General features: G+C 43.9%; 2 protein-coding genes across 4 annotated transcripts in view; both read right to left on the bottom strand.

The window, feature by feature from the left end:
- Window positions 1-396: 396 nt before the first annotated feature.
- On the bottom strand, window positions 397-35,371 carry LOC134407051 (uncharacterized). Of its 3 annotated transcripts, none has more exons than XM_063138796.1 (16): window positions 35,283-35,371; window positions 28,705-29,056; window positions 24,572-24,658; window positions 21,101-21,169; window positions 19,943-20,170; window positions 18,790-18,879; window positions 17,697-17,783; window positions 14,863-15,096; window positions 13,670-13,780; window positions 13,435-13,545; window positions 11,842-11,952; window positions 10,313-10,546; window positions 8,937-8,999; window positions 7,211-7,303; window positions 5,402-5,977; window positions 397-3,176 (listed from the first exon to the last, which is right to left on the bottom strand). In XM_063138796.1, exons 2-16 carry the CDS (start codon window positions 29,048-29,050, stop codon window positions 1,342-1,344), a joined length of 4,275 nt encoding a protein of 1,424 aa, XP_062994866.1. In that variant the 5' UTR covers window positions 29,051-29,056; window positions 35,283-35,371; the 3' UTR covers window positions 397-1,341. The 3 variants fall into 3 exon arrangements, with proteins under 3 accessions (XP_062994866.1, XP_062994868.1, XP_062994869.1); XM_063138798.1 differs by lacking the exon at window positions 35,283-35,371 and adding an exon at window positions 31,824-31,842; XM_063138799.1 differs by lacking the exon at window positions 24,572-24,658.
- A 23,977-nt stretch (window positions 35,372-59,348) lies between these two features.
- The window catches only part of SBK2 (SH3 domain binding kinase family member 2), a 19,175-nt gene continuing 6,434 nt past the window's right edge, over window positions 59,349-72,089 (bottom strand). Inside the window, 3 exon segments of the mRNA XM_063137426.1 lie at window positions 59,349-59,953; window positions 61,033-61,235; window positions 66,182-66,356. Coding sequence (XP_062993496.1) covers window positions 59,396-59,953; window positions 61,033-61,235; window positions 66,182-66,356 — 936 coding nt within the window. The 3' untranslated portion in view covers window positions 59,349-59,395.

A 72,089-nucleotide genomic window follows, 5' to 3' on the forward strand; every position in this document is an offset into this window, starting at 1 on the left:
AAATCTGTGTTTCCATCATGCTCTGGGGTGGATCAACCAAATTGGTTCCCCAGCTCCGCAGAAGCCAGAAGACATTGACAACTTAAACCTCAGAAAGTAGCGCTGTTCATGACGACGACCCTATGTTGTATCCAACGTCAGTCTTACTTAGAGTAAAGCCACTGAGATGAATAGGACCAAAGTTAGACTAACACTGGACACAAACCCCCTATAGGTATTGTTTCGCTTATAGATTTTGGAAGCTGCATTGGGGGCATACAGAAGGGAAAGTAGGATAAACAGAGTATGAATATGGTAGGTGGTTGACCTCCATACAATTCCTATAGGCTTATGCCCAGAGCTAAACAAAACAAGACAGAAAGAGGTAACCAAAAGAAACAAGACTAATCCAGAAAAGACAAAGTATCATTCTCATTTATTGCAATTTAGCATGCAACATAAAAAAACATCATTGAAAGCTAATAATCGATACAAAAAAAGTTCCCTGAGCCAATTAAAAATAAAAATATTGAGCAATCAATTCCTGAGCCATTTATTTACCAATCATAACCAAGTTTATAAAGATGGAAGCCAAAAGAGAACTGGTCCATTAGTCAGCGTTCTGCTTCTTGCCCTCTCGTATGAGCAAGAGAAAAAGTCATGCAAAATAGGCAATTATGCACGATTGATTTCATTTGCTTAATGCATACAGGTCACAGAATTGGTCTTCTTTTGGCATAGGAGGCATTTTTAACAACAACGTTTTTACCCAGCCTTTCCTTCAAGGAGATTGAGGCACTGTAGAAGATTTCATCCTCAAAGAAACAAAATCCTCACAACAACCCTGTGGGACATTGATGAGCCCATGCTGAGCTTCACGGCTGAATGGGGGTTTAAACCTAGGTCCCCCTGAAGCTAGTCTTGACACACTGAACTCAATAGTATAAACACATTTGCTTGTCTATTGGACCCGTCTGGTAAGCCAAGCTTGCTTTAGCCTGTTTGTGTTTTCATCATCTACTGTATAGGTGTGCTTATAGAATCTTCCTGAATTTTCACTTTATGCTTTAGTGTTGGGAAGCAATGATAGGGGAAAGCTGTACTGTGGAATGGCACGTTTTGTGACATCCTCACTGTGCATGGATTGCAATATCCAATCATCCTGGTTGCCCTCCACTGAACCCGTCCCGGCATGTCTCCATCCTTCTTGAAGTGTGGTGCCCAGAACTGGACACAATCCTCGAGATGAGGCCTAACCAGTGCCGAACAAAGGGGAACCAATACATCCGACATGCCACCCCTTCCTCTTAAAAAAATAATCTCCTTGTGCAAAAAGGATTCACACAGAACACCTCCTTGCTATTATAGGATAACACATCTATCAAAGCTTCTGGGAGGAGGGCTGTTCTGCGGAGTAGAATAATAAGGCATCTGCTCTTCCGAAAATGAGGGACTAGAACTGTCAGCTGGTATGGAAATCGTGTTCTTGGGGTTAGCTTGATTTGAAGTGCCATAATCCATAGCGACATTCAAGGGAGCACAGGAGGGTTGGCGGGATGGGTTGGTGGTAGAGTCTTGAGGGGAAGGTGGTGAGTGTGCTGGTTTTGTACCCGAGCTTATGGCAGCACTCACACTGATGACCTGTTGCTGATGCATGAAAGTCTGAGGTTCAGAAGGCAGACCACCAGAACTGCTGTTTATACTAGAGGGATGCAAGAGTTGGTAGGAAGGGCTGGTAGTGGAGTCTAGAGGAGATGGCAGCAAATTGGCTGGTCTTCTACTTGAGGTGGTCACAGCAGGACTCTCGCTAGTATATTGCCGCTGATGCATGAAGTCTGAAGGGTCAGAAGGCAGAACATTGGAATTCCTGTCAATACTAGAGGAAACGTGTGTGAGTGGCTCAGATGCCTTGGTGGGAACAGACTGTGAACTGAATGGCAGCTTGCTTGGGGAAGTTAAGAGAGAGTTCATGTCATCGTATTGTCTCTGATCTGTGGGTGCTGGAAGCTTAGAAGGTATTCTGTCCGAAGGTATGAACGTGCAACTCTTATCTGGTACAGTAAAAGAACTGCACTGCAGATCATCCAACCATGTATGGTTGCAGCATTCTGGATGGTGGACCATCTGGGATTTGTGTGTGCAGATGCTGGCTTTGCTTTTGGAAGATGAAGAAACAGGAAATGTCCCTGCAGAGAAGGCGGGAGCTGGGCTTTGGGCACGCTGCAAGGTTCTGGATGGCCCATGAGAAAGGGGATCTTGTCCTGGGACTGTGTGAATGCATTTCCTCTGTTCGTCACTTTGGATGAGAGACACTGGCTGATCCAGCCTGATTGGTGGCACAAGTTGGACACCATGGGAGTTCTGCTGCATGGTCTGTTGAACCTGGATCCCAAAGGGCATTCCAGAAACTGGTAGGAATGGTACTGTGTAGAGAGGGGGCAACTTTGTCATTTTGGGAAGCAACGGGACAGGAGGGTACACCACCGGCTGCGCCCATGCTGGAAAGCTGGCAGGAACAGGCTGAGGGATGGAAGGAGATGGAGCACTGTTGCCCGATATCCAAGGGCTAGGCAGGGATTCCAGGCCACATGACTTCGCATTCTCACCCCATCTCGTGGCTTGTGAATCTGGAGGGAAAACTACAGGGGATTGGGGAGCGAAGGGAACCCATACCTGCTTGTGGGTGGTCCTCACCTGCTGTTGCACAGAGGCTAGAGGTTTGGGGAATGGGTGACTCTCCTTGGTGCTTGAATATTCAGAGGACTGGAGGAGAGAGAGCAGGGGTGGTGGAACAGGCAACTTGGGAACTGAACATTTAAGGCAAGATTTGGGAGCCACCACAGGGTTGGAGGTAGGCAAAGAATGGCCAGGAGCTCCTGTAGCTACTTCAGACAGGTCAGGCTGAACTGAACGGTAAACCGAGTTGACTCTGGCCCTCCCATGCTCTTGCCAAGGAGCGATAGGTTTTGGTGCTCTTGGGGATTGGCCCTCAGGGAGAATGCCGCAGTCCTCATCGCTTGGCTCTCTGCATTGGTCTGGAGCCAGGACACAAACAGGACGGGGCTGAGGCACCACCAGACCTTTAGGAATAGGAGAAGGCTCGAGAATTGCTCCAGATTTAGCCACAGCCAGAGTTTTCAGCGATGGGTGACCAGGAAGCATTGCAGCATTTTCCGCTTTGGAGAAGACAGGCTGACCTGAAAAGACACAAAAGAATTACTGTCGAAAGAGATGGAGAACAACTATGGAGAGAAATGTGAAGGGAAGGTTCCTTCCTGAAGCCTCATACGGAAAGACAGGAAATGCTGAAAAACGCTGACTTGAGCCTGCTGAGGAGACACTGAGCAGAGAGCCCTCCTGTGGCCAAGCCCAAGAACTGCAAAGCTGACACGCAACTTGCAGCCCCAGGCGTGCATCTATCAAATAAAATGCAAGTCATGGTCAGGTGAGGCTCTGGGTAGACATGATAGAAGTGTACAGAATTATGCATAATGTGGAGAGGTTTTTCTCCCTCTCTCAAAATACTAGAATCCCATGAAGCTGATTAGTGGCAAAGAGCACCTTTTATCAGCTTAGGTTGATATACCAACTACGCCCTTATCTGGACAGAGATAGCCTAGCTACAGTTATCCATGCTCTGATAACCTCTCGTTTGGATTACTGCAATGCGTTATACGTGGGGCTGCCTTTGAAAACGGTCCGGAAGCTTCAGCTGGTACAAAACAGGGCAGCCTGTTTACTAACAGGGACTGGCCGGTGAGATCACATTACGCCAGTCCTTTTACAACGTCATTGGCTGCTAGTCCAGGTCCGGGCCCAATTCAAAGTGCTGGTATTAACATTTAAAGCCCTAAATGGTTTGGGGCCAGGTTATTTGAAGGAATGCCTCCTCCCGTATGTACCTACCCGGACCTTAAGATCATCTACAGGGGCCCTTCTCCGTGAGCCCCTGCCAAAGGAAGTGAGGCAGGTGGCTACTAGGAGGGCTTTCTCCGCTGTGGCACCCTGGTTGTGGAATGAGCTCCCCAGAGAGGTCCGCCTGGCGCCTACACTGTACTCCTTTCGTCGCCAGCTGAAGACCTTTTTATTCTCTCAGTATTTTAACACTTAATTTTAACTTAAATTTAAATTTTACTGTTTTAACTTTGCATTTTAATTTTATATCAATTTTGCTGCGTGGTTTTTATCCTGGTTGTGCTTTTCATACTGTATTTTGTATTTGTGCTTTTAACCTGTTGGTTGTTTTATGATGGTTTTAATTTTTGTGAACCGCCCAGAGAGCTTCGGCTATTGGGCAGTATAAAAATGTAATAGATAAATAAATAAATAAATAAATAAATAGTGGGAGATTCAGGATAGATAAAAGGAAGTACTTCTTCGCACAACACATAGTTAAACTATAAAATTCCCCATCACTAGATGCAGTGCTGGCCACCAATTTGGATGGCTTTAAAAGGAGACAGATAAATTCCTGGGCTGGAGGAGAAAGCTATCAATGGCTACCAGTCCTGAAAGCTACGTGCTACCTCCAGGGGCAGGGGCACTAAGCCTATGTACACCAATGACTGGGGAACATGGGTGGGAAGGTGCTGTTGCACTCTTGTGGGTTACCCATGGGCTGCTAGTTGGCCACTGTGTGAACAGAATGCTGAAGTAGATGGACCCTTGGTCTGACCGAGCAGGCTTTTCTTATGGTTGTTTTTGGCTTAGAAGCTCGCAGAACAATCCCATTTTGGTTTGAAGCTCTTACTGCCAGCAACTGAGCGTTAGAAGGGGTATCTCAACCTTTTAGAAAAGGGGGGTATGCATAAAAGTCGGGAAACCACCAAACAACGAGGTGGCTCAGGCAAAGGGGGAAGTTTTCTGAGGAACCCCAGAGGACTGGATTGGAACCCCAAGCTGGTTGGATTTGCCCCCTAGGCCTGTGGTTCTGCAGGCCTGGTCTTTTCCATCATGGATCGCACATCACAAGGTTACACATGCTCTGTTCTCTCTTTTTGTCATCCCCCCCAAATGCCCCTGCCTCTATTTTGAGAGAGGGGAGGCTATGTCTTTTCTCCCAGGCAAGGGCCCTTTCTACACCTAAGGATTATCCCAGGCAAATGGAGAAATCGCCCCTGCCTGCTCCCAGGATCTTCTGTGTGTCATTTGGATGCAAAGGGACGATCGCGGGATGATCCCAGGGAAAAAGGCAGGTGTAGAAGCAGCCGAGGTCTCTCTCTTTGCTGGTCTATGCACAACACCTTCAGACTTCAGTGTCAAGTTGTGGGTTAGGGAGAGCATGGAGGAACAATTTGAGTGGGTGGGGGATTGGGGTCCAGCTTCTACTGGCAGGAAATCTTTAGTTCATGTTAAGAGTAGATACATTACAAAGATTATTTGTAAAATGTATGCACCAAACACCACAGGTGACGGCACTTACCACTTTTGACAGGAGACACTTTGGCAGAAACTGGGAGCAGCAAAGTCTGGACCCCGCAACCCTTCACGCAAACCACATTGGGCATCTCCAGCATACGCTGCTTGGCGGACGAAGCGTTGCCCAGGGGCAGGTGTTGCTGATAGGCAGCGCTGTAAGCAGCACGGAACTGGAATAGCGACATGCCCTCAGGATGGGCGGCCAGGATGTCAGCCACCTGCCGCTCCAGTTCATTCAGGTCCCTTGGGGGCTGTGCCTTGGTCAAGCTGGATTCGCTTGGAGGCACCTCACCCAAAGGGCAGGGTGCCTCTGCAGCTGGTGGTGGTCCACCAAACAGGGGGACGCTTGGCAAACGAGGTGGAACGTCGGGGAGAGACTGGGAGGGATTCTTGTCCGCCAACGCACTCCGGGCCGGCTGAAAGGATGGAAGGTTTGGAACCATGGCAGATGGGACGCTCGTGCTGCTGTTCTCAACTGGTGGGGACCCAAAAGCAGCAGGAACAGCCAGGTTCTGAAGGTGAGGGCTACTTGCAGAGAAATCACCAAAGGTAAACGAAACCTTCGAGACAGCTCCGAGGCCTAGGAAAGAAGAAGGATGCTATTACTGCAGAGTCTGCTAGCTGGGAACATTTATTTATTAACCTTTATTTTTAAATAAATTTCAAAATACTGGCAAACCAAGTATCTCCAACACAGCTAATAAGACATGGATGCATGCGTACGTGTGTATCGTATTATAAGAAAGGTAGATGCTATCAGAAGGCCAATAAGGTAAGCTTCCTAGGGGAAGAGGTGACACTGCAGAGAAGGCTCTGTCAGCACCCGTTATGGCCAATGACAGGGGCAGCCTTCTAATTGAGCAGGAGGAAGCAGGCGCAGCAGGCGGTACGAGCTGGAAGGGGTGGCGAATTTTTCTGCCCTCCTGACCCAAAGGGCCCACCGCTGCTTGGCCGGCCACCCTCTCCCTCCTTCTTCTGCCTCCCTCCCTAAAAACACTCCCCCTCCCCAATGAAAAACAGCAAGTGCAAAGAATTTGTAACATTCAGTAGAAGCAGGATAGGCCACAAAGGGAGGCTATCACTGTCATGCCCTGTCTAGGAGCTCCCTGAGGCATCTGGTTGGTTGCTCGTTGGTTGACCATGGTCAGAGCCACCAAAGCAAATTTTATGTTCTTCTTAACTGGGAAAATACTAATAATATGGAAACCACGCCACTTGTTGTCAATTGTCCACAATCTATCATTTGCTTCAAAAGGAGTCCCAGGGAGTGACATGAAAGTACTCAATGCTATCCCCAGAACTGATTGGATCTAATTGTAAAGCATGTTCAGTGCACTGGGTGTAGTCAAATCAAAAAAACAGTTATTACAGAATAATGTGGACTGTGGTGACCTTTGGCTATAAGCAATGAAGTCTAGAACTGTCATGGAATGATGATCTAACTGCTGTGTTTAATATAAGGCAGGGGTAAGGGACTGCATCCCTCATCAGTCCCAGCCAGCATGGCCAAGGGTCAGAGATGATAGGACTAATCGTCCAACAACATCTGGATCACCTAAATATTAGGAAATGGGATTTGCACCATCTTTTGAAGACCTTCATAAGAATCTACTTCCTGGAAAACAAGGCAAACTTCTACATGACTCGCCAGCTACATTAAATAATGAATCCTGGTGAACCATCTCGAGAAACAAGCTTGATTTGTCTATTAGTGCAAACTATGTCCATGTAGCTTAATTACTGCTCTCCTTCACCACCATCACCACCACCACCACCTGGATAACAATGGGAAGGAGCCAGCTTGGAAATTTACCTGGTGCAGAATTTACCACCTCAGCCATTCTTGATGACTCCAAGAACTGCACGGGGGCATTACTCAAAGGAGGGATGGAGTTACGATCAGGACCTAATGAGGAGAGAGGAGCAGAAAGAGTCATATTAACCGGGGGAGACATTTGCATGGTTCAGTCACAAACAACAATGGGTACAGCAGATACCTGCACATCTGAAATCAGAGCCTGACCACTGTGTCTGGTCTGGTCTCAAAGAACAAGGTATACAAAATCACATGCAGAGTGTAGAAGAGCAGTCAAGGTGTGACGAAGAACGCAGCATCGTACAGGAGGGAGTGGTAGCCAACTCACAGCTGCACATAAGAGCACAAGTCCATACTAGCCCAAGATATTCCCCCAAAATCACTTAAACAAGTAAGTGAGGAACCAGGCCAGCCTCTCTCAAACGATGACCTTAGTGAATAGTCAGGCACCTAAATAATCCTCTCCCATCAGCCCTTTTGCCCGTGCAAATGCTCTCCCTTCCCATAAGAACAAAAGAAAAGCCATTCCGGATCAGACCAAGGGTCCATCTAGTCCAGCACTCTGTTCACACAGTGGCCAACCAGCTGTCGACCAGGGAACCACAAGCAGGACATGGTGCAACAGCACCCTCCCGCCCATGTTCCCCAGCAACTGATGCACACAGGTTTACTGCCTCCGATACTGGAGGTAGCATACAGCTATCAGGACTAGTAGCCCTTGATCGCCTTCTCCTCCCGTTTGCCTTTATAACAAAACATGGGACTGGTAAACCTAGTTTTCCCATGCAACATCTAGTTCAGCCTTCCCCAACCTGGCTCCCTCCAGATGTGTCAGATGGCAACTCCCATGGACATGACTTTTTGACGCGATATTCCTTTTGTCATGGCCTTTGGCTTGTACGATCACCATGTGATTATGATTGACTCTGATCCATCTTTTCATCAGGCCTCCTACAGGACTTAACAGGGCCATCCCAATACGCACTACAGTATTTATTTAGGCAGAATCCCACCCATATGACGGCTTTGCCTCTGATCTACTGAGCTGGAGAGTGGGCAGCAGCACAGCGCAGAAGAGGCAGGGAGAAGTGCAGGTCAGACTCCAAACCACCGTGAGACCTATAGGTTCTCCTGGTACTGTCTAGAAACGCTGCAAACTTCCAGTGCCCGGGCCATAGGTTGGCCAACCATAGCAAGGATACTAAGTACACTGAGGAGAGACTAAGGTAGGTAGGTGGACAGGAGAAAGGTGAAGGAAGGATTATTCAATGTGGCAAAGTAGCAGAGGGTAGGTGTAGAGCAGGAACAGGCAACCCCCTCCCCCTGTGGGATGTACTCTGCAGGTGGCCTAAACAATATTACATCCACTGTGCTATGGAGCACCAAAAGCGTCAAATTTACAGGTGCTGTTTTTTTGGTTAACAAAATTCCCCCGAATTTCAAGTGAAGTGGGAGCCGGCAGGGGGCTCATGTGGCCTGTCAGCCATGTGTTGCCCCCACCCCAAGCGCAAAGAATCCAGTAGCAGATAAGGCAGAGAGAGTGAGGCTGTGATATTCAAGGGAAAGAAGAGGGATTTTCTAGGAGTAATTAAGAACTGGAGGGATTGCTAACGGACGGATGGGTCGTTCCAAGCGGTGACGAGTGGAAATACGTGTGCAGATATTAAATTATGGAAAGATGAATCAGGAAGTATATAGTAGACTTTTCTAATTGTCAACTTACACTTCTTTGTTGTTTCCTTTTGAGCCTTGGTACGTCTTCGCTTTCTTTTTGCTTTGCATTTTCCTAAGACAGACCAAGAGGGAGGGAAATCCATGTTAAAAAGAGCCAATGTTGATTCTGGAGCTGTGTTAAGAATTTGAGGGTGACCTTCATGGGTGACCTTCAGCCACACTGGGCTTCCCCAGTGAAAACCAGAGACAGACAGAAAGCAGTTGATTATTGGTTCCAAATTAAAGAGAGTCATTTAACTCAGTGGATGGCCACAGATTTGCTAGAAGGAAATGGATTAAATAAATCCTGGGAGCAAGAGGAGTGTCAAATGAGTAAGATCCAAACTTGCTGTCCTGGGATGACAGAGCTGAAGGGCAGCATAGTGTGGCCATTAGCCAGGGAACCAAGGGCCATGGGAGACCAGCTTGGTCCCATCCTTCAGCCAGAGAAGGAGCAGCTGCAGGAAGCTTGCTTCCCTTCTCCCGGCCAGAAAGAACTTTGTAACCAAAAACTAGCACCAAAATTTGCTGTTTTCCTCCTCCTTCCCAATTCTTTTTCCTTTCGTATAGTGTCTTTTCAACTGAAAGCCTGAGGGCAGGGACTCTCTAATTATGGATCTTTGTAAGCCACTCTGTTTTGTTTTGTTTTTCAGCTGAAGAGTTGGGTAAAAATGCTTAAAATAATAACAACCTAAAAACAGAAAATAGTTCATCAATGCAGAGCAAAATGGCTGCTGCAAACCCTTCATAATGTACATTCGTAAACATATTTAGCGGCAGCCATAAAATCACATGAACAAACTGACAATGACCCAGTTCACATGACATGACAACCCAAGGTCAGTTGCCAGCCTTGCTTGGTTCAGAGTGGCTTATCAAGACATGCGAACCCAGCAGAGTAGCTTATGTATATAGGCCTCAAAGTCACAGCACGTCCAACCAGATCGGTAGGCACCTCAGCAGCCCTAATTACCAACTCATCTCTCATTGATGAACGCCTCCTTCACACCTATTTGGAGAACGGAACATAGGTAATTACTGAGAACAGTTCCCTCTGCATTGGGGCACAGAAAGCATCCAAACCACCCTCTGCCAAAGTTGAGTCTTTACACAAACAAGCTGACCACCTGCCTGTCCACCCCATGGACTGGACCTTCCCCAGGAGGTGCTATCTTCCTCTGTTCCTATGCAACACCTGCCTCTTATCAAAGTGTTTTGTTCGCTTATGGCCTTTCCTTTCCCAATTCATACTTGGAAGAGGGATCTATTTTCTATTTTCTGAGCTGAAGCCAAGAAAACTAAGAAACATTGAATCATGTCTCTTGGTTATTTCTAATTCTGGAAGTCATAGTAGACCTGGCAGTCCTCCCTTTTCAAGAATTTCACCTGATCCAAGAAAAACGACACACTGCAGTCTGTCCTCTCGGTATCTGATGTTTAGCTTAGGCATTCGGTGCTCCAAAAATTCCAGCGTATCTTTGTAGCCTTGGGTGACACTGAACTGCTCCAGATTCAATTTTTCTGTGGCCAGCAGGGTCTCATTCACTTTCAGAACTCTCAGGCCTTCCTTGTATATGGCTAGAAGACTGGTGACTAAATCCAAGACTTCAGCCAGCACAGCTAGAGGAGGGAAATGTATAAACACAAAATTCAGAAATATCATTGAAGATAATCCCATCCAGTTACCACCAAAATGGCCACATTTACACATAATGATAAGCCAGGAATGCTGGCTTAATAAACCATGTTGATTCATATACCCTGTTCACTACCACTTCGCACAAGTAGATTAAACAGACCAGGAAAGGGATAGTTTCATGTGACATCCAAATTATGGATTATGTTTAAGTACAACACACAAATCAGGATTATAAACCAACAAAAATAGGCTAAAAGCCCTTTTACAAATCCTGGCTTGTTTGGGCGCATTTAGCCATAGGCCTTGTCTACACCAAGCAGGATATTGCACTAAGAAAGCAGTATTTAGAAGGCAGGAGGCACACCAAGCAGGATATAGTGGTATGAAAGCAATATATGGTATGTGTCAATGGGCCCCAACAGTTGTCAATGCATTTTAATACCACTATAAAGCAGTAGTGCGGCTCCTGCCTTTTAAATACCACTTTCATACCGCTTTCAGAGTGCAATATCCTACTTTGTGCTGATGAGGCCATAATCTCTAGTTTGTCACATGAAGCTATGACCTTTCTAATTCATTACTAACCCACATGAAACGTCAAACCTTTATGGCTTGACGTTTCACGTGAACTGTACGTGTGAAAACGTAAAAGCCAGAAGAATTATGAAGAATTACAGGGACCAGATGAAGAGGCTGCAGTACCCTCTTCTTCTTGTTGTTCATTACATTCTACCCTCCATGAAAGAAGGGCTGTAGCTCAGTGGGAGAGCATCTGCTTTGCATACAGAAGGTTCCAAATTCAATGTCTGGAACCTGGAACCTTCTGCAGGTTCCAGGCATCGACCCCATGGAGAGCTGCTGCCAGTCAGTGTTGACAATAGTGAGCTAGATAGACCAATGGTCTGACAGTATAAGGCAGCTTCCTATGTTCTTATGTAAAAGCTAGAAGGAGACGCCTAGGAGGGTCCCTCATTACCAAGGTCACACAGATGCAATCTTATGCACAATTTCTTGGCAGTAAGGCCTTCTGAATTCAGTGGGATTGATCTATGAGCAAACATGCACAGAACTGAACTGACAAAATAGCCCTCCACAAACACCGTTATATACAGACACAGATGGGGCTGAAGTAGACAGAGAAGTGTAGAGAGGTTCTTCACACAGTGCGAGGCATACCGAACAAGGGTGAACTCTGATAGAAATATGCCAGCTGGCCTGTAATCACCCACTCCCTCATTGTCTAGTCCCGTGACATCAGAGTTAAATGTAATCTTACCAGGCTTCTTTCCCAAGATGTTCCGATTCATGTTTTTTGATTTGATGGCTGACTGTTCCGAATCTAAGGAGATGGGAGCGCTGGACTGGGATGGCATGGAGCTGCGGGGAGCTAGGAACGCAGAGAAGTAGGGGAGGAGCAGAAATATGAGAAAAGCAGATTTATCCTTCAGATAATCTCATAGTAAAGTCATCCAGCCATCTTCTGAGATTATATAATGTTTTCACACAGCAGGGCTGTATAATTAAGGCACACTGGGCATCCCATTCAGATGCCTTCTACTGTATTTACATTGGGCAGTATCCAATAGGGCTTTTACCCCTACCTCTTATAGCCATGATGTAGCACTTCCAGATGCAAGCCCCAAAAGGAGTGGAAACAGCCATTTCTGGAAGGGGCACAACCGCCCCCGGAAGCACTACATTAAGGCTGCAAGCGGTAGTGGCTGCATGCAGACTGTGACCAGCAGGGATAGCCGCATGCAAAAGGCCCCTGTTGGATACTACTCATTTAGCATAAACTACAAATACATGATTCCATTTGTCTTGATGACCATGAGGACTGGTAACATGTTCCTTTTTAAAATAAATAAATAAAGGAAAATCTGTGTATTGTGAGAGCTTGGCTACTGTGACATATAATAGCCATGTTCATATTACCAGTGTGGTTGCAATTATGCAAGTCCCTAAGATGAATGTCCATGTTTCCTATATTCTTGCACATATTGATCCCATATGTCAAATCGGTCAGAGCCAAGTCGCACCATCGTATGAGAAGGCTGCGCATAGATGCACAACAGCCTTCTCAATAGTGGAACCACATCTCCGGAGCGGGCAACCCACATGGCTATTTCATTTCTATCCTTCAGAGCCCTTTAGGGGAAGTTTAGTTCTTGATAAGGAAGGAGTGACTATGGCCTCATCTACACCAAGCAGGATATAGTGGTATGAAAGCGGTATGTGGTATGTGTCAATGGGTCCCAACAGTTGTCAGTGTTCAATACTGCTATAAAGCAGTACAGTTGTTCAATACTGCTATAAAGCAGCAGTGTGGCTCCTGCATTTTATATACCGCTTTCATAGTGCAATATCCTGCTTAGTGTAGATGAGGCCTGTCTCTCTTCTCAGTCATATTGGTAATAATGATGATTGCTTTATACTGCTCTTATTTATGGACTATATTCCAGCTTTAAGCCACTCTGGGGGGGTTCTTTTAAGATGGGATAACGTTCTCATACATATAGGCAAGCATGCAAGCCAAAGGCCTATCCATATAATCTTCTTCTCAATCCCTCCACATGCTCTATCTTCCTCCTAACTTGACTGACTTATTCATTTACTCATTCACTGGGGCATCAAAATTGTTAATATACTTCCAAATGACACAACCCCTTAAATTTGGTATACAAATTTGATCCTGCAGAAGCATCATTTTATATTGACCCAGCATGGGACTCAAAAGGAGTTGAAGTGGATCGTACAGAGATCCTGCACACAGGGTTAAGGCATACCAATCAAGCATGGACCGTGACAGGGAAATACACCAGTTCGCCCACGTGCACTCAGAACCCTTGGGAGACAAGTGCAGTCCTACCAGGCTTCTTTCCCATAATGTTTTGATTCAGGTTTTTGGATTTGCTGGCTGACTGTTCTGAATCTAAGGAGAGGGAAGCGCTGCTCTGGGATGGCGTAGAGCTGCAGGAAACTAGGAATGCAGAAAAGTAGGGGGAGAAATGTGAGAAAAGCCGATTTATCCATCAGATAATCAAGATAAATTCTGAGCTTAGATCCCATACCCAGGATCCCGCAGAGACAAAATGCAACCTTACCAGGCTTCTTAACCAACACATTTTTGTCCACGGTTTCTGATTTTCTAGTAGATTGTTCCGAAACCAGAGAAAGAGAAGCGCTGAACTGGGATGGAGTGGATCCGTGGGAAGCTGGGGGGGGGGGGGGGAAGCAAAGCAAGGAGAGAAATGAGGGACGACAAAAGGATGTGGACGTTAACACCACAAAATATAGAGAACTGCGTTAGACCTTCCTTGGCAGGAGCACATCTCTGCAAAGGCCTGAACAAGGAGTTCATGTGACTACCGCACATTCAAAAAAGTGCGTAATGACAGAGCCCTTTAGGAGAGTTTTCATTTTTGATAAGTGCACTGAGTGTGGGTTGGATGGAGACTACTATGGTTGCATGACTACATTTTCACACTGATTCCAATGGGAACAAAATACAACTTCACTTTCTCTGGATCCAACCCAATGTCTCTCTGTTCACGTATTTAATGACAGATGGAGGCTCTTTTTTACACAATGCTTATTACTCAATCATGTTTAAAGTGTCTGCAAGCCACACAGGGTTCTTTTTCAACTGGGATAGATATCTATTATGTAGTTGACCACCTGCCTCTCCACCCCATGGGGCAGACCTTCCCCAGTAGGTGCTATCTTACTCTGTTCCTGTACAACTCCTGTCTCTGGCCATGGCTAGACCAGACCTATATCCCGGGATCATCCCTGTGCATCCAAATGACACACAGGGGATCCCAGGAGCAGGCAGGGACGACCCCTCCATTTGCCTAGGATAACTCTTAGGTCAAGCTACGGCCTCTATCAAAGTGTTTTATTCATCTATAGCCTTTCCTTTCCCAGTTCAAACTTGGGAGAAGGATCTCTTCTCTGTTTTCTGAGCTGTAGCCATGGGCAGAATTGGGGCACAGAGGAACCTGGGACTAGTATATCATTAGAAGTCTGTCACATGATCTCTGCTTTTCCTAGGTGATTGAGGAAGTTAACCCATTGTTGGATGCTTTCCATACATCCACCCCAAAGGAACTTTTATCAAACATCTGTTCTGCTATCTAAGAAACTTTGAATTATTTATTTCTAATTCTCGAAAGCATTATAGACCAGGCACCTATAAAGCAAGCCTTGGAATAAAAGGCTTCCCAGTTTGGTAGCCTGTCTTGAACAATAGAAGAGTGGAATCCAGCAGTCAGTCCTCCCTTTTCAAGAATTTCACCTGATTCAAAAAAAACGACACACTGCAGTCTGTCTTCTCGGTATCTGATGTTTAGCTCAGGCATTCGGTGCTCCAAAAATTCCAGCGTGTCTCTGTAGCCTTGGGCGATACTGAACTGATCCAGATCTAATTTTTCTGTGGCCAGAAGGATCTCGTTCATTTTTGTAACTCTCAGGCCTTCCTTGTATCTGCTTAGGAGACTGGTGACTAAAGCCAAGACTTCAGCCAGCACTGCTAGAGGAGGGAAGTATATAAACACAAAGTTCAGAAAGGTCATCGATAAATTTGGCCATTTATCACCAAAATGGCCAAATTCACACATAATGATAAGCCAGGAATCCTGGCTTAATAAACCAAAAGAACAAGCTACATGTTGATTCATATACCCTGTCCCCTACTACTTTGCACAAGTAGATTAAACAGACCAGGAAAGGGATAGTTACATGTGTCATCCAAACTACGGATTATGGTTAAGTATGACACACGAACCAGGATCATAAACCAACATAAATCATAAATCCTGGCTTGTTTGGGCAGATTTAGCCATAATTTCTAGTTTGTCACATGAAGCTATGGCCTTTCTAATTTGTTACTAGCCCACATGAAACTTCAAACCTTTATGACTTGAAGTTTCATGTGAATTTTAAGTGTGAAAACATAAAAGCCAGAAGAATTATGAAGATTTACAGGCACCATATGAAGAGGCTGCAGTACCCTGATTGCTTTTCACCTTTCCTCATGTTAAGCAGAATTATGCAAAATAAGACCTCCTCTTCTCAGAAGCTATGTTATCGTTACACATGGTATGATATACACACAATCCTAATTAAAGCTTGAAACTTTTTTTAAAAAAAAAATTGCTACATTCTGAATCAACAAACATCTGATGCCATGTCTTTAAACTGTGTTTATTTTCTCACTGCATATACCTGCTCCCTGATTGTTTTAATGGGGGGTGGGGGAGGGAGTCATGGACCAGGTTTCAAGAATCTAACTCACTGGGAACTAACCTAACAATTTCATCATGAGTCAAGTCAGCGAGTCCAAAGCATCCTTTCAGATACATATTATATTTATTTTGTATATAGATAGATATTGTGCGCATGAGATACTCCATAGTGACCCTGTTCAGACGACATGCCAAGCCATATTAAGCCACTAACACTTGTGCAGCAAAAGGTTAGTGAGCATGTTTAAACTGTGGTTATATAGCCACCATGGTTAGGAATGGTTCACACAACACACTAAGGCATGGTTCACACAACACACTAACCTAGCCACAGTAATACATGCACTGGTAACTTCCTGATTAGACTACTGCATTGCACTCTACGTGGGGCTGCCCTTGAATATGACTCGGAAGTTGCAGCTGGTGCAGAACGAAGCAGCTAGATTGCTGACTGGAACATCTCATAGAGACCATGTAACACCGGTCTTAAATGAATTGCACTGGCTTCCAATACATTTCTAGTCCGATTTCAAGGTGTTGGTAATGACATTTAAAGCCCTAAATGGCTTGGGACCTCAATACCTGAGGGAGCGCCTCTCCCTGTATCTGCCTGCCTGTGATCTGAGATCTGTTGGAGGATCCCTTCTCCGTGCCCCACCAACGCTAGATATACACTATGGTGAGACATGGGAGAGGGCTTTCTCTGTTGTGGCACCCTGGCTGTGGAATGACCTCCCCCTAGAGGTCAGACTCGTACCGGCACTGGCTATATTTCAGCACCAGGTTAAGACATGGCTTTATAACAAAGCCGTTGATGGCTAAATCCACCAGCCTGCACACAGTCTTGTTTTAATTGAATTTTACTGTTTTAAAATTTCATATTGGTTTTAACATATTAATGGTTTAATTTGTTTTAGAAGTGTATATTTATTTTCTATTTTATATGTATGCTTTTATCTGTACACCATCCTGAGATCCTTGTGATATAGGGTGGGATATAAATGTTTAAATAAATAAATAAATAAATAAATAAATAAATAAGGCATAACATTTAGCTCAAAACGCTTAACCACTGTGGCTTAGCATGACATCTGACTGGGGTCACCGTGGATGGACCTGGAATCTGGGAGGAACATATTGCCCCATAATTAAGGTATAGAATTCACTCCACAACATGTGGTGATGACTGACAGCACAGATGGGACTGAATAAATTCATGGAGGATAAAGCTATCAAGGGCAATACTGAGCTAGATGGACCAATAGTCTGACTCATTATAAGGCAGCTTCCTATATTCCTATGGATTTGCACCAAGCCAGCAGCCACATCTGAAAGTAAAGACAGTAATATTTCAGACTAGAAAAGATTCTGTCCATTTTCAAAAACTGGCCAAGTCATGTGCTAAGTGCAGTACCTCTGTGAGCCAATTTTCATTACCAATGCCTGATAAAAAGTTACAAAGGGCATAGGCAGGGATAAAGGCCCAGAAATATGCCTAATAGGGAGGCAGTTACACTCTGGCTGGGAATGTTGCGCCGCTCCTCTGAGGGGAACAACCCCTGAGGGCTTGACTCTTCACACAATGTCACTCCTAACAGGGCAGCCATTTTAGGACAGCGTCTGTCAGGTCACAAAATGACAGCCGAAACTTCTATAGGTGCCACTGTTAACCGTGAGGTGCAAACTGAACTACACACTTTATAAAAGTGCTTACAATATATATTCAATAGGAATGACAGAAAAGTGGATATAACGCCAGGCATGGCTGCTATGTAGTGAAAATAGAACTGAGGGGAGTCATAATACAGAATGGAGATGACGGAACATCCACGGACTGAATCTCAGGTGCTACTGGGTTAACTCAGAAGATCTCAGGCAACCTTACCAGCCTTCTTTGTTATCAGCTTCAGCACAGCGTTTGAGTTGGAGGCCGAGAAACTGGTGTCAAGAGAGGGAATAGGACTGGAGCTATCTACCAGAGGAGAGAACAGAAATTACAACAAGGCCAGGATGCTTCAAACAAAGGCATTCCTCTGGTGAGTCTTGAAGAACTACTTAAAAGGAAAGGGAAGTGGTCCAACAGTCCTATATATGGCAGGTGAGAGTGAAAAAAAATAGCCACACAATAGGTAAGTTCATCTTCAATCAAGGGAGATACTTTAAAGCTGTTGCAAATGGGAACTGAGGTGTGAGTAGAGAAGACAGCTATAGCTCACTTCCAATGTGTCAGTGCTATGCCATTTTTTCCTGTTGTTGGAACTATGGAGGCAGAAGTAGATCCCCCTCCACTAAACAGGAAGTCCTTCCCATATTAGAGCAAGTCAATCATGTCCATCTTGGAAGTGGTAGGATTCTGTCAGGCATTTTGATCAGGTTTTCCCCCACTCCCGATGTTTGGCAGAAAAAGTCACATGAACGGCACCTGGGCCACAGCTAGACCTAAGGTTTATCCTGGGATCATCCAGGGTTCGCCCCTGCCTGAGCACTGGATCCCCTGTGTGTCACCTAGATGAACAGGTTTGACCCCTGGATGATCCAGGGATAAACCTTAGGTCTAGCTATGGCCCTGGTTTGTCTCATTGCAAAGACCGCAAAAGAGGGAATTCTCCAGCCAGGACAGTGTGTTGCAACTTTGAGTATTGTTCCTCAACCACATCCCAGGGCTGATCTATGCTACTTTCCAGACAAGACAGTAGCATTTTTCTTAAGGCCAGCACAGACCAAAGAGGTTGATGGCAGACAACTTATCTAGTATCCTTCTTTTGCAAAGTCTTCAGGAAAGATATGACTGGGAGACAGGGAAACATACCCACGGGAGAAATTGTCCCCAGAAAGGCCAGCTTTCATTCAGACCAACTGCACCCCAGTCTAACCTTGGGGTTAAGCATACAAAAACCCACAACCCTAACCCTAATGAGCAGTCAATGAATTCACTGTAGATACTGCTTTGTTACCCATAGTACCTGGGGCAACCTTACCAGAATTCTTTCTCGTAAGCCCCTGAGGAATGGAGTTTGAGCTGCATGCAGAAAAATCTGAATCCAAGGAAGGTGCAGGGCTGCAGGACACTGGCAAAGACAGAACACAATGTGAAACTAACCTTCTGCCAGAAGAGCAAATTGTCATTAACCCATGACTGTCTTGGCTTTCACCCTTTCAACTAGGTTACAAAAGAGATCAGCTTTCACATCACTGAGCTCAGGCTAAAGGCAGAAATGGCTGAGTGGGCCTTTTCTGCAGTGGCCCCCAAATTGTAAAATGCCCTCCCATGAGAGGTCTGCCTGGCTCCTATTTTGCTGACTATTTAGTGCCAGGCAAAGACTTTATTCTTCCAGGCCTCTAAAAAGAATATTTCACTGTGGCTTGCTATATTTTTTAATCATATCTTTAATGCTGCATTTTAAAATAAGCTTTCTGTCATTTATCTCTCTTAAAATATTTCGAATTATGGTTGCTGCTTTTAAGACAATTATTTTAATGGTCCCATTCGCATGTAATGGAATCAAAACATTAATTAATTAATCCATGATTTGCCACAGCCCGTGCCACCATATACGACCCCCAATCAGAGGTTGCTCCATGATGTGCAAACCCAGACTTTATGAATTAACCAATTCAAACTTAACCTAACAAATAATTGTAGGTTGACTTTAGGTTGTTTAACCCACAATTAACCCATGGTGTCTGGGTTCGAACATCATGAAGCAACTTCCAGTCAAGCCAATTGGAGGTTGCATATTCAGAATAGCAGTGGCACAAACCCCTGGTAAATCATGGGTCAATGTGTTTTATTAATGGTTTTAGTGTATTTACTTTTATTATATATGACACCCTGAGAGCTTCAGCTATAAGACGTCTTAAACTGAATTATTAATAATAACAACAGCAGCAGTAAACACCCATGTGGAACTGCTGAAATACCAGAGAGGTTAGCAAAATCCCAACTCACTGCTAGATGAACCCACTTCGTTGCTGCCAAAAACTGCCTCACCTAGCTTTGTTTTGCCTTTCAACTGTCCAACAGGTCTTGCAATATATCCTTTGCCCATGTCAACAATGTGGCTAGCAACCGAACCCATCACCCCAAATGTTGGACCCTCACAAGAAAAAGCATCACGATTTTTGCCCTACATGACTGAAGTTGGACGACACAATTCCGGGTCCTCTTGATATTTTTGAGAAGCAGCCCAGGGATATCCTGCAGGCAAGGTATCACATCCTCGTAGCCCAGGTAGCTGCTGAATCTCCCCAGGTCAAATCCGTACTGCTCTCTCAGGGCCTCTTTTAGTTTTGTCACCTTCAGACCATGAGGGCGACGTTCAAGGATCTCCCAGATTAGCACCATGGCAACCGACAGGTCTGCAATGAAGATACTGACTTCAGTATTCGTGTCTATAGTATCCATCACTGGGACTGTGCCTTCAGGATTAAGAGGGGTGTTGGAATGACAAAAGCTTGGTTAGAAAGCAACTGATAATAGATACACTTTCAACTCCCATTAGTTCATGGAGGTGTATTACTAAAGCATTGTGATTCCAAGCCTTCTCACCAAAATGTGAAACAACAAAGAGACCCACTGTGCAATCCACGAAATCTTTATTCGGTAAAAAAACCCCAAAAATAACCTCTTCACACCTGAAGGACTGTGAACGCTAGGAGCTACCCTCTAAGCTTAATTAGCCAAAGAAAGTGAGGCAGTTGCCGCCGTGCCCAACAGGCTGTTCTCAGATTCCTTCTTCAGGGAGGATCCTCATAATGCAACTTCCAACAAGCAGGCAGTCTGGTGGGTCGCCTCTTTCTTCCTGTCAATGCTGTTCACTTGACCCTGGAGCAGACTCTGGGATCTGTCAATTCCGATGCTCCGTCCCCTTCCGACAAAGATGATCTCTAAGTCTGGGCCTCCTGTTTGATAAGCTCCTGGGAAGATTTCCCCTGAGTTCTGGGGAGTCTTTGGGGAATTTCCGCCCCCTCTCCCTGTCTTGGCTGGGTTTCTTGTAGTTCAGGTTCCAAGCCTGATTCAGAATCTGAAACCAAACCATGGCCCCTGGGCCTCATCCTGCCACAAAGAGTTGGGGAGAACTACAGTGATCTTTGCCATGGACCAGTGGTCCTAGTACAGCCTTCCCAACTGGGCACCCTCCAGATGGGTTGGACTGCATCCAATGGCCAAGCTGGCTGGGAATTTGGGGAGTTGCAACCTCCTGCTGGGAGTTTTTTTAAAATACCACTAACCGCTACTATTCTCCCTCCGCCCCTTGCAGCATTACTCAATACATCTCAACGTGTCACCTGGTGCCTGGCTTGCTGGTTCTTCCACAAGGCCCCGAGTACTGCCAGAAGTAGAGCATGCGGAGACATCTACAGAAGAAAAGCAAAACCCATCAGCTCAGCCAAAAATCTCATTTTCATGGAAGGTGGTAGTGAAGGAAGAAAGGGGTTCGATATGATACTCAGAGGCACATTTGTGATCAGTGCTAAGTCAAAGGTCCTGAAAGTGCAAACTTACAAGAACATTCTTTTTTATCGTTAGTAAAGCAATTTCCAGTGCCAATAACAGTATCAAAACAAAATTTATCTCAGTATTCAAGCATACATACTATACTAGCCAAAAGAAGAAAGAAAAAAACAACAGCAAATAAGTTGAACTAATGCGCACAGGAGCAAAGAAGCTGAAGGCGCAATCTTTTGCAGCCATTGCTCCCAGAACTCCCCAGCCAGACATGCCAGATGGGGAATGCTGGGAACTGTATGACTTTTTTCCTGGCCAAACATGCAAAGATTGGTGCCCCAGATGAAATGTTTGGTGACCTCTTATACTGATTCGAAGTTTTCATTAAGAGTTCCTGTTTAGTTTCAAAATTATACCTTCTTAACAATGTGACATCTCCCCTTCACATAAGCTCACCAAAGAACAGACATGTATCATGGTAAGACGCATCCTGTGATTTCTATTAATTACAGGGCTCTTCCCATTTTAAACATCATGTGGAAAGGGGGTGTTTGTGTATGGGCCATTTGTCATGTTCAAATTCCCTCCTTTATACAGTATCCCCCATCTTGTAACTGTGCATTTGGTTTCCTCTTCTTAGGTATAGAACTTGGCAGATTCCAGCTGGACATCAGGAAAAACTTCCTAACTGTTAGAGCAGTACGACAATGGAATCAGTTACCTAGGGAGGTTGTGGGCTCTCCCACACTAGAGGCAGCTGGACAACCATCTGTCAGTTATGCTTCAAGGTTGATTCCTGCACTGAGCAGGGGGTTGGACTCGATGGCCTTGTACGCCCCTTCCAACTCTGCTGTTTTATGATTCTATGTTTTATCCCTATTAAATGTCATTCTGTTGTTTTCAGCCCAGTGTTCCAGCTTATCAAGATCACTTTGAAGTTTGCTTCTGTCTTCCAGGGTATTAGCTATCCCACCCAATTTTGTGCCGTCTGCAAATTTGATAAGCATTCCCTGCACCTCCTCATCCAAATGATTAATAAAAATGTTGAACAGCACTGGGCCCAGGATTCAGCCCTACGGTACCCCACTTGTTACCTCCCCAGTGTTTGAGAAGGTACCGTTTGAGGTACTCTTTGAGTCTGATTCTGTAGCCAAGTGTGGATCCACCTAATGGTTGTTCCATCTAGCCCACATTTAGGTAGTTTGTTAATCAGAATATCATGGGGCACTTTGTCAAAAGCTTTGCTGAAGTCAAGATATATTATGTCCACAGCATTCCCACAGTCCACAAGGGAGGTTACGCGATCAAAAAATGAGATCAGATTAGTCTGACAGGATTTGTTCTCGACAAATCCAAGCTGGCTTCTAGTTATTACTGCATTGTTTTCAAGGTGCTTACAGACTGACTTCTTTATAATCTGCTCCAAAAATTTCCCAGGGATGGATGTCAGACCAACTGGTCTGTAGTTCCCAGGTTCCTCTTCCCCCTCCTCCAGTCATCCAGCACTTCACCTGTCTTCCATGATTTCGCAAAGATAATAGACAGTGGTTCTGAGAGTTCTTCTGCCAGCTTCTTTTTTACTCTAGGATGCAGTTCACTGGGTCTTGGAGATCTGAACTCATTCAAAGAAATTAGGTGTTCCTTGACAATTTGTTTATCAATCTCAAACTGCAATACTGCCCCTTCAGCAGCTTGTACTTCACTTTTGCCAGCTGGGGGTTGGGCATAGACCCACTTTTGGGAGAAGACTGAGCCAAAGTAGGAATTGAGCACTTCGGGCTTTTCTTTGTCATCTGATAGCAATTTGCCATCTTCATTAAGCAGCTGAACCACCATTTCTTTCCTCTGTCTTTTACTATTCACATATCTGAAGAAAGCCTTTTAATTGCTTTTAGCATCCCTTGCTAGTCTCACCTCATTCTCAGCTTTAGCCTTCCTGACGCCATTTTGGCAATTCTGTGATACCTGTCTATACTTTTCTTTTGCAGCCTGGCCTTCCTTCCACTTACTTTATGTATCCTTTTTTCGTTTTCAAGACATCTCTAAGCCTTTTGAGGACCCACATTGGTTTCTTCTGTTGTCTTCTATCTTTTTTCCTTGTTGGAATTGTTTGTAATTGTGCCTTTAAATTTTCCTTTTTAAAAAACTCCCACCCATCTTGGACTCCTTTTCTCATTAGGGCCACTTGCCATGGGACCTTACTTATCAAAGTTCTGAGTTTATTAAAATTGGCTTTCGTGAAATCCAGAGTATTTCAGGAAAGGCCACAAAACAACAGCTGCAACTTCTATAGGTGCCACTGTTAACCATGTGGCACATGGTGTGAACTGAACTATCCACTTCATAAAAGTGCTTACAATATACGTTAAACAGAAATGACAGAAAAATGGAGGTTCGCTTGGCACCTACATTATATGCCTTTATTATTATTATTATTATTATTATTATTATTATTATATTTATTTATTTATTTATATAGCACCATCAATGTACATGGTGCTGTACAGAGTAAAACAGTAAATAGCAAGACTCTGCCGCATAGGCTTACAATCTAATAAAATCCTAGTAAAACAATAAGGAGGGGAAGAGAATGCAAACAGGTACAGGGTAGGGTAAGCAGGCACAGGGTAGGTTAAAACTAACAGTATAAAGTCTGCACAACATCAAGTTTTAAAAGCTTTAGGAAAAAGAAAAGTTTTTAGTTCAGCTTTAAAAGCTGCGATTGAACTTGTAGTTCTCAAATGTTCTGGAAGAGCGTTCCAGGCGTAAGGGGCAGCAGAAGAAAATGGACGGAGCCGAGCAAGGGAAGTAGAGGCCCTTGGGCAGGCGAGAAACATGGCATCAGAGGAGCGAAGAGCACGAGCAGGGCAATAGTGTGAGATGAGAGAGGAGAGATAGGAAGGAGAGATAGGAAGATGCCAGGTGAAGACCTTTTTATTCTCCCAGCATTTTAACAGTCTATAAATAAATTTTAACTTGGTGTTTTAAATTTGTAATTTTGCATTGCTGCGGTTTTTATCTGGTTGAGCTTTTATATTGTATTTTATATTATTGTTTTATACTGTTGTTTTATACTTTGAATGGTTTTAATTTTTGTGAACTGCCCAGAGAGCTCTGGCTATTGGGCAGTATAGAAATGAAATAAATAAATAAATAAATAAATAAATAAATAAATGTAACGCCAGGCATGGCTGCTGTGTAGTGAAAATAGAACTGAGGGGAGTCATAATACACAATGGAGATGACGGAACATCCACGGACTGAATCTCAGGTGCTACTGGGTTAACTCAGAAGATCTCAGACAACCTTACCAGCCTTCTTTGTTACCAATTTCAGCACAGCGTTTGAGTTGGAGGCTGAGAAACCGGTGTCAAAAGAGGGAATAGGACTGGAGCTACCTACCAGAGGAGAGAACAGAAATTACAACAAGGCCAGGATGTTTCAAACAAAGGCATTCCTCTGGTGAGTCTTGAAGAAGTACTTAAGAGGAAAGGGAAGTGGTCCGACAGTCCTATATATGGCAGGTGAGAGTGTTAAAAACACACACAAAGTCACACAATAGGCAAGTTCATCTTCAATCAAGGGGGATACTTTAACGCTGTTGCAAATGGTAACTGAGGTCTGAGAAGGGAAGACAGGCAAAGCTCACTTCCAATGTGTCAGTGCAATGCCATTTTTTCCTGTTGTTGGAACTACAACATTAAACAGGAAGTCCTGCCAATCACATCCATCTTGGAGGTGGTGGGATACTGTCAGCTATTTTGATCGGGGGATCGCCCCCCCCCCCCCGGGCCCCCGACTTCATGTTTGGCAAAAAAAGTCACATGAAAAGCACCTGGTTTGTCTGATTGCAAGGACAGCAAATGAGGGAATACTCCAGCCAGGACAGTGTGATGCAGCTTTGAGTATAGCTCATCCACCACATCCCAGAGCTGATCTATGCTACTTTCCAGACAACACTGTGGCATTTTTCAGTTTGTTTTCTTGAGGCCTGCACATACCAAAGCAGTCGGTGGCAGACAATTTATCTAGCACCCTTCTTTTACAAAGTCTTCAGGGAAGGTACGACTGGGCGGGGGGTGAGGAATCATCGAACTACACTCCGTTTTTCCAGCATCTGCTGAAAACATCTTTATTTCAGGAAGACTTTTCTGACTGACTTTTTTTTAATCAGTATTTCGTTTTATTAAAAAGTAATCATTCTTAATATGGAGTATTTTTTTATCTTTTCATCTTTTATTGTTCACAGCTCCAGAATCTATCTAGATGTGGAGTGGCATATATAATATGTTGTAAATAAATAAATTGAACCTTGACAGCCCCAAAAGCTCATAGATATGTAGCTTGATGATAGCATTTTTCTTTGGTTCCAATTTAATCCAACCCATCCACCTCCCTGGCTGCTGTTCCTTCCCTCACCTACCCAATTAGCTGATTTGGATGACACGAAAGCCCACCATGGCTTAATTTACTTAATTTATTACTTAATTTACTAAGTAAATTTAATTTACCTAATTTATGCAACACTATTTAATTTAAAGTTGCACAGTGCTGGGCGCCCACCATTTTTGCACTCAGCTTGCCATGGCTTGTTGTGTTAGGTGAACGTAGGTGGAGGGGGTTGTTTGAGGGTTACACAACCCTCAAATAACCCATGGCTTGCTTTAGGATTATTTGAGGGTTATCTAACCCCCAAACAACCCCTACCGTCTTTATTTTTTATTATTATTATTATTGTTATTATTATTCCTTTTAGCATTTAAGAAAGCTATAAAGACTGATCTCTTCCGGCAGCCCTATCCAGTGGAATTTTAGGATGCTTTTAAGATGTTTTTTAGGATGTTTTAACAATGTATCCTATGTTTTTAATCAGTATTTTATGTATTTTATACTTACTGCTGTTCCCCGTCTCAATCAAAATGGGGAGGCGGACAAGAAATAAATGTATTATTGTTATTACCGTCTGGGTTGGCATAATGTGACAAGCTACTACAAGCCAGGCATCTGCAGGCACCATACAAACATGGTGCCTCCAGTTGCCCAACACAACACGACAGCCTCCATGGGTAAATTAACTCACAACAGGCTGCTGCAACATACAAACAAGCTCGGTGTGTAGGCCTCCAAAAACCCTTTCCTGGCAATAGCTGCAGCAACTCAGACAGGAGCCCTATCCTGGATATGTGGAATAGGTCACCCATTCCCTTGCATCAGAGTCATAGCACTTCATTCCATTGAGCCCGTGAAGATGCTTGGACATGCCTGGTCTGCATCCAGCTACAAATATGCCAGTTCAGCAGCCATGTCTCCTCAAAGCAACAGCTGATTGTTGCAGTGCCACATCTCTTGCACCCTTTGAGGATGTTGCCCATCCGCTAGCAGAGCTGGCAGCCAATTGGCAGCCAAACAAGTGGAAATGTTTGTTGCTGGAAGGCAGCAAGTTGGTGGAGTTTCCTTCTGCAAGCTCTGGTCCCAGAGTCAGGCCAGGATTTATTTACCCGAAGAGTGCAAAAGCTTAGTGAATATTTTTTGTTTATATATGGGTTGTTATTATAATGTGTGCTGATGTGTTTTGTGAACCCAGCTGCACTGACAAACCACGGTTTGTTAACCACAAACAACCCATGATGAGAACCCATGGTTTGTTGCTGGGTTGTGAACTGTGGGATGTTTGTGGTTAACAAGCCATGGTTTGTTAGCGTGGCTGGGTTCATACTACACAACAACCCAAAGTTCAACAACAACCAAAAGACAACCTTGAATGCAGGTTGTTGTGCTGTGTGAACCCAGTCACAAGCTCCCCACACCAATTCTCCCTCTGCCTTCCACAATTACAATGGCTGCTCCCATTTCCCTCTATCTTCCTCCACTTTTAAAAAGCATATTCCAGCTCTAACCAACAGAAAAAGCAATAACCCCAAATTTAATCAGCTGAAAAAGACATACAATACAGGCAGGCAGAAGTACAATACCAACAGGCAATCACTTCCCTCCTCCCCTTTCTCTGACAAGCAGCATTCACCCCCAAAGGGGCTACTGCCCAGGGCCAACCCCACAAGGGGCACCCTCCTTTGGGGTTGCCTCTGCAGTGGCAGGACCATCGCCAAGAAGATTGCTGATGCAAGATACTGCAAGCTGTCAGGAAGCCCCAGAGGAAAAGTGCTAAGTCAAAGGTTTTGTAAGTGCAAACTTACAGGAACATTCTTTTTTATTGTTAGTAAAGCAATTTCCAGTGTCAATAACAGTATCAAAACAAAATGCTCTTCATGATTTTAGTTTTTGTGAACCGCCCAGAGAGCTTCGGCTATTGGGCGGTATAAAAATGTAATAAATAAATAAAATTTATTTCAATATTCAAGCATACATACTATACCAGCCAAAAGGGAGAGGGAAGAAAACAACAGCAAATAAGTTGAACTAATATGCACAGGAGCAAATAAGCTGAAGGCTCAATCCTACGCACATTTAACCAGAAAAAGTCACATCACTCCCAGAACTCCCAAGCCAGACATGCTGGATGGGGAATGCAGGGAGCTGTGTGATTTTTTTTCTGGCCAAACATGCAAAGACTGGTGCCCCAAATGATATGTTTGGTGACTTCTTATATTGATTCAAAGTTTTCATTAAGGCTCCTGTTTAGTTTCAAAATTATACCTTCTTACCAATGCGACTTCTCCTTCCCATAAGCTCACCAAAGAACTGAGATGTATCATGGTAAAATGCATCCTGTGATTTATATTAGTTATGATCCCCATACAAATTTAATTTGTTACCCATACAAATTTAAATTGATAACATCAGCCACATTCAGACAGGCATTTTTTTCTGTTTGGGCGACAAGCAACAAGGAAAACAGGGCTCTTCCCATTTTAAACATCATGTGGAAAGGGGGATTTGTCTTCAAATTCCCTCCTTTACTCAATGGGGAATGGTAGAAGAGTCCTACCCACTTTTGCATCCGGCTAACCCTATCTCACATGTACATCCCGAGGAAATACTCTCCTGCAAGGACCATATCACAGCAATCCATTCAATCTAGGTTTGGATCTTGACCCCATTCTTCCTATCAACACTTCAACTCAGACAGAAAAATATTCAGCTCAAATCCCATTGTTATTTGTCCCTGACTCATTGGATCAAGTTTGGGTGACAAGACGTAGTAAGGACGTCACGTAAGCCTATGTGCCAGGGTGTTTGCTGTTTTACTGCTTTACTATGTACAGCACCATGTACATTGATGGTGCAATAATAATAATAATAATAATAATAATAATAATAATAATAATAATAATAATAATAAGCCCACCCTGCAATATCTGGCAAGAATATGGTTTTAGACAACCACGTACAACATTGAGTTTACTTATAAACTCACCACAAGAGCCAGTTCTTGTAGCATCCAGCCAAATTCAGCTGCCACTCCCTAATACATTATGCAATTTACCTGCATCTCCTCCTGCTTTTTCAACATCTGTTAAGCTCTGAGCTTCCCCTTCAGAGCTGTCCAGTCCATTCTCTCCTCCTCCTTCCAGCCAATGGTCAAAATGGAAGCCATTTGCTATCTTCAGGACTGCCCTCTGTGAATCACCTTCCACAACCACAATGTTCTTCATGTCGGCGACCAAGTGCTTGAGCGAGCGGTAACCATAAAGGGAGATGTGCGGGTGGTAGCCATGCAGCTGGTAGAAGGCCCCAGTAAAGTCCCCAAAGCTGACTCCCTCAGGGTGCTTAAGCAGCAGGTGTAGCACATTCCGTATCAGGGCCCCAGGGTCCCTCTCCTCCAAGGCCATCAGCCCCTGAAGACAGAGAAATGTATCAGGAACTTTGACACACATACAGACCGACAAAGGATTCACCCTCCTCGAACATTCTCAGCCTTACAGGCTATCATGCCCCCTCTCTGAGATTCTGCAATCTTACAAAATAAGGCGTTGACAACATAATAAAAATATATCCAATGAATTCAAAATAGTCCTAACCAAATAAACAGCAGCATTAAAATAACTTTAAAAGTGCATCATACTTGGAGACAGCATATAAAAAATAAAAACGGCTACGACTTTTTAAAAAATGCCAACAAAAATAGAGTGGGTTCAAAGGGTCATTTCAACGCCAACAAAGACCTCCCTTCAAAGGATGTTCTGTGCTTTAGGGACTAGACCTGATTCATTCCAGATTTGTCCCTATACCTTCCTCCACCCACCAGTCAAGAAGGAAATGGATTGAATGCCTTCTATCAGGGGGACCTTGATCAACCTGGGGTATGTCAGAGCAATCCACCCTGATCAGGAAGAGCTGCTGCTTTGGTCTAATGAGATTTCCAGGGGGAGGGGGGAGGTTCCCTGTGCATAACTTTTAGAAGGGGTTCAAAGTTACCCTATTCTAATCCCTCATTCTAGCAGCTCCACATTTTTACACAGGATGGAGCTAGAGGTCTAAAATTGGTCTTCAATTGATGGGTTGGGTCTAAGGTGAGTTGCAGCAGCAATATCCCCATACAAATATTCAATGAGCTTAAAAAAAATATCGCTGAAGCTGCACTGTACAACACCATGTTGTTTAAGGCATCAGCTTCCAGTTTCTAACTTCATTGTGAAACTGAGCATGCCTGACGTAACTTTGCCAGTTGTTGCTACCACAGGCTTTCCTGGGGCAGAAAAAAAACATTAATGACATTGTTAAACCACTGCTCAGAATTTCACCAAACCAATAAAAGGTTCGCCTCTTCAACTACCTAGAATAAAATACATCAATCATTTTCACCAAAATGTGCCGGGGTGGGGGGGAATGATACGTTGGGCTGCACCTTGAAGAAAAAATAAAATAAAAATGTGTTGATTTTTAGCACTTTTAAAACTTGCGGTACTTGTGGCAATTTTTAATAGATTAGTTTGAAATTATGCACAACTAACTGTAAACCTCACAAGGTAGATCATGGTGCAGAGTATCAAATTATTAGCTTAGCAACTGCCATTTTTTAAAGCAATAGAAATTTGAGGTTTATAATGGCAGAACTGGGAGGGAAGGTTGATTGTCTAACTCCCTTTAAAGGGGCATAATAAACAAAATTAAGAAATAGGTCTCCAAAGGCATATTTGGGCTAAGAGTGAATCTGAAAAGGGTGAAGACAACTGGTTTAGAAGAACCCTGAGGGAATTTTTGAGAAACACTGCTTTGTTGACTCAAATGCTTGTGACGAAATATAGAGATAAGAAAGAGGTCTGCAAACAAGTACCAGGGTTAAAATAAAAAGTCTTTCATTTCTAAAGGAGAGATGCTAAGCAGGGGTGGGAAACTTGTGGCCCTCTCCACTACACTAGACAGTTTCAAGGCTCCCTGAAAATGATATATTTCACCCTGGAAAACATTTCTCAGAATCCCAGTTAGGTAGAGAGGGAGGAGAAGGGCAGGGCTGGATCCAGACTAGCAGTGAAATCCTTGAGACATTTACTCAGAAGTAGGCTTTACAGAGTTCAATGAGACTTCTTCCCAGGTAGGTGTTGAGGATTGCAGCCTAAATTATTTGCAAATAGGTCCCACTGAAATCAATGTGAAAAGTTAACCATGACTTAGCACCCTTTGATTTCAATAGGACTTGCATGCAACCAATTTACAGTGTGATCCCATAATGTTGACTTAGGCCATAGCTAGACCTAAGGTTTAATCCTGGATCATCCTAGGTTCGTCCCTGCCTGAGCACTGGATGCCCTGTGTGGCAAGGTTTGACCCCAGGACAATCCTGGGATAAACCTTAGGTCTATTCTAGGAGCCTATTCTCAGGTAAATCTGCATCGAATTGCAGCCTTAATATGGATCCAATCCAGGTTATCCAGGTTTCTTATGGTTACCAAGTAGAGTAGTATGAGAAATGCACTCTTTCCATTTACAAAGAGATTTTTCCCCCCTTTTATTTTTATGCCAGGAGGGAACTCCAGCAGTGAAAACAGTTTCTGGAACTAAACTTTGATGCATAGTAACATCCCAGTCCTAAACTAGTTGTTTACTCAAAGCAAACCTCATAAAGTTTAATAGTACTTGTTTCCAAATAAGTACTGCTGATGCAATCCAACTCATGCCTATATACACCAGTTGCTGGGGAACATGGGTGGAAAGGTGCTGTTACACCATGTCCTGCTGTGTTGGTCCCTGGCCGACAGCTGGTTGGCCACTGTGTGAACACAGCGCTGATCCAGCATGGCTCTTCTTATGTTCTTATCCAACTAAAGTTCTACTTCTGGTAGACCCATTGAAATGAATGGGACTGAGGTTAGACATGACTAACTTAAGTCCCATTCATTTCAGTGAGTCTACTCGAAGTAGGGCTTTAGTTGGCTACTACTCTTTGGGAGTACGACTGCTGACTTCCCCAAGAGTACTTAACCCAACGGGGATTACTTCGGAGTAGACGCGCTCAAGAGAGCACGGTAAAGCACACCGAATTGAGTGGGGTTTACTTCTGAGTCAGCACTCAGGGCTGGGACAACAAATTCCTTTTTAGAGGTTTCTAGTCCATGCGATGGCCGTTGATAGCAGCGCTCTAGGGGGGAGGCGGTGTCTTCTTACCTTTCTTCAACCCCGAAGTAGGGGCTGGGAGAAATTAGTTTAAAATCCAGCCTGGAACTCCCCAAATGCATCATCATGGATTCGCGTCGCAATTCAGCTACGGGAAAATCGGAGCGGGAACCGAGTTCAACCAAGGGGACGTGGCAACAAACAAATCAACTCCTTCCGAAGCGAATCGGTGGGGGGGGGGGGGCAGGGGGAGGCTGGTGCCCAAAGCGCACTTACTCGCACACAAATCAAGCAGCCCTCACGCCCCCTCCCCGGGACCTGGAAAATATTCACGTCCTTACCTAGATTCTGTTCTTCTCCGTATAATTGAGACGAGGATGAAGGAGTCAAACCATACCCGCCCCCGCAAACAGGAAGAGTTTCGCAAATGTGCAGGAAACAATCAAAAGCCACCTTGCTTTAGTTTCTATTTCTCTTTGTCATGTGATCACGAGCCTGGCAACATGTGATAGAGCCCGCGCCTCCTCCCCTAGAGAAAGAAGAACTAGGGGGCGGGAAGAGGGGGCAGCCTTGCCTCTTACTGTCACCTAGAGTGTTTGTTTCCGCTAGAAGTTGTGTTCTTTTTCTTTTTTTTAAAAAAAAAGGGGGGGGGAATGGTTTGAAAGCAGACTCTGATCTGAAACAAATGCTTTGGAATGTTGCAAAAGTGTGCTCAAACCATTTCCACATCACATTATCGGAAAGTGTTTTTCAACCTTTTCTTGTTATTATTATTTTTATTATTATTATTTATTTATATAGCACCATCGATGTACATGGTGCTGTACAGATAACACAGTAAATAGCAAGACCCTGCCGCATAGGCTTACAATCTAATTGTTGTTGTTGTTGTTGTTTAGTTGAGCAACCCCTGTTGTGATCTCCTGTGGAACCTCTAGCTACACTCCCTGTCTCTGTCATCTATGAAATATAGTCCTCTCTCTGAATTATAAAAAGTAAACAAACAAACAAAACAGCATAAATAATTTATGGTGGCAAAATTCAAATATCAATCCTGGATTTGAACGTTAAAGGTCCCCAATGGTCACGAAACAGGACCTGGTCATGTGTTATGTGTCCCACAGTATGTTTTAGGGTTTTGCATTTTTTATGTTTTTTAATCAGCTGATCACATTGATAAGGAATGCTAGCCAAAATGAAATGAGGGTTGGGTTAGGTACAAAGAGACAATCACTTTAAAAACAAAAACCAGTTCATATTAAAACTCTGCTTAATCCTATTCTGTGCTGTTTACATAATGTTTACTCAAAATGTAATTGAGCATGTTACTAGTATGTTCTATGTATTTGCCCCAGATTATATAATTTATCCAATCCTAATTTGGACAAATTATATAATGGCTACCTCTTCTCTGTACATATATCATTTACACTTCATTCAATATGTTATCAGGAAACTGTCTCCAACCAAACAGGCTATGTCTGTAAAGCGCACTAGGAATGTTTGGAGATCTCAAACATGCAACCAATATCAGGTTTTTGCCTCCATGTAGTTCCAGGAATAGGGCAGGCAGAGGGGCGGGCAGACCCTCTCTTAATATAAAGTAGAGCTGTGGCCTATATATCCTTTAGGCTTGCCAGGCGAGTCCTTCTTAATGATGCTGGGCTTATACTGTCGGTGAAATACGTTGTGAAAATATGCATAATATCGGGGTAGAAAAAGTGTTCCTCTAGTTGTACTGATGTTGTCCAGAGTAGTAATTTGAAGGTGCACATGTGTTTATATGCACTCCTCTTACCCTGACACACATTGTCACCTAAGAGAAACTAAAATGTTATGTTTTCATCTCAGGAATAGGTACAGAGTCAGCCTTTTATCTGCTAAAGTTGGAGGATTTTTCACAGATGCTAGTAGTATTTTAATCTTTATATTTTTATCGCCCCTTGTTTCAAGAACATATTGAGTGGAGGGGCAATTCAAAAATATTCTAAGGGCGCAAAGCTATGCATATCTGGCCTGAAAAAAAGCCCCACAGTTCCCTGCATTCCCCAGCTAGTCCTGCTAACTGGGAAATACTGGGAGCTGTATGACATTTTTTTTTCTGGCTAAACATACATAGGATTGTGCCCCAGATGATATTTCTTGGTCACCTCTTATATTGATTCAAAGTTTTCATTAAGGGCTTCTGTTTATTTTCAAAATTATATACTTCTTTCCAATGTGGCATCTCCTTCACAAAAGCTCACCAAAGAACTAAGATGTATCATGGTAAGTTGCACCCTGTGATTTCTATTAGTTGTGTTATGGTTTATCCATACGAGTCTAATTTGATAATATTAGCTACATTCAGGCAGGCATTTTTTCCCCCATTTGGGCAACAAGCTGGAGGGGGAAACAGGATTCTTCCACTTTTAAACAGCATGGAGAAAGGGGGATTTTTGCAATGGCCATTTATGATGCTCAAACTCCCACCTTTACATAATGGTCACCCAATCTCACATGTACTTCCTGAGGAAATATTCTCCCACAAGGACCATAACACATCTTTGCTAGGGCCTTCAGTGTTGGCTGCCTGGGGCATGATGGGAACTGTAGGACTTTTTTTCTGTTTAAACATGCATAGGATTGCACCCTTAATGCCTATCCTCTCCTTGTGGGCTTCGCCCAGAAGCATTTATTTGGCCACTGTGATTTATTTATTTATTTTATTTATTTATTACACTTATATACCGCTCCCATAGCCAGGGCTCTCTGGGCGGTTTACAGAAATTCTAAAATTGAGGTAAAAACAAGTATACAGAATTTAAAACTCTAAAACACAGAACATACACACATAAACAGGAAGTTGGAGTAGATGGCCTCAACTTATGTCCATACAGTTGGCGTTGCCTCAAAAGGGCGCTTCCAGATGAGGCTTTCATTCTGCAAGCTCATTCACAAGATTTTATGAGGGGGTGGGCCAGACATCATTGTCTTCTATTAGTAACCCTCCCGTGTTTTCCACTGTTTCTTCCATCCTTTTTCTTACCAAGGGGGAAAAAACCATGATGGAGGAAAAGGCAGAATAGCCACACAAGCCCTTTTAATAGGTAGCATACAGAGCCAGCCATCTGGAAGCACCTCAATTCTTTTTAACAGTCACAGGCTCTGTGCTGTTCATAAAAGGTTACCTTGCCCTGCTCTCATGCCGTCACTGCAGATATTAAACAAGCAAAGTTTTTATTTCCCAGTAGTAAAAGTAAATGGTCAATCGAAGAAGGCCAGCTCTACCCTCCAAAATAGCCTTTGGGGCTCTTCTAATCATACATCCATGCCCTTTCCCCAACCCCTAACAGAGTTAACAGGGAAAATATACACATTAATCACAGACACACACAAAGGCCAAAGTAGCAATCTATCTGCTAACAACATGATACGGCAGTCATTTCACAGCTCTCAAGCATTTCCTGATCCTTTTCATTTCCAAGCCCCATAATTTCTGTGCTTTGATTCTGGCTTCAGAACACTAACCTCTCTGAACTGACCACACTTCAGGACTCTTCAGTGAGAATTATATCTGAAATTGCATGACACCAGAATTTTGTTTCTACTGCACTAGGTCACAGATGGTGGCAGCGACTTATCAACCCAGGCAAGAGCCATCACAAACACAAACAGCACTTAGTAAACATTGCATATCTTTTCACAATTTCTGCAGCCTTTGCAGTGGGGAGTGGAGATAGTGTTTTCGTTTCTTTTTCCTCAGACCAGGAGGATGAAAAGAACTAGACCAATGATGATCAAATGGGAAACTTGGCAGGTTGATGACAAAAGGGGTTCTTGACCAATCTAACCCAACACTTCCACTCTTCCCTTGACTCCTTGCTTCCTTTGGGTTGCTACCTTTAAAAAAAAAATCCCTCCTCTTATGCCTTTAACAGCAGCCTTGGGACACAGTGGGTGGGTTTGCACCTCACGCTAACCCACCCTGTGAATAAGCTACACAGTGTTGGTTGTTCACAGAATAACCCACGGTACATCTGACAGGTGATTGGGCTTGCTGTGGGGTCATTCTTCCCCACCCCCCTTCCCTCTCAGTCCTCCAATCGGTTCCGGCATGTATCCCAAAGAACTTTGCAGGAGAACCCAACTTGTCTTCCCTCCTCCAATCATTACCCCTTTTCGTTCCCCAGCTTCCCACCCACCCACTCTCAGAAATATCAAAAATGCACAATGGAGCTCATTTTGTTTTGTTTTTGTTTTTAAATTGATCTTTCAGAAGTGCGGTCTTATGGCTGTCTGATATGTGGTCTTATGTGGTAAACGTCCTTGTATGTTTCAGCAGCCAAGTGCAGTAGCTAACATACAAGGAAATTGACAAGATGAAGTGGCATGTAGGCTAATTTGTGCACCATTGGCCAGGACTGTTGCACACAGTTGCCAAGGTCTGGGGCACAGGATTGCGATCTTAATGTCATAAGTAAATGTGCATAATATTGCAGTCTTAATTTACTAAAAAGGAAGAAAATAACCCCAGAGTCATAGAAAGTTCAAAGAGTCTAATGGTCACTTTCTTTTGGAAGAAAGAAAGCATAGGAAATCTATGTTAGTTTAATCATAGTCTATTCATTTAGAAATTCATAGGTTAAGAGGAGAAGAAAATACCATTGTTACAGTTGCAATGAGTAAATGAGGTTAACATAGTTACTATTTCATCAACTGACCATTGGATGGCAGCAGAGAGAGTTACACAGAAATTCAACCTGTTTTTGCATCCTGGAAGTAGTGTGAGAGAGACATATCACTAGATCAGTTGAATCTGCAGTGAAAGGCATGCCAGTAATTTCTCCTAGGGTAGGCAGAGGGCTTTTTGCATTAGAAAATCTAAAGCAAGCTTGAATATACAGAAAACAACAAAAGGTCTCCTCATACTTTAAAGACTAACGTATTTATTACGGCATAAGTATTCATAGCCTTGAGTACACTTCATCAGATGCCTGAGTTGTTATCCTCAGTTGGCAGGTATGTATGTATGATGTGTGTGTATTTCATAAGTACATACTGTACACATATGCCACATAACAAGCCACTTTTGAAAGTGGACTTTCCAGAGATGTTTGTGATATGATGGCTTTCAGTTCAAAAGACGGAAAATCATAAATCCCAAAGGGTACACACACACTGCCTAGAGGCATGCCTAAAGTAGTTCTCCAGCTTCTGGAAATGTGTGCCAATGTGCATACATATATATGCACAGAGACCTGGTCTGTGTTCAGAAGACACCTTAAACCATGGCTTTAACCACGGTGGTTAAGCCAGAAAGCCTTATTTACCATATTTCTTCGATTCTAAGACACACTTTTTTCCCCGTATAAACTTCTCTAAAAATGGGGTGTGTCTTAGAATTGTGGGTGCGTTTATTATTTCTTAGAATCAAAGCTTTTTTTCTGTTGGTGGTACTGAAATTAGTGTGTGTCTTACAATCGATGGTGTCTTAGAATCGAAGAAATATGGTACCATGTTTAAAGTCATGGCTTAAGGTGTCTTCTGAACATGACCACTGTCATCTTTCATCTGTGAGTCACAGTCCCTAGACCAGGGGTGAGCAACTTGTGGCCCTCCCAATGTTTTAGCCTACAACTCCCATGATCCCCCACCATTGACTATGCTGGCCAGTGCTTATTGGAGTTATAGGCCAAAACATCTGGGAGGCCACATGTTGCCCACCACTGCTCTAGGCATTGGTTGAACTGCTGTGTAGCACATCTTTAACTGTTTGAGTACAAAGAGTCAATCACAAAATACAGGTACTGTGAAAGGAAGCGGAAGAGTATTTAGGCAGGGAGAAGGGAAACCTCATTCCAGCACTGGGGCAGCAGGGGTTGCGCTGTTGCAGGGGAGCATGGGGGCTGGATCTTGAAAAGAGGACAGAGCAGAATCAAACTGAAAAAAGAGAAGAGAAGGAAAAGGTAGAGGAATCCCTCTGGAAGACAGGCAGGGTTGTCTATGCTCTGGTAAAAAAAAGTAAGTGGGATGGCTGACGAGGTCTGTGTATGGGTAGAGCTGTCACTTCTTCAATTGGCCTCTTTAGCTATGCCTTTAACAGCAGCTTCGTATGCAGACATTAGCAGGTGAAGCTTTTCATGGGACATGAGTGAACAGTATACACCCTATGGGTGTATAGAGAAAGAGCTTGTGAGCTAGCTAAGGGGCACCTATTTATTTGCTTTCTCAGCCTTCCCCAACCTGGTGCCTCCCAGATGTTTTGGACCTCAACTCCCAGCAAACCCAGCCATGGGTCAAGAAGGCTGGGCGTTGTCATCCGAAGCATCGTTAGAAGCACCGCTTTGGGGGAGGCTGCTTTCGATCTTCTTTACATTCATTGGGTGGTAGAGGGGGTACTGCCGGGGAATGGGTATGCATGAGCAACAGGAGGAGGACACTTTAGGATAATCAGCAGTGCATGTTAATGGCACATTGAGTACCTAGATTTAGTAACAGTCTTCTAATTTCTGAAAGGGAAACTCAGAGTAACATGATGACAACTGGCATTTTAACATGTCAGTGTAAGCTAAGTCCAGCAATTCACTCTGGTGATATAAATCCTGGCTCTTACAATATGAAGCTTTTTCACCATTTGCAGTAATTTAAGAATGGCTAGAGAAAAGAGGCTTTGTTTGTTCTTTTGTAAAGGAATTGGTTCTCCTGATAGTATATTACTGATGCAATTAACACCTCTCACCTGGCTGTTGTGATTGCCCCCAGGCTGGCGGTATCACCCCCAGGCTGAGCTAACCAGTACCATCGTTCCTCTTCCAGGGAAGAAAGGCTGCTCTGCCCTTTGGGCATAGGGTGTGCAGAACCCTCCCATTCCCGGGAATCTCTTTATCTCAGAACCTGTGATGGAATGTGTTACACTCCCTTTGAAAGGCTTGCAGTTTGTGGGGTACTCCTGGAAGCCCAGGCAACGAACTTGGGAACCTAGGTTTCAGTGGTGGCCAGGTATGCATTTGCACAGTTAAGGCTAATGTGCCAACTATTCCTGTTTTTAGGTGTCCATTTTGGCCACAGTCATGCATGACTTAGGCCCTGACTAGACCTGCCGATATCCCGGGGATCACATGATGCACAGGGGATTCCGGGCAGGGAGGGATGATCCCTCCCTTACCCCGGGATATTGGCATAGGCTTTTTCCCCACTTTTTCCGCAGTCTCAGAACATGTGAGCGGGCGTCGTGGGTTGTACTGGCTCCTCACAAGTAACCGCAAGGAGCCGAGATCCGGGCACAGGACACAGAGCTCCTCATGAACTCTGTGCCCATCGGGGGTGGGGTGGAGGGAGTGGGGATTTTTTTTAAAAAAACCAACAACTTACATTTTGTGATCAAGCACTCGTGCGCTCCTTCTCCTTTAAGAAAAAAAAAAACAAAATGGTGGGTGTGATGTCCTCTTCTTCCTAGGACGTCATGCGCCACGTGTAGTCAGAGGGAGAGATCTCGCGATAACCATATGGTGAGATCCTCCCTCCTCCGTCGTGCTAGACCAGGTAGATCTAGCCATGGCTTTAGTTACATCCCCTTTGAGGTACTGCAATACATTCTAACTGGGTCTGCCTTTGAGAAGTGTTCAGAAACTTCAGCTGTGGGTGCAGAATGCTGCAGCCAGACTGGCGACAATGGGAAGTTACAGGGAGCAGGTGTCATCCTTGTTACAACAGTTTCATTGGCTACCAATCTGTTTCTGAGCACAGTTCAAAGTACTGGTTATGACCCCAAAGCCTTATACAACTTGAGGTTAGGCTACTTGAAAGACTGTCTTCTCCCAGACAAGCCCACTCAGGTTTTAAGAACTTTGGGGAGAGGCTTCTCCCAGCATGCCCCAGTTGATTAAACACATATAGGATTGTGCCTTCAGTCATTTGACCTTGCCTTGCTTTGCTCCCATCCCAAGCCAAGGAAAGGAAAGGAAAGGAAGGAAAGATAAGACAAAAACAGTATATCTATTCATAACAGAAAACAGTACTTTAAAAACTCCAAATGTTTTTATTTAAAATCTATCCTTTAATATAAGCATATATCTAAATAAATATCCAGATGAAATTGACAACTGTAGGATATACATTCAAATGCAACTAGGGCAGTAAGATCTTCAGTCCATTGAAAGATAGGTGGTGGGTATTTATCTTTCCAAGCTTGAATTATGAGTCTCATTGCAAATGTAAGGGCTCTCAGTGTCCACTGTTGCTGGCCACATCATAAAGTGCATGAAGATCCACAGTTATCACAGATTTTTCAAAAACAAAGTTTATACAAACAATGACTTCCAACTAGAAAAAAACACACCAGAAGGCTTGCCCAAATCATACACCTCAATGAGGCACTGTCTGTATTACATCACCAGCATCTAGCAGACATCTTCTTCTTAACAAGATGCAGTGATGTCCAGTAAATGTGAAACGTCATGTTTTGTTGAATCAGCATAAATTTTAAATCTACAGAAAGGCCCTGTTCGGATGTGACTTAAGCCATGACGGTTAAGAGTTTTGAGCTAATCAAGATGACTTGGCATGTCTTAAGTAGGTCATTTTCTCCTAACCATCGTGGTGGCTACGGTTTAACCATCACTAACCACACACTGCAAAAGGGTTAGTGGCCCTAACCATGGCTTAGCATGCTACTCCTGTCACCATGCAAGATCTCCACGATGCAGTCCGAAAAGTGCGCAAAGATGTAGGGATGGGCATACTCTCCCATTCCCACCTCATGCCCCAGTTTCCTTTCAAGGTTTTCAGCTATTCATTTTTTTAAAGTTTCCTAATTTGCACATATGTGAAATTGCACATTCACACATTCACACAAATGTGAAAATCCCCCCCCCCAAATGCCCATTTTTACTTTTGAGTAGGGTGACCATATGAAAAGGAGGACAGGGCTCCTGTATCTTTAACAGTTGCATAGAAAAGGGAATTTCAGCAGGTGTCATTTGTATATATGGGGAACCTGGTGAAATTTCCTCTTCATCACAACAGTTAAAGTTACAGGTGCCCTGCCCGCTTTTAAATCTGGTCACTCTAGTATAGCTCCTGCACCTTTAACTGTGGTGATGAAGAGGGAATTTCACCAGTTTCCCCATATATAAAAATGATACCTGCTGAAATTCCCTTTTCTATGCAACTGTTAAAGATACAGGAGCCCTGTCCTCCTTTTCATGTGGTCACCCTACTTTTGAGCCTGTGGAGGAAATGCACATTTTTTTGGCAGGTTTTTGTTTTTTTAACGTATTTTTTGGAAGAATGAAAGTGCCAACCCTGTAATAACCGCCAATAGCCGACTACATTGCCAGCCCTGTAATGGCTGCAGCACCTGCCCTGTAATGGCCACTTGTGGCTGGCTGCAGTGTCGCTGAGGCTGCTGGGATGCATGATGGACCAGTTGGAGGTCTGCGTACTTCTGTGGGGCAGTAGGGGGTTAGGGAGTGGTTGAGCTAACCATGCATCGGGACATGGCTCCACAGTTGTGTGGTGGGAAGCACATGGTGTGGTTAGTGCTAACTACCATGCATCGTGGTTAACCTAACCACCCTTCCTCAAGTTACACCTGTAAAGGGCCAAATAGTACATATGGAAGTTAGGGCAACTTTTCATTGATTAGTCTGTATAGAGCATTCTAATTCCCTATTCCACTCCTAACATTCTGAACACCCACTTTACTATATTCTGAGTTGCATTTATGTGTAGCTATTGTAGGCTTAGTTTTCTGTGAAGAACCAGTTAATTTTTCCAACAATATAGGAGGTGCGGAAGCATTCATTACTGATGGGCAAGCATATAAACTCTAACAGGTGCAGTAGTTGAATATATTGTCACCCAGCACTAGATGGTGATATCTAAGCTGCAATGCCAAAAATTGTAAAAACAGCAGCAGCAGCAACTTCATTCAACCTCTTAACTGATCTAAAGTAGAAGTTACACTATCAACCCTCTACAAAAAAGTCTGCCTCTCTATTTTCAAATCTGGATTTCCCCATAAAGTAAATTTAGCATGAGAACATAGATCAAACTGCAGCCACTGTAAGCAATGTCTCTCTAGCTGCTGAAATTGCAAGTGGAACCATCCCTTTCTTTTAAATATACCTAGATCATAACACCACATAGCCAGAATGAAATGCCAGATAAGTTGACTCCAGAAAATTCCATGGAGGAGAATTAAAGGGGGGTGGGGTGGAGATACCTTCCAATCATTTGTATGAGTTAACAGTTAAGATTTATAGTATATACTAAGATCTGGAAAATTAAATCTTCCCTCCCTGATTGGCAACTGAATACTTAAGCGAAAAATTGGGAGGAGCCCAACTCCCCCAAATAAACTTCCAAAACGCTGCATACAATTTTTGAAATTACATTTGGAGAATATATAAAGAAATATTATGCAGTACATAAATTACCCGTCACAAAACATTCATCTTAAGTCTGTTAACTTTACCCCAAGAACTTAAATTAAATGATGCCCATCTTTCCAAATCAAGAGACACTTTGACCAGAAATACAGTTAAATTAAATTTGATCATATGAGAAATATCTCTAGGCACCAGTATACCAAAATACTTTATCACTTCTGGACAACATTGGAATTGGTGATTGAGGAAAGGCTGAAAAGCCAATAAGGAAGTAGGCCAAGCAAATGAGCTTGTGTATTCCATGGTAGAGATGAGGTAAGAAAGAGGAGACTGCCGTGGCCTCTCTTCTCAAGTGTCAGAGCAAAGTCTCCTCAGGATATGGACTTGCAAAGTCCCCTGGAAGGCTTAGCACTGCCCAAGCGGGTAATACAGCTGAAAGGCTATTTTGGATCCTGGGACATATCATAGTAATTATAAAAACATATACTGTCACCACCTTGGGGCTTGCCAGCCAACCAGCCAGCCTTCTCCAACAATCTTGTACCCCCAACCCACCCACACAGGTGAGGCAGGTTGCCTTGGGGCTCATAAATATACTCCAGTGTCCGTCGAACGCAGCCTCCACCCACAGATCATGTACGAACCGGAAAATCATAGAGCTAGAAAGTTGCTAGCAGGGTTCAATTCCCTCTCACTTGCTTGGATGTTCAGAGCTCAGGTAGCCAATTTCTTATTTCTAGAGAAGGCCTTCTTGGTTTTTGAAAAGTTGGCTTAGTTAGACTTCCTTACAATGCAAACCACCTAAGGCTTTTCTGGCTTTAGGCTTTGCTGGAAGTTGGCACATGTTCAATTTTAAGTCGGAAGATGGCTGAAGATATATCCCAAGTGAGCCTCAGTCACAACATTAAGCTCACAGAGCATCCAATCTGCCTCTTGTGCAGTTGAGAGTTGGGTAAGGCAGAAGACTTCAGTAGCAAAAAGCAGTGCTGCTTGTTGTTTAGACCAGCAAGCAAGCTTGAACTGAAAGCATTTATTTATTTTTATTTCTTTGTTTGTTATTTACCACATTTATACCTTACCCTTTAGCAAAAAAAAAAAAAAAAAAGGATTCCACAACAGCATGATAGTCCCTGCCCTCCGGCTTAGAATCTAATGGCATGACATACAAGGAATAAGAGATAGAGTGGGAGGAAAAGTTGATTTGAAAAACCGATTTGAAGAGATGGTGATAGTTTACTTCTTCTTCCTCTCCTGCTCACAGGGGAGTTAGCTGGAATGAGGGGGAGGAGGGGCCCAGTCCAGGCTTGGCGAAGTAGCAGTGGCAGCAGATGGAGAAAGCAACAGTGGCCTCATCTACACCAAGCAGGATATTGCACTATGGAAGTGGTATGAAAGTGTTATATAAAAGGCAGGAGCCACACTACTGCTTTATAGTGGTATTGAAGTTCACTGACAACTGTTGGGGCCCATTGACACATACAATATACCATGTTCATACCTCTATATCCTGCTTGGTGTGGCTCCTGCCTTTTATATGCTACTTTTATACCACTTTCATAGTACAAAATCCTGCTTGGTGTAGATGAGGCCAGTGACAGTTTGCCTTGCCTCCTCCTCCTCCTCCTGCTCCCAGGAGGTCAAGGGGTAGGGGGTAGTTGTAGTAATATAGTTATATAGGATCAAGGAATTTCATCTGACCTGCTTTAGACTATTAATACAAAGCTTCCTAGCTTTGTGTACAGGCCCAGATTAAGACATGCTGAGCCTCTAAACCATGTAAAAATTCACAGGCTCCACCACAAAGATAAAGGCAAAGCATATTATATTATAAGAGAAAGGTACCACCCAGCCTTAGGAGGTGCTTGTTGTTAAACATAGTTAGATAGTTTTCTCTGAAGATTACCGGAGGCACAAAATAAGGATTCTCTTAAGGTTAGATGAAAATCAGGTATTAAGGTTAATACTAAAATCGAAAGAGGCCTTAGCTAGACCAGCGGTTATCCCGGGCTGATACCCAGGATCGCCTCTGTGTGTCCAGATGAAGCACAGGGGATCTTGGGATCAGGGAGGGATCATCCTTCCCTGGCCCCGGGATAAAGACCTACACTTTGGGCCCAGTTTTTCCCACGGTCTCGGGCTCGAGACCGTGAGCATATGGCCCATTTCCGTGGCTTTTCCCAGCTCCGTGCAATTACTCACGCGGAGCCGGGAGCTGTGCACAGGGCGCAGTGTTCCTCAGGAGCACTGCGCCCATCGGGGCTAAGGTGGAGGAGCAGGGAAATCATTTTTTAAAAAAAAAATCCCTACCTTTAGTCGCTCCAGCGCTCCTGCGCAACCGGCCCTTTAAAAAATAATGAAAAAATGGCAGCCACGATGCCTCTTCTTGAGGCCGTCGCACCTTATGTGTAAACGAGGGCGAGATCTCAGGTTATTCACAACACAAGATCTCCCCTCTTCTCCTCCAGATTTTCAGTTAGGTCTAGCAAAGGCCAGAGTTTCACTAATCATTCTGAAAATTGCCCATGACAGAAAGATATGCCTGTTTTACATAACCTGAAAACTTCAGGAAGTTTGGTTAAAGACTGAGGAAGAAAAGGCAGGGGTGGGGGGAACCCTCAGTCATACAAAAGTATTTCTGAAAACACATTGGCAACTGTTTTGTGCCCATCTCTAGTAAAGCCACTATTTCTTCTATATTTTAACCATTACTTATTCCCTTTCAACTCTAGTTGGTGGAATGGGATTTCTTTTTAAAAAAAATTTAATTATTTTTAAAAAAATATTTTTGTATTTGCTGTAAGCAATTTCAGGAACGTTGGTTAAAGTTTGAGGAGGAAGGGTAGTGAACAGAAGGAAGAACCTCAGTCATGCAAAAGTGTTCCTGAAAACATGCGGGAAACCTTTTGTGGTCATCATTTGTGAAAAGACTATGAGCTCCATGGCTCCACATTTTAAAGGCTTGTGTATTATAAATCTCTTTTTATTCTAGTTGGTGGAATAGAATTTCTTTTTTTAAATTCAATTTACTTTTTTATTATTATTTTATAATTAAACTCTCTGAAAGTTCAGAATATGTTGCTCAGAATTTTGAGGGTCATGAGGAGGAGCATAATTGCCGTGTGGAGAAAAAGCAGCAGCAGCAAATTTCTGGTACGTGTGTGTGTATGTGTGTACACGCGGATAAGCAATCCTCTCAGCAGGACTGGACCCTACCACTTCTGTTTACTGGTCTATGACCCACCCATTCCCCTTCTTCCTCTGCTCCCCCCTTTCCTCTTAAGGGGTCCTTGTTGTGTTCAAGTGCTGAAATTACAAGGCTGAGAAGGAAGCAATGGAATGGAATGGGAGTGAAATTTTGATTCATAGCAGGCCTGTCTTTCCTGGAGGGAGATGCAGGCTCAGCCTGGATCTTGCCTCCCTTTTGGAAGATGTACTCTTTTCTCTTTTTGAACACATTTTCTGTTGGCTTTCTGACTATTTTGTAGGGGTGTGCACGGACCCCCCACTCCGCTTCACTTTAAGATCCGCCATTTTCGGATCGGCCCGCTCCGCCCCACCCCCACTCTGCCTGTGCCCACTCCGCTCCGCTCGGAGCTCCGGATCCGGATCGGAGCTCCGGTCCCCCCCCATAGGGGGGGTTACCGGGCCCTGCCGCCATCGCCGCCCATGCGGCGACGGCGGCAGAGCCCGGTAAGGAGGAGGGGGGCCTTACCTGCCTCCGTCCACGGTCCGTCGCCGTCTTCAATTGAGCCCGCGGTTCCACCAGGAAGTCTGTGGCCCAGACTTCCTGCTGGAACCACGGGCTCAATTGGAGACGCTGACGGACCGCAGACGGAGGCAGGTAAGGGAGAGGAGGGCGGGGGGCGTTACCGGGCCCTGCTGCTGTCGCCGCATGGGCGACAGCGACAGCGGCAGGGCCTGGTAAACCCCACTTACCCTTCCGGCGGAGCTCCGGATCGAGGCGAAGGATCCGCCTTCACCTCGATCCTCTTCGCCACGCTCCGCCGGTCCCCCAATCCTCTTCGCCTCCGCCTTAAGGGCAGGCGAAGCCCCCCGCTCCGCTACTGCTTCTCTGGTCCGATTAGAAGCGGAGCACATCCCTACTATTTTGGCTCTCTTTTCCCAAGCCAGTTTCTCTGAGACAGACACCTGACTCCTGAGCAACTTGGCGTAGCTTTTGCCCTCTATTTTACTTTTGTTTTCTTCTGCAGCTTGGGCTTCACAACACTTTTCATTTTAAAATATTTTCTTCACTCTCTACCTGGATTAATTTTCCCTACATGGACTTTGCTGAGTTTTGAACCTGGGATTTTAGGAGATGACTCTTTTAACCTTTGACCTTTTCTTCCTGACATGCTAGTAGTTTTGTGTAGTTTTTACTTGCAGGAAGGGTTTTGTTTGTTTAAATGTATGGTAGCATTAGGGAGGAGATGCCATTTTTAAAAAAAAGTCTGAAGTGGTACTGTTGACATACTGCCACCTCATTCTGCTGAATGTGTGAATCAAGTCTGAGGCTGGCTCACTGAGGAAAAGGCAATAAAATGTGGAATGATGTGTGGAGGAGGCAAGTTGTACGATAATAGCCAACATCTTGAAGAAAACCCTAAAGTAGACTTAGGGTGGCCATGTGTCCTTTTCTTCTTTCTTTCTTTTATAAAGGACAGACTTCTATTTGAAGGCATGCTCTGTTTGAAGGACTGTCCAATCCAAATTCAGTTTAAAGATAAAAAACAACAACAATGAGAACTATTGCTTATCAACAGCTGAACAGCAGACTGAAGAGGCAGGCAGACAGGTCACCTGGTTACAATATTCCACAATATAGCGAGTTATACTGTATTGCTATTCAAATGATAATAATTATTTCTAAATTTGCATCTTGACATACGTATTAGCATATGGGAATCTTATGCAAATCACCATCCTCTTTTGTGGTGATGCATTTTGGCAATTCACACATGGCCACCCTAAGTATACTGAATTCTGCTGTTCATAGAATCATAGAGCATCATCCCATGGGGGGAAATCATGTTTCCTTACTGTTGTTTCTTTGCCCCAGCGTTTGACCCTCATTACTTCCTCTTTCTTCCCAGAAAGGAAAGAGGAAGTAAACAAAGACCATGTGGTCCATTCAGGGGCTGTTTCTATCACACTGCTTTTCGCAGCACAGAGCATCATCAGACGAGTGTTTTATAGCACGCTTGTTACTGGCCACTTATGGATGTTCACGGGTCCTTTTGGCAATGCTGTCCGCCTCCCATGTGCCTCCCGCTCCTTCTGGTCCTTTGTCTGTGAAAGAATAAGACTCAGAAAATCCGTTGTTGTTTTGTTGCTGTGTGTGTTCTTTGGTTTTTAAGAGAAATGTGCCGCCATTTCCCGATGCGTGCAGGAAAGCAGCACAAAATAAAACCCCACTGAATGGGCCATTTGGTCTTTGTTTACTTCCTCTTTCTTCAGCATCTGAAGAAAGAGGAAGCTGCTCATCCCTATTGTGGGACAGATGCGTGATTCAAAGTGACGGGGGGGGGGATGGGACGGGACATGATTTCCCCCATGTCTGAAGAAGCTCGAAGACTATTATCATATATCCCCCCAGTTTTCTCTTCTCAAGGCTAAACACGTCCAGTTCTTTCAGTCTCTCCTCATAGGGCTTTGTTTCCATTGGTATGCAGGAAATAAACAGATATGGTCAGTCTGTACAACTGTGGGGCCAAAAAGACAAATGGTTGACAATCAGGTTGAATTCTGCATATTGATTTGGATGTGCAAGTTGCAGTGGCAGACCCCTAACCTTTAGACATCCAGGTTGGATCTCTGAATTTCAGGGCATGGGATCCAGGGTCTTGATCTTCCCAGCTGACAGAAAGGCTCCGTTAAGTGAAACAGGAGTTGTCCACTGCCCCTAGGATCTATTGCTTTCATGGAAATAATGCTAGCTATGTGTAATGCGAACATGCAAATGAGCTGTGGCTGCTGATGCATTTCCTGGCAAGCCCATCTATGCCAAACAAGTAATCTGAGGTTGGCGTTTCTGTATAACAAGATTCGGTATGGCTGGCCAATGGAGCAAAGATCCCTGGGCACATCAGCAGTGTTGCCTTTTTTAAAAAAGTGAGGCTAGGAATCTGCCTGGGAGTCTTGCCCTCTGACCCTGATTGTGCTAATGTGAGGACTGACTGTGTTACCTAATGGTGAGGGACATTCCTGCAGATAAGAATGATTTGCATTTCTATAGCACTTACCAAGAGACTTCAACACACTTTTTATATATTATCCGAGTAATCCTTACAACAGCCCTGTAAGGTGGGCCAATATCATCATCCCCATACTGTAGGTGGTTAGGGAGATGAGACAGGACAAAGGACTAAACATCTGTAGAAATTTCATATGGACACGTGAGTAGGCTCAGTTAGCACTTACTCTAGCTCTTGCTAGATTTGATATTTCCCCACCCTTCACAAAACCTTTTGTAGATTAACAGACAACATGTCATCAGTTATGCTTCAACTCCCTTGGACCATAATCGTTATAGGGTGACCATATGAAAAGGAGGACAAGGCTCCTGTATCTTTAACAGTTGTATAGAAAAGGGAATTTCAGCAGGTGTAATTTGTATGCATGCAGCAGCAGGTGAAATTCTCTCTTCATCACAATAACTAAAGCTGCAGGAGCCCTGCCCTCTTTTGTATGTGGTCACTCAAGTATAGTTCCTGCAGCTTTAACTGTTGGGATGAAGAGGGAATTTCACCAGGTGCTGCATGCATACAAATTACACCTGCTGAAATTCCCTTTTCTATACAACTGTTAAAGATACTGGAGCCCTGTTCTCCATTCCATAGGGTCACTCTAGCTCATAGCCCATTTTGCCTTTTAGCTACATGACCTGATGCAAAAGATGATAGTGCTCCTACACCTTTAATAGTTAGGTAAGAGAGGACATTTCAGTAGGTGGTTCTTCTCATGTCAATTACAACTGCTGGAATTCCCTTTTCTATACAGCTGTTAAAGGTGCAGGAGTCCTATCCTCTTCTAAATCTGGCCACTCTGTTTTCAGTTAGAGGCTTGGAAGGAGGAAGTGGGCTCCAGAAAACAAAAACAATAACTCAGCATTCTTACAGTGTCAATAATAATAATAATAATAATAATAATAATAATAATAATAATAATAAATAATAATAATAATAATAATAATAATAATAATAGAAATTACAATTATTATTACAACTGCTACCACTACTACTATTCTAAGCATCCCTATTTCAGTGCTTGAGTGGTTTATATATAAACATTTCAAACTCTAGATTCAGTGGATAATTAATGCAACTTTTCATATGTGTTTAGTTTTTTTCGGAGTATTGTAAAACGTTGATAGTGTTTTATGGTGGAATTTAAATTGCAGCCCTGAAGAAGGAAATTTCTTTCTGAAACACATTGGGCAGAATAATAAAATATTCAGGCAAATGTTTTTTCTTTTGTTTCATGAATCCATTAATGCCCACATAGGAAGGTGTATTTACAGTTGCATTTGAACCGCCCTGTGGCTCCTGGGACCAAGACAATGCTTTTACCTTGAAAAAGTAGTGACCTCCATTTTGCAGGCTCAAGACATGATTTTCCTTCAGACTGTATGGTATCATACACACAGATCCTATGGTTCCTGGCTACAATATGTGGGATGCAACAACATTCTGAATGCCCATTCATTTCCCTTTTCAAAACCACCGTGCAATTGTAATCAGTGTGTTGTCGGAGGCAGCCTTTAGCTCCATCACACCTACTTTTCCCCCCTGGTTTTCTTCCACGATTTCTAACTCCGTTTCATTAGCGCATCAAGCTAATGGCCCCTTTCATGTGGGTTTGTGGTATTGCGCTATACCGATGAAACCTCCCTTTCACTTGTTTGCTCTTCCACTCCACTTCGCCCCGCCCCTTCTCCTTTTGCCTCCAGTTCCTTGGTTGTAACATTGTAATGGGCATGGACTCCTTCCCACCCCTGCTCTGGCTTTATTATCTCGCAATTTACCAACATGGTGCTGGAGGAGGAGGACTGCCCCACCCTCCCCATTTGTCAGCAATCTCTCCCTTCAAGGCACGTGCCCCCAACAAAGGAAATTGTGAGAGGACAGCACTACATGGGGGCTGAAGGGCACTTTAATTCCATTTGGAGGAAAAATCCAAACTTTCCCCACTCTAGGAAAACATTAAAAAAAAAAAAGGGAGGGGGAGGGGAAGGGCGGGACAGGCACAACGTCATCTGAGTGTCATGCTGCAAAAACGCAAACCAGGCATGACAAGAGTGTGATAAAATGCTGGTGTGATGGAGCCCAAAATATGGAACTAGATGCTAAAATTAAGGAACCAAAAACTTTCGTGGATACTTGGATGTGTATTCTCAGAACTTTCTCTTCTTGACTTGTTTACCTCTAATAACTTTGCAGGAGTATGCTAAACTTGTACACTCAGAATTCTTTTTTGTTTTGCTTTTGTGGTATGTCACTTTGGAAACCATAAGGTTGAACAAGAGCGTATATATGGAAATAAAAAACTGACAGAAGTGTGCTTCCACCCTGGCTTACGTTCCCAATTTCTATCTGCTTGGCTCTCCTTGTTATCTCTTTATTTCGTCCTCAAGAGAAACAGATGCCTGACCCTTCCCTCCCCCTTAACAGCCACTCGATGCCTCTTTGGGGACGTTACTGGATCCGCCCCACTGCATTAGCCGAAGTGTTGCCCTTTCACGGATCCAGGCACAAGGCCAGTGGCCTCCCACCCTGCCGGCAGCAAGGCTGCGAACAGACCGGCGTATTTACAAACACCTCTGCTTTGCTTTGCAGTCACAGCAGCTGCTACAATGCCAGGGTGACAAGGGTGAAAAGATCCATTTCCAGACCCCTGACATCCACCCCACCAACGCTCTCCTGTGCCACTCCCCTTCTTTCGTGAATGGATTTCAGCCGGCCTTACTAAGTTGACTTAAGCAATCCAATTGTCAGTCCTGAGCAGTCTTTTCCCTGAGGAACACAGAAACCAGGCAGTGATGAATGGATGTGTTCCTGGTAATGGCAGCACCTGTGGAGGGAGACAAATGTCTTACTGTCCACTGCCAATAATAATAATAATAATAATAATAATAATAATAATAATAATAATGGAAGTCAAAGAACTATGGCAACAGGAAAAGGTCTCTATTATTCCATTAGACATAGAATCATAGAATAGTAGAGTTGGAAGGGGCCTATAAGGCCATCGAGTCCAACCCACTTCTCAATGCAGGAATCCACCTTAAAGCATACCTGACAGATGGCTGTCCAGCTGCCTCTTGAAGGCCTCTAGAGTGGGAGACACCGCAACCTCCCTAGGTAACTGGCTCCATTGTCATACTGCTCTAATAGTCAGGAAGTTTTTCCTGATGTCCATCCAAAATCTGACTTACTGTAACTTCAGCCCGTTATACCGTGTCCTGCACTCTGGGATGATCGAGAAGCGATCCTGGCCCTCCTCTCTGTGACAACCTTTTAAGTATTTGAAGAGTGCTATCATGTCTCCCCTCAATCTTCTCTTCTCCAGGCTAAACATGCCCAGTTGTTTCAGTCTCTCTTCATAGGGCTTTGTTTCCAGACCCCTGATCATCCTGGTTGCCCTCCTCTGTCAGTCACCGGCATCACATCAAAAAACTATACAGAAAACCTTCAGAAACCGAGCCTACCAAAATACTTCCACACCACCATCCAGAAAGCAGTCATAATTAAAACATGCTGCATTGTCAGGAAATTCCTGAATCTGTAAAAGACAGCATGACTTGGCAATGCCCATCATGTCTGTCTAGAAAAACCGCCATGAGTGAGAAAGAGATGATGATTAATTATAATAATAATAATAATTATAATAATAATTCTATGCTGGGCATTTCCTCACTGCAAGAAAATTCTGAAGCTGATCTTGTTCATTTAAATTTGATTGCCTATTTCAGGATATTGTTGAATTTCATGAGCTTAGCCTAGGGGGAATAGGGAAGGTGTTGAGTTTGCCGTGTTAAAACTCAACATTAACAATACTGTATTAAGTGGGTTTAGGTGGGTTTTTTAAATGGTCCTGCAATATCTATTTTTATCATCAATCTTTTAATTTCCAAGTCCCCAAGCTTGTGAATTTGTGTAAAACTTTGTATCAGGCAATATTTCCAGGGATTTGTGGAGTTATCTCGAGAATCAGACTTTTCATGTTTTTAGCTCTCATAGTTATACAACCTGGAAAAAGGCAGCTTCTGCTAAACAGTTCTACTGACCAGATATATTTAAATAGCTAGGAATCAATTAGCAGCTTTTAGGGTTACAGCTGTCCATCCATCAAGCTCAGTGCTACATACTCTGACTGGCAGCAGCTTTTCAGGATCTCAAATAGGAAGAGGTCTTCCCCATCACCTGCTACCTGATACTTTTAACTCGAGTTGCCAGGGATTGAACTTCAGTGTGAAAATCATATTCTCTTCCACTGAGTGACGATGATATTTCTGTGGCCAGGGCCTTCCCACCTACATGCTGTTCCCACTTTTGAAAAACATTGTGCCATCCTTTGTCCATGTTAAATAATTCCCCCTGATTGTTGTGGTCATTGAGATGATAGGGGCACGAGGCAAAAAAAGAGCCAGTGTGGTGTAGTGGCTAAAAGTGTTAGACTGGGGGTCAGGATATCCAGGTTCTAGTCCCCACTCAGCCATGGGAATCCACTGGGTGACTTTGGGCCAGTCACAGACTCTCAGCCCAACCCACCTCACAGGGTTGTTGTTGTGAGGATAAAATGGAGAGGAGGAGGAGTATGTATGTATGTCCTTGAAGGTAAAAAGGTGAGATATAAATGCAATAATACATACATACATACAAAAATGACAAAGATATGAATGATAGAAAAATAGCTTAAAGTCCAGGTGGGACTGACTGATATAAAAATCTCAGTTTGCAGACTAGACCAGCATTTGAACTTTCCCAGTCCATCCTACAGCCAAGCTTTCCTCAAAGCCATCAGTTTGGCTTGAAAAAACCTTCCCATTGCCCCTGATAGGAAGCTTTTTTTCTAGTCTAATTACTGGGGGTGGTTTGAGGGGAAGTGTGCAGCGCATGGGGAAAGGATGGTTAACCGTTCCATCTTTAGCGGTACCCCACACACCCCAGTCACCAGCTGTATGCAATTAGGTCTGAAAAAGCTTTCCTCTAGTGTCAGTGGAAGACCTTTTATGAACCTAATTTGTAACGCGCTGGGGAGAGAGCAAACATAGATGTCGGTGCTTTAGAATGGGTACGTGTGTCTCCATGTGCATGCTATTTATGGATGTGTATAAATGGGTGTATGTGGATATGTGTGGGGATGCAAAAAAGTGGTAATACCCACTTTGCTTTGGACTTGGCCACTCTTTGCATTGTCTTTGCCAACTTAGGTAGGGTGACCATATGAAAAGGAGGACAGGGCTCCTGTATCTTTAAAAGTTGCATAGAAAAGGGAATTTCAGCAGGTGTCATTTGTATATATGGAGAACCTGGTGAAATTCCCTCTTCATCACAACAGTTAAAGGCGCAGGAGCTATACTAGAGTGACCAGATTTAAAAGAGGGCAGGGCACCTGCAACTTTAACAGTTGTGATGAAGAAGAAATTTCACGAGGTTCCCCATATATACAAAAGACACCTGCTGAAATTCCCTTTTCTATGCAACTGTTAAAGATACAGGAGCCCTGTCCTCCTTTTCATATGGTCGCCCTATCTTAGGGCATGCAGACCCAAGAGGGTCAGCCACAAGGGAATGCAGCTCACAAGTGAAATGGTTTGCCCACCTATGCTTGAAAACATGGTAGGAAGACACATCTTTCTGAAGCTGTAAAATAGTCCAGTAAGTTGTCCTTTTAATGTTGCACGTAGTTGGCAGGTGTGGGTACAGAAACAATGGAAATGCAGGGCCTGAGCAACAGGTAGATATGTTCACAATCTGCTTTAAAACTTAGAGATTCAGGGGGAGAGATAAAATAGAAACTGAAACATGGGACAATAGCAAGAAGGAAAGGAATTGCAAAGCATTTACCCAAAGGTCAGTTCACAGCAGTGACGGACATTTTGATAAAGTTAGTACCTCTTTTACGAGGTACTAACTGGAGTGTGAAATACATAGGGCACTAATCAAGATGGGAAGGTGCCTTAGATGCAGGCTGCAGAAGTTACTATGGGTAGATAAATGAGAAATATTTTTCAAAACTTCTAAGAGAACTTCACAGGGGCAATTTGACAGTATAGCCAATATCCTAAGTGTGTTAGCGGTTTTTGTTCCTAGACCTTTTTTTCATTATTCAGGTTTTCCCCAGTTTAATATTAAGGATATTCTACATTATACACCTAGTTCAATGTATAATCCGTCTCAGGCCCTTCTCATGCTAAGCCTTAATGTGATACTGTTAGAGGTTATTAGGTCTTCCTGAGACCCTAGAAGCTTAGAAAGTGGATTCAGGGAGCCTAGCTTTACCTATTGGTAGTAGAGGATGACACGTGTGTCAGATGAGTAGCTGATGGACCCGGAGTGTGAATGTAGTTGAAGGGAATAGTGCAAACTCTCAGTCTGAGCAGTAAACGGCCTTGATTTCAGTCCTTCAACCTGAGATTTTACTCCTTCCTCCCCAGAGTCCTTCATAGATCATAGATCATAGAATAGTAGAGTTGGAAGGGGCCTAAAAGGCCATCGAGTCCAGCCCCCTGCTCAATGCAGGAATGAAAAGGAGATTTAAAACCCTGAAAATCCAGGTCAGCCCCTGAAACCTGGCAAATCTAAAGAGAAGCGCAGCATTGCCACATCTCTCGTAATTCATCATTTTGGCATCATTTTCTCTGGGATGCCATGTTCTGGAGAAGCAAGTTCCACAGTAAAATGGTAAATCTCAGATCACTCCTTATGCCAGCTGAGTTGGTAGTGTCTGTCTGTGTGTCTGTCTGTGTGTCTGTCTGTCTGTCTGTGTGTGTGTGTGTGTGTGTGTGTGTGTGTGTGTGTGTGAGAGAGAGAGAGAGAGAGAGAGAGAGAGAATGAATATGAGGGATCATTCAAGATGATGATGATTATGTTAAAAGTATGTGATATTGACTTTAACACATTTTTAAAATGTGAGAACTAGCCCTTCTGTCACTATTGAGAAAGGATGCAATAGTAACAAAGATACTCAGAGCTTCACCAGAGGCTCACTACTGGCCACTCATAGATGTTTGTGGGTGCCTTTGATGACAATGACCACCTCCCTTGCACCTCCCGCTCTTTCTGTCTATTTTTCCGTCACGAAAAAAGACCTGGAAAATCCAAGCATTTTTTTCGCTGTAATGAAACTTCCTGCCATTTCCTGCTGTGTGCAGGAAAAGCAGCATGATAAAAAAAACACCCACTGAATGGGCCATCAAGCTCAATCCAGGCCAATCACTACCCCAGCTCTCTACTCTCAGAAGGGCTTCTGATGGAAGGAGTCAGCACTAATGTCAGCATTTAATTTCAGGTCCCACTGAAATTAAATGGGACTTAAGTGAAAACCATTTCAGAGACATACTGCCTCTCTGTCCCATGTAGTTGTGCTTTGTGTTTTCATTGACATTTCCCTGGCACCTTGGCTCAGGAATCCATTTTCTTCCGGAAGCAGAAGCAGAGCCACAGACACTGAAAGCTGCCAGGAATGACAACCATCTTCTGGATGGTTGCAGCAGGGTGAGCATACTTTCATATGTCCTTCGTCCATTGTTTAAATCAAAGGCAGTTGCTTCCACGTAACTATAGAAACATGTAAATGCCTACCTCACACCAAAGTCAATGCCCAGCCAACTAATCTATGAGAGTTACTTTAAATTGCCCAATCCAGAGACTTAGCAGAAAATATGGCCCAATCTTTAGTAGGAAATACAGCCCAATTCAAATTTCAGTGACAAATTCAGCAGCAATGGCAGGGTCAGGGGTACGGCTCCTGGTAGGGTCGGGGGGGGGTCCATTTTCCTTTGTACCCACAGAAAAAGCTTTAGCCCCTGGTAATGCTCCCATTGAATCCGAAATTGGGTTCCATGCATAATGCAGCATAAGCTGTGAGCTCCCTACTTCCTTTTCTGGTACATTGTAAGGGACTGTGACCCATGTATGAGTTGTTGGTTTTGGGTCCAATGGTAATGGTCAAGCAAAGAATCTGAGAAGCTGCTACTAAAATTTGAATCAAGTACAACCATTTTAGTAGGGTGACCATATTTGGGAAACCAAAAAAGAGGACACCCAATGAAGGGAGGGACGTGGCTTTCTGGGGCCTCCAAAAAGCGTGTCATTCCTGTCCCCACAATGCTCCAGTCGGAGCCTTTTCTATCATGTCCACGAATGGCACACTTCCCCTTTAAGGCCCTGATTGGAACAGTGTGTGTGTGTGTGTGTGTGGAAATGACACACCTCAAAAAGGCACATCACTCCCCACCCCCATGTTGCTAATGGCGGCCTTAAAGGGGAAAGCGTGTCATTCCAGGACATTATAACAAATTACGTAAAATCCCCCCTGACACCCAGGATAGAACAAAAAACAGGACAAATCTGGGGAAATCCTGACAGTTGGTCACCCTACTTTAGGCAGCTTTTAAAAGCTTTTTGCACAATTCTTAGTTAGTACCTTTCCTTGCTTCCTCTTCCTCAGCATCCTTGCCTCTCTGTGTGTGCATTATTTCCTTCGATGTAGTCAGGTTCTAAGGAAAAGCCTCGTTTTAAGCCTGTCCATTCAAATGCTGTTTTTAAATCAAATTGCATTGGCTCTGGGATCCCTAATAACAGCTCAGCCTCCATTTAGTCTCCCTATTATCACCCACCAAAAAGCTTTCCTTTTGGATGTCTGTGGACAATGTGGTGTATCCTATTGTGAACAAAGCCAAGGCCACTTTTGCCCTCCCCCCCCCTTTTTTTTTGGTAATTAGAAGCTGGGCATCATAAGGTTAACTTGTGCCTATAGCATTTCCCCAACTATTTGTAACCAACCCTGGAAGTGGAATCCTTTGAGTTATCCTTACTTTGAAGCCAAATAATTATAAACCACATCAAGCCAGTCCTTTTCCAGCTTCATTGGCTGCCAGTCCAGGTCCCGGCCTGATTCAAAGTGCTGGTATTAAAATTTAAAGCCGTAAACAGCTTGGGGCCAGGCTATCTGAAGGGACGCCTCCTCCCGTATGTACCTGCCCGGACCCTAAGGTCATCCTCAGGGGTCCTTCTCCGTGAGCCCCTGCCAAAGGAAGTGAGGCAGGTGGCTACCAGGAGGAGGGCCTTTTCTGCTGTAGCACCCCGGCTGTGGAATGAGCTCCCTAAGGAGGTTCGCTTGGCACCTACATTATATGCTTTTATTTAACAGTCTATAAATTAATTTGAACTTGCTGTTTTAAATTTGTATTTTAAATTTGTATTTTTGCATTGCTGCTGTTTTTATCTTGGTTGTGCTTTTATATTGTATTTTATATTATGGTTTTATACTGTTGTTTTATACTTGAATTGCCTTAATTTTGTAAACCGCCCAGAGAGCTTCGGCTATTGGGTGCTATAGAAATGCAAGAAAGAAAGAAAGAAAGAAAGAAAGAAAGAAAGAAAGAAAGAAAGTTATATTCTATTTTTCTTCTTTTCCTCCTATAAATCTATCCAGTTCTTCCCCTGCAGTCCACCGCTGTCAGCACCACTCAAACTTTCTCTAGACACATATCCTCCCAATCCCCCACCTTGCCTTTTCCATAGTGACTCCCTTCACTCTGATTTGGAAAACATTAATTTCCCAATCTCTGTATTTTCCACCTTTCTATTAGGCCTATTAGAATTAATATACTAATCCATGCACTAGGGGGTTGGTATACTAACAATGATATTTGAGCTAATTTCCCTCCATTTTAAAAGTAGCTGTTTCATACATTGTTGAAGCAGTGTGTGTTCATATCCCACTGCTAACACCATGTTTTAGTAGTGCTTCCTGAGCCCACAGAAGACAAAGGCTTACATGCTGTGATTAAAGCTTTATTGAGAATGAGACAAGATCTGCTGAGCTTACTGAGGTTCCTCCCTCATGACCTCTGTACTGGAGTTCAGCTTCCAGTCTCCTTGCAGTCCCCTGAAAGAATGGAACTGCTATCTATTCTAACACTGTGTACTCTGCTGAGTACACACCACAGCTCTGTTAAAGGTCCCTTCAGTCATGCATTCAGGATTACACATGCACATATGTGAGTTAATGTGAGCATGGCAACAAGGACTTGCAGCAGTAAACCATGATTAACTTCACACATTCATTTCAATGAGACTTAAATTAGTCTGGATCCAATCCAATATCTCAACAAAAATCCCTACAACAGCCTTGTAAGGTGGGATACTCTTATAATGCCATATTGCTGATGGGAAGGGGTGGCAGGAAAGCAGTGGCTGGGAACCCAGTTGGTGAGGTGATACTTGAACCTGTCTCAAAGCCCCTGACCTTAGCTTCTATACTATCCCAAGGAGAAAGATATTTCTTTCTGGTTTAATCCAGGTCATGGATAATGGAAAGAAATATACCACTTAGACATGGTTATTTGACATCTCAAAGTTGTTGTTTTTTTAAAAAAAAAATCAAATAATTTCACAGAAACATCTTGAAGTTCAATGTTACATTGTTTTTCCTTTAAAACACACACACACACACACCAAGACAATCTACTCATCAAACATTTGGAATCAGGTCTTTTGGAAAATAAATGCCATAAGACAATGGCCTATGCATTTTTCCACATTGCCATTCAACAGCTGGTTTCGCTACTATCAGGCCTTTATGGCTGGTAAACAGAGGATGTACAGTATAAGGATTGGGATCCTTCCGGCAAACCCAGAAAACCATGGCCCAGTCTTGTAGAACTGGAACAACATTTAGCAAAATGGCAAAACCTGGTATATTGTCAAAATCTGAGTCCCAAATTTCCAGTTTAAAGATTTTAAACATTGGTTTTTGAGGAGCAGTTTCTATCTTGATAAAAATAGTTTTAAGTGTTAGCTTGCTGGATGCACTATTTTATACCCTTTTCCTCTCTAAAATCTATGCATCCAAAAGTATGAATATAGGGGAATGTTGTAAAATAATCAAAATGAGAGCAGAGAAATGTGAATTTTTGTAAGCAACTTTGCATAGAATTTGCTTAGCGCTTTTCTCCCTCCTCCCCACTCCACCCCACCCCCTGCTATTTCATTGGGTTCATTTCAGCTGTATTGTGTTGCGCTAGGGGGCTTTGACAGCCGCTTCTGCTCGCCATGGCCGGTCAAGGTAGCCGAGTACCCGGCGGACAGGGCCACGCTTTGTGGGCTCCAGAGCCAGGAGGCCCTGTAACATAGTGATGGCATCATGTGACAGTGGGCGCCAGTGAAACGGCAGATCTTCATCCAAGCCTGACTCTTGCCACATCACATAGTCGTCAAAAAAGGAATCCTCAGGCAGTGTTTTCTCCCAAGGGAAATAGCCAGTGAGCAGGCAGAAGATCAACACCCCAAGGGCCCAGGCATCCAAGCTGGCATCAATGGGCAGGCCTGGGGTGTCACCGGTGCCACGGCTCAGCTCAGGTGCAGTGTAAGGGATGATGCCAGTCACGAGACGCAGCAGGGTGCCCTGGGGTCGCGTCAGGCCGAAATCTGTCAGTTTGATGCAGTGGCAATGGCGGTCGAAAAGCAGGATATTCTCGGGCTTGACATCTCGATACACAAGGCCCCGGCTATGGATGAAGTCCAGCGCACTCACCAGCTGTTTGGCACACAGCTTGGCTGCCGGCTCCGGGATGCCAGCCTAGTCAGATAAGAGAGGAGCAGGTGTTTTTATAGTGTCAGGTCTCCTCCTCCTTTGCCTATCTCCTTTTAGGCACCCTCATTGAAACACAAGCCCTTTTCTGCCCTTGAACAAAGGAACCAATCTCAATAGGCATTTGAACTGAACATCATTTTTCCTGTCTCTGTGTCACCAAGGGGTGCTCCCAGGCTAGACTTTTACGGTGCCATCGCCCTGCCCCATTCACTGAATTTTATGGGGTGGGTGGGTTCCAGTTAATGACTTATAGCCCTCCCATTTTTTCTCAGTGCTTCTTTCATCTCTCTCTTTAGCATGGAAAATTCATTAAGGAAAAAAAAGACAAAATTGCCGCACAACGGCTTCTTGATGGTTAGCACTAGGAGCCCTCCATCCACAAGCACCCCGATCAACCCATGTTAAAATAGGTAACAACACATTCAGTTCCAAGCTTCAAAACACCCTGCCTTGCTGCTTTTGTTAGACCCATGGTTTGTTAAGGATCCTGCTTTTAATTGATTTAATGAATGGCCATTTCTAGTCCTCATGATTTCAGAAATGAAACTGAAACAGTTCAATGTGGAACGTCATCATGTGGGGGGAAATTGTGTATCTTTACCATCGCTTCTCTACACTTCCTCATTCTTCCTGGAGAGGAAAGAGGAAATAAACAAAGAGCATGTGGCCCATACAGAAGCTATTTTTATTGCACTGCTTTTCTTGCACACAGCAGAAGATCGCAGGGCATTCTTGTTTTTTTCTTAAAAAAAAAAGTCAGATTAAAAGGGGTCTATTTTGCTACAGAAAAACAAATGGAAGGAGCGGGAGGTGTGTGGGAGGCAGACAACATTGTCTAAAGGACACGTGCACATTTGTAAGTGACCAGTAGCGAGCGTCTGATAAAACGCTCATCTGATGAACCTTGTGGTTGGGGTGGGGGGAACAGAGGGCATGGGCATTGGAATCAGTCCAAGCAGGAAGTCCTTTCCTTGGAAAATGGCGATAGATCATTTTGCCGATGCTTTCTCCTGCTCAGTTAGATAGGAAGTAGCCTTGGCCTGGGATGCCTTTGCATGCCTTACCCTGGGCTTGATAATGGAGATGAGGTCTCTGTGCAGGGCTGCCTCATAGAGAAAACCGTAGTGCTGGCTGGACTCTATGGCAATGCCAAACATGCCAATGATGGCAGGGTGTGCAGAGAGGGAGAGCGCCACGCAATATTCATACAAGAAATTCTGCAGCTTGGTGCTAGCCTTCGGCAGCAGCTTCAGAGCCATTGGGGTCCCTGAGGAGGGTTGAGAGAGCAGGTGAGACATTGAGGTATACGTACTTCATAATATAGGGTGACCAACTGTCAGTATTTCCCCGGATTTGTCCTGGTTTTTGTTCTTTCCATGGTGTCAGGGGGGATTTTCCATAATTTTCAATAATGTCCTGGAATGACACACCTTCCTTCTGGATAGGTTGTCTGAGCTGGGAGTTGGAGGTACTGCGTTGCAGTGGTTCCGCTCCTACTTGGATGGCCGATTCCAGAAGGTGGTGCTGGGGGATTATTGCTCTGTGCCGTGGCACCTAAGCCATGGGGTTCCACAGGGCTCTATCTTATCCCCTATGCTGTTTAACATATACATGAAGCCGCTGGGGGAGGTTATCCGGAGATGTGGACTGAGGTGTCATCAATATGCGGATGATACCCAGCTCTACCTTTCTTTTTCATCAAACCCAGGTGAGGCAGTGGCTGTTCTGAACCAGTGCCTGGGCACGGTAATGGACTGGATGAGGGCTAATAAACTGAAACTCAATCCAGACAAGACGGAGGTACTGTTAGCGGGTGGTTCTTCTGTCCGGCGAGGTGATGTTTGCCCTGTCCTGGACGGGGTTGCACTCCCCCTAAAGGATCGGGTCCGTAGTTTGGGGGTGCTCTTCGATCCAGAACTGTCACTTGAGGCACAGGTGAACTCAGTGGCAAAGAGCACCTTTTATCAGCTCAGGCTGATATACCAGCTGCGCCCTTATCTGGACAGAGATAGCTTAGCTACAGTTATCCATGCTCTGATAACCTCTCGTTTGGATTACTGCAATGCGTTATACGTGGGGCTGCCTTTGAAAACGGTCCGGAAACTTCAACTGGTGCAAAACAGGGCAGCAAGGTTATTAACAGGGACTGGCCGGCGAGATCACATTACGCCAGTCCTTTTACAACTTCATTGGCTGCCAGTCCAGGTCCGGGCCCAATTCAAAGTGCTGGTATTGACATTTAAAGCCCTAAACGGTTTGGGGCCAGGTTATCTGAAGGAACGCCTCCTCCCATATGTACCTACCCGGACCTTAAGATCATCTACAGGGGGCCTTCTCCGTGAGCCCCTGCCAAAGGAAGTGAGGCAGGTGGCTACTAGGAGGAGGGCTTTCTCCGCTGTGGCACCCCGGTTGTGGAACGAGCTCCCCAGAGAGGTCCGCTTGGCGCCTACACTATACTGCTTTCGTCGCCAGCTGAAGACCTTTTTATTCACTCAGTATTTTAACACTTAATTTTAACTTAAATTTAAATTTTACTGTTTTAACTCTGTATTTTAATCCTATATCAACTTTGCTGTGTGGTTTTATCCTGGTTGCGCTTTTTATACTGTATTTCGTAATTGTGTTTTAAACTGTTGGGTGTTTTACTGTGGTTTTAATTTTTGTGAACCGCCCAGAGAGCTTCGGCTATTGGGCGGTATAAAAATGTAATAAATAAATAAATAAATAAATAAATTTAAGGCTGCCATTAGCATGGAAGGAGGGAGTGACATGCTTTCTTGAGGCACATCATTCCCCCACCCCGAGCTCCAATTGAGGTCTTAAAGGGGAAAGTGGGTCATTCGTGGACATTATAGAAAAGGCCCCAATTGGAGTGGATGGTGGTGGTGCAGAATGAAATCCTTTCCCCTCCTCCACTCCAATCGGGTTCTTTAAGGTGGTGGGGGAATAACGTACTTTCTGCAGGACTCAGAAAGCTGCTTCCCCCCCCACACACACACACACACTAGGTGTCCTCTTTTTTGGTTCCCCAAATATGGTCACCCTACATAATATCGATATATGTATTACCACAACATTTGGTGGTGCAGCTAGGTGTGGACCTTGGGACCAAAATTTAGGGTCCTGCAGCCCAGATGATCAGCCAGAGAGTAGCAGTTAATGAGGGCATCAGAGCAGCAAAAGCCAACTCCATTTTATTTCCATAGTCATGATGTTGCTATGATTTAAGTGAGTCTAAAATGCAAACCTGTACATGCTCAGTGTTCTTTTAAACACACACACACACACACACACACACACACACACACACAGGGTTGGCAAACAGTTTTGTTGTTGTTCTAACATATCAGGATTGCAGAAGCAGACGTAGAGCATTGATTGTTGGGGTTGGGGAGAAGAGAAATGTTAACTGTGTGCTTCCCCACCCAAATAATACACATGGCCCATCTAAAGAGAGCCAGGGGGTTAAGTTAAATCCAGGGTCTAAACTTACCTAGCTGCACCACTGACAACAGATAAGAATTTAGTACACATACAGTCTAAGGGCTAATCTAGACCTACAGGCCTTTTGCAAGGGAGGAGGGACGATCACGCTGGTTCCCTGCTTCCACGATTGTTGGTCATAAGGCACACGCCACCAATGTTTCCAGCAATTAAAGGAGAGCTGTCGCAGAAGAACTTGTGCCCCATTACAAGGCACAAGTGGGTGGGACTAGGCAGATGGCTATGGGGCACGTATTTTTTTTAAATAACTTCTGAGATATGCGCACCAGTGCAGACATGCAGCAACACAAGGGGGATATGTACTGTGTTGAAAATGCACTCCTGCGCATAGATTTATTTTTTTTTAAAAAAAAAACACTCAGTGATGAAACACGCCAATGCCCATGCCCCTGACAGCGGGTTGGCTGTTCAATAAGTCGGTAACTCATGCTGAACAGCAACAGCTTTGCAAAGGAGAGGAGCACACCAGCTGCAGACTTCAGGATTGTAGCGAGAGAGCCGAAAAAACTGTGACAAAAGCAGTCAGTGATATTCCTGAATAACTGCGGGGTCGACCCGAGATCACAATGGGATCAGTTGTGCATTATGTGGCCCGGTAGGGACGACTTCAATATTATCCTGGAATATATGGCTGGTGTTGACATGGCCTGAGACCCCTGATTATTTAAAAAAGAAAAGGAAAATGCTGAAAATGAGGGGGGAATTGTATCTAATGGTCAAAACATATAAACCAAGTCTTTTTCATGATAACATATTGCACTCTGTACATGAGAGCCAAACCATTAAATGAGAGTTAATTACAGTATTCATTTTATTTATTTTGTTCTATTCCAATTTAGATTCAGCTGCAACTCAAGTTGTTCTGGTTAGGTTCCAGTTCAGGACAATAAAGGTTGAGTAACCTGTTTGGCACATATAACAGTTTGATTGCAGGTCACATGAGGAAATTTAAAAATAAAGCACATTGTTTATAATGATAATTTGCACAGTGGGGCGAACAGATCTAAAACTATTGCAATTAACAAGAATAAGTACCAAATATAAAACAAACAGATTTGAATTCACACTTGTTCATATGGATAGTTCTGTTTGTTCCTTATCTCTGCTTTTCCTGCCTTTCTGTAATCTTGTAATTTCCTCTTTTCCTGTCCCCAGTTCTAGGTTCACAGATTAATCACTATTGCAAACCAACCTGTTCTACTTCATTTTACATTTACATATATTGGGCCTGTTCGGACAACACACTAAGCCTAGTCCGTTAGCCCCTTTTCAGCAAATGGTTAGTGTGTTTAATCCATGGTTATGTAGCTACCATGGTTAGGAATCGTTCAAATGACATGCTAAGTCATTGTTCACATGACACACTAAGCCATAATATTTCACTCAAAATACTTAACCACCGAGGCTTAGCATGTCTGCTGAACAGGGTCATGACATATTCTCCTCATATGGTATATGTAAATACCATTTCATAGACACCAAATGTGTCTTATATCACCTGCCATACTACTGGATCACCTCACATATGTGTTGTATGTTCATTCATTCCATGTTGTAGCTTGTATATTGACCCAACTCCGGTCACAAAAGAAAGCCTAAAGCATTCTTGCCTAATGCTTCCTAGGCGCAGTTTATGAGGAGGTCTGAATATAGAAGTCTCTACAAACCTCCTAAATATTGGTGTGCTCATTCTGATTCTAGTACAGGAGGATCCGGTGAGTGTTATTTGGTTGAACTCTTATTCTGAACCTGATTTTTCCCCTTGTTCTGTTATAGTTCAGGCTCAACAGAGACTTTCAGATAATGATCCAGGTTCTGTTGTAGTTGAGGAAAACAATAAAGGTTCATTCTGATTTTTGGTTCAGCTTCAGGTTTGACTCTTTACATGTGAGATCATTTAAATATGAGGGTGTTCCCCCGTCCCAACTTTCAGCTAAAATCAGATTGGAGTACAGGGATTTGCAGTGGATGAGAGTGTTTAAGTGATAAACCACATTTGTATCAGAATGGTGAAAGAGTTGCCCCTCACATTTGAAAGAGTGTTGTATGGATATTTGGTCTGTTTTATTGATGTTTATGAATAATCTACTTTTTTTATTTTTAGAATGCTGTAATAGTTGAAACTTTTAAAGCATGTAGTTATACTTTAGAATTTTTCATTTTTCATTTTTTGTTGTTGTTCCTGTTGTTTTTGTTGTTTGTTTTGTTTTTGTTGAAATTTACAGTAAATAATAAAAATAATAATTAATAATAATAAGCTTGCTCAGGGGTTCATAAGTTTCTGTGATCTTGAGTGCAAGAAAGATTGTAAGGACTATGTTCTTTATTCAATAACTTTTTTGTTACCTTATTGTCCTTTAATGAAACCTCTAAGAAAGGGCCAGCTGAAAAAAGGAATGGAATGTGTGGTGAAATTGCGGCTTGCTTTGGCTCTCTGTCCATCATGAACTGCTGGAAGGTGAATGCCTCCACAGACAGCAATGTATACCATGATAGGCCCATGCTAGACTAATGCTCATCATGCACAGCCATTTGGAGTGGTCACCACAACCAATTATTATGTGGACCAGCCATAACCTTCCTGAAGATCAACAGTGGCACAAGGCAATTCACCTGGCCATTAAAGTCTTCTTCCGCTACATGGCCAATCGTTGTAAAGAGTCTCTTGGGAGTGGACTTGCCAGAGCATATAAGGCATTTAATCCTTACCTCTCTGCCTGTGAGTCACCAGTACCACTTGCCCATATTTCCCCTTGCCCAGCTCTTTGACGATTTGGTAATGTTCAGCCACTTCCATGTGCACCAGACTCTGGGAAGTGATCTCCAGCATGTCTTCTAGGAGAGCCTTGGCCTCCATGCCCAAGGTGGGGTCCATGGCTAAACCCTGCAAGAAATACAAAAGAGATTGCTAAGTACCGCAGAAATAGATTGTGTTGGGCAGTGGGAGAGAGGCTGAATTCAAGATAATAAATTTGTTGTTGAAATTGCCCACTACTAGCAGTATCATAATAATTTCTCCCCTAATAATATTTCTGTTCTCCTAATTTACAAATGAAGAAAGCGAGCAGCTCCACAAATTCAAACGCAACAAACAAAATGAGTCATGAATAAGTCCACTCTTCATCAGGGGAACACAAACTGTTAAATTATTATTATTATTATTATTATTATTATTATTATTATTATTATTATTTCTATACCACTCCATAGCTGAAGCTCTCTGGGTGGTTTACAAAAAATTAAAAGATTAAAAATTATATACAAAATTTTAATCCCTAAAAATGTAAAACAGACAGCTTACACAAAGACAACATATATCTAAAAACAACTTTGAGCTGTCAGCCAAACCAAAAAACTGATCTGGGATCAATTAAATACTCAACATACGCTGCTAAATGACTGGGAGAAGAGAAAAGTCTTAACTTGGCGGCAAAAAGGTAACAATGTTGGCTACAGGTGGGCCTCATCATGGAGATCATTCCATAATTGGGGGCTACCACCAAGAAGGCTTTCTACCTCGTTGCCGTCTTCCAAGCCTCCCTTCCAATGTTCCAAATAGAGCTGTATACATCTATTTTCTGCATGACGATTAAAATGCAAAACAACTTGAACATCTGACAACATAGATTTCAAGCACCATTGCATTTTCCTGATGAAGAGCAATTTTGGCTTCAAATGTGTATTGATCGAACTCTAGTTTTTTAAGATCCCCTCCCCCACCCCACTCCATACATCTGATCTGTGGGGATTCTACACGCCGTACTGAGGGCGCTTCCATGCGCCCCCAGTGCGGCCCCAAAGCGATCGTGTAACTTGCCTGGAGAAGCGACGAGGAAGAGGCGTCCTTACCGCCGCCGCTGCCGCCACACACCTACTTCCTCGCCGGCCGGGATGGAGAGCTCGGCGGAAGAAGGCAGGGTGGAGAGCTTCCGCTCTCCACCCCACCTTCTTCTGCCGAGCTCTCCGACCCGGCCAGGTCGGAGGTAGGTGGGTGGTGGCGGCGGCGGCGGCGGCAGCAAGGACGCCTCTTCCTCGTCGCTTCTCCAGGCAAGTTACACGATCTCTTTGGGGTCGCACTGGGGCCGCATGGAAGCGGCCTCAGTACGACGTGTGGAATCCCCCCGTTATCCCAGTTGTTAAGTTCTGCTTGTTACTGCTGCTTCTCTGCTCTGCGATGATCTCTGCTCCCGCTCCCCCCACCCCACCCGGCTTGGGTGTGTGCGGGTCCTGGCTCTTCATGAGGAGTAATCGCGAGGATCCGGGACAAACTGCGACGCCCGCACACACGTTCCACGTTCCCGGGATCAACCCGAGACCGTGGAAAAAGCGGGCTCAAAGGGTAGGGTGAGATCCCGGCGCAAGGGAGGGATCATCCCTCCTGGTGATCGCCCCAGGATATTACCCCTTCTAGCTATGGCCTTTCTGCAGAGATCAACCTTAGCTAGCCGTTATTTATTTTGAAGCAGCCTCCCTGTCTGAGGGAGGTACCTTTTTCTTCCCATGGATTTGGAGGCATCCTTGCTTGCTGCTTTCTCCAGTGTATGCGGAAAGTTCTATTCGATATGGAGAATTGTTATGAAAATAGAAACAGAAGGAAAAATGAACTGGTACCAATTTCTTGCATGCCAAGGCCTCCTTTCTCAACAGCATCATTCCCTTCACTCCATGTTCCCTAACCCATTCCTGGATGCACATACAGGAGCGATTAAACAAGAGATATCTGATGATGTTCCTAAAATACTGAGCAGGAAGTTGGATTTCTTGCTCCTTATTCTAAGGTCCACCCCTTAAATCTGATAACTGCAGACCAATCTTACTGTAATGGGGGGCTACTAAAAGTTTTGGCTGCATTAGCACTTGCTCGAGGCTCAGCCAGTTGACACCTATTCCTAGCTGGCGTCTTGTTTGGATCATAAAGCTGGACATCGGTTTAATATTGGTATGGATTTGGGGTTAGTGAAGGATCCTTAATAAGGATTTCCAATCACTTGGGGAATTGTGATGCAGACGGAGTGACAATGTATTAGATCCAGATTTAGATGCATGCAAGTGGGCTCACAGAAGCGGACATTCCTGCACTTCCCTCCCCCTGGCGGCTCCTCCAGCCACCTGAAAATGTTACACAGAGGGTCAGGGGACCCTGCTGAATGGGGTAGGTTGTATCATGGGGGAAGAGAGGATCCCACAAAATCGGGCAGAAGAACCTTCTCTGAGCAGAGCTCAGCTTTCAGAGATTTTCCCTTTCTCACCCCCAGATCACAACCTAACCCATTCATCAGGGTCCTCCAATGCTCTGTGTAGCATTTGCAAGGAATTGCTGTGAGGAGGAGAGAGTGGCGAAGTCCACAGCCCCTGGCCTACTTACTCAAGCCTAAATCTGGATCCATCCATATATGTGTGTATGTGTAGACGGTACAGGGACAGGATGTGCTCTTGCTCCTGTTGATACGGGAGTGAATTTATCATCCGTCACTCCCCTGCTATCTCAACACTTGTCCATAGGCTGCGACAGTCCTGTTTTCCAGAGACAGCCCCTATCTTTTGTGGAATATCTCTGGTAAATACTGTTCCTAATTTTGCCCTTCGATTATGCCTTGTTAAAGTGTGGCTGTAACTTGCTCGATTAGTAAGTCTTCATGGTTCAGCTCCTTTTTCAGGATCTCTGGCAGGTATATTTCTAAGTAGTGGTGGTAGATGCATCTTGCCTCAAGTACACATGCACATATATGTGTGCATGTGAATATTCAAGGGGCTAGTTCATAGGATTGCCATTTCACCAGCATGCATGCTGAGATATATTTTGAACAGGGATAGCCTGTTATCAGACAATTATGTTTCTCTCATCTCTTTGCAGAGTAAATGAAATCTTGTAGGTATGTCTGCTCACTGCCAGCTCACACAAGGTCCTTCAGGGTACAGTTGCAATGTCTTGAGGAATTTTAAAGGAGTTCCGCATGATGTCATCTTCAATTTGTAACCTTCCCATGTTTTCCTACCACTTCCATCTTTTTTCTTATCAGAAAAAACATCGTTAAGGAGGGGAAAACAGAATAGCTGCATAATGCCCTTTGATTGGTAGCACTTGGGGGACCTCCGTTTGGAAGCACCCTCTTTCGCCCTACCTTTCTTTGTCATGCAACCATACAGATAAAAGTATTACAAAATCGTAACATGTAAATTGTTTCCAGTATGGAGCCTTGCATGCACTCACAAACACCTAGTGTGTAATGGAACCCCAGATGAGACATGAAGCCACACATTTCCCCCCTCTAGGTTCTGAAGTGTTCCTCTGTTCTCCTGGCACTTTTCAGCATGTGCAGGGACATGCCTCCATGCTGCTAAACCCTAGATGAGACTTTTATAGATACGGAAACAAAAATAGGACACGTTTTCTCTGCATTTCCTGCCCTGGGAGTGGAGTTCAGTTGTTGTTTTCAGTCTGCAGGGAGAAGACTGGAAATGGTTCCCTCTAAAGCTGACATCTCCCACCAAGCTCTGGTCCAATTTGCAGGACAATGGGAAAAGAGGGCTGGTGCACCCCCCCTCCCCACCTCTCACCAACACATGGCAATGAATGACGCATCTTCCTCAGAATGTGGTCTCCCTTGGGCTGAGGCAATAAATAGAGCCATCCTATAGCTGCTGAGGCCCCTAGGATGAAACCTTGCCCGTGGCCTTCTTTACCTCCCCCGCAGCTCCCCAGGGCGTCCAAATACCCAGGAAACTTCTCAATGACCTTGAAACAGAGAGGAGCTCACATGCCTTGAACCCTCCTCATTCAATTACGGGCTAACTGGTCCAGATGGGCGTGCGGCAATCACAGAGCAGAAACCTGGAATTGCTCAACACACTGTGTGTCATTTCTTAAACTGAATCCCACACACACACCCCTCTCATCTTGACTGGTGTCATTGCTTAAATTGAATCTCCCCCCTCCTCTCGATGGACTCCACGTTTGTAGGCTCCAATTCCAAGTTGCTTTTTTACAAGCAGGTTTCAAGTCTCTCTTTTGATGACATCAAAGGTTTTATTCTTTCAAAAACAAGCAATGCTCAGAAGGCTTGGTAGAAGTTATTTCAATTGAAAACTATTACCCAATTAAAGGAAATCTTAGTGGATTAATCATAGTTAGGAACATAGGAAGCTGCCTTATTCAGAGACAGACCATTGGTCCATCTAGCCCAGTCTTGTCAGCACTGACTGGCAAGGGTAGCTTTCCAGGATTTCTGAATTTGAAAAAGCTACAAAGACTGATCTCGTCCGGCAGGCCTACTCAGTCAAATTTTAAGATATTTGGCTGTTATTTTTATTAGTTTTATATGTTTTTAATCAGTTTTATGTATTTTTGTATTCAATGTTGTTCCCAGCCTCAATCCAAAGGGAGAGGAGGGTAAGAAATTATTATTATTAGTAGTAGTAGTAGTAGTAGTATTTCAGATAGGAGATTTCCAGCTCTACCTGGAGATGACCAGGATTAAATCTGGGACACTCTGGATGCAAAGTGCTCTAACACTGGCCTATGGCCCTTTTAGTTGATAACTGATTCGTTTTAGATTTGCATGCATATGTCACAGAAGACATCATCTTGGAAGGCGAACACATGCGCGGGCGCACACACACACACACTATTTATATCTCACACAGGAGGTGCTCCTTTTAAGAAGGCACTTACCATCTGCAATTAAGTATTTATTATTTTAAAAAAACATTTTTAAAAGCCTGCTGTCTCACTAATCAGGGATAGGGTGACCATATTTGGGAAACCAAAAAAGAGGACACCTAGTGTGTGGAGGGGAAGCAGCTTTCTGAGTCCTGCAGAAAGTACGTTATTCTCCCGCCACCTTAAAGAATGGAGGAGGGGAAATGATTTCATTCTGCACCACCACCATCCACTCCAATTGGGGCCTTTTCTATAATGTCCACGAATGACCCACTTTCCCCTTTAAGACCTCAATTGGAGCTCGGGGTGGGGGAATGATGTGCCTCAAGAAAGCATGTCATTCCCTCCTGCCATGCTAATGGCAGCCTTAAAGAGGAAGGTGTATCATTCCAGGACATTATTGAAAATTATAGAAAATCCCCCCTGACACCATGGAAAGAACAAAAACCAAGACAAATCCGGGGAAATCCTGACAGTTGGTCACCCTAATCAGGGACACTTTTTAGTCAATCAAAATATTTTCAACCATTACCCTAACCAATTGATTAACTGAACACTGCTGCCCTAATTACAGATCATTTCCAATAGTGAGGTAGTCCTGCAATTACTATATCAGCAGCACAACACACTACCTGTTCACATTTATTGCACAACTACTCAGCCCAATTGCAGCAGCTTAGAGTTGTAAATTGCTTTGAAATTATTATTTTTTGTGGGGTGGCAGCTTAAAACGTGTCCCTTGCTCACCGCTGTTGCTCATCATGACTGCAGGAAGTAATCCTAGGGTTGCTAACTAGCTAGATTTTTAATGCCCTGGCCAGAATTTCATCCTCCGGACTATTTGCTGGTACAGGAGGATATAAAAGGGGGGATGTGTCGATGGTTTTGTACATACACATGCAGTAAATAGGAATGAATGTGATCACTCCATAGAAGAGACGGCTTACATTATTTTCC

This window comes from Elgaria multicarinata, chromosome 11 (genome assembly GCF_023053635.1).
Source record: "Elgaria multicarinata webbii isolate HBS135686 ecotype San Diego chromosome 11, rElgMul1.1.pri, whole genome shotgun sequence".
NCBI classification, from domain to species: Eukaryota; Metazoa; Chordata; class Lepidosauria; order Squamata; family Anguidae; genus Elgaria; species Elgaria multicarinata.

Bases quoted from the DNA above. Each gene is read 5' to 3' on its own strand.
- LOC134407051 (XM_063138796.1), bottom strand. From the start codon at position 29,050: ATGGCCTTGGAGGAGAGGGACCCTGGGGCCCTGATACGGAATGTGCTA. The intron at 18,880-19,942 runs GTAGGGCAAAAA...TGTCTTTGCCAG, and splicing joins TGTCGTCCAACTTCAGTCAT to TGTCCTGCAGCCCTGCACCT. The intron at 10,547-11,841 runs GTAAGATTACAT...TCCCTCCTCTAG, and splicing joins CATCTTGGGAAAGAAGCCTG to CTGTGCTGGCTGAAGTCTTG.